A 72,089-nucleotide genomic window follows, 5' to 3' on the forward strand; every position below is an offset into this window, starting at 1 on the left:
TTTCCAATTCAATTGAAGAGTTTACATGAACAAGAAGCCCTAGAGGAGGAAATAATTGGCATGAATTGTCATTTGATAGATCAATGCTCATATTTAAGATTTTTACATATGGGAAACATCTAGATTAATTTTTTTTTAGTAAAGGCTTTATAATTAGATTTGGAAATCTATTTCTTTGCTTCTATTTCTTGTTTCCTTTCAATGGTTCAACTCTATTGCAACTCTTTGAATAGGCATGTCTTATTTGGATCTTATTTTTCTACAAACATTTCATAATCTTTCATATTGACAACAGTTTGTGGTACCATCTATGACTTCTAGGAAACTCATTTTTTCTCTTTATGTGCATAATTATCAAACAAAACTACAATTGAAGTTGATGTATCTAGCTACCATAGCTTATTCAAAATTTCAATCACCAACAGCTCATGTTCATGCTATTCTATGCTCTTCTTTTCATTGTAGTTGATGCTTATAGCTATATTTTTATTGATTTTAATTGTACAATATTATAGTCATTCTTATTGATTACTTCTTGTAGATTCCCCCAAATGCGGCAATGCAACCCAATGCACATTACATGCAACATCAACAGAAACAAAAAGAACTAGCACAGTTAGGGGGCTTTAGCTCAACGATGCATAGCTATGACATTTGTCTATCCTCTGATTGGTAAATTTCCTATGTACTGTGCACAATAGCTTCAACAAAAGCATCAACATCAGCAATAGTTATATCAACAACAATAGTTGTAGTTGTACCATCAGCATCAACAAGCTTTACACACTCACTATAGAATGAACTCTAGAGGAAAAAATAGCATACAAATTCTATTCTGTTAGTTAGGCCTCGGTGAATAAATTTAGCTAAATATCAAAAGTAAAGATGTCTTAGTTGTTCCCTTTAAGTTGCACTCCAAAAATTTTGTACCACATCCAAATTATTTCACTCATAGAATGTCTAGCAAATTCAGCAATGGTATATCAACAAATAATTTAGAAATCATTGATTTGTTATTATTTTAAAGTTAGATGTTGAAATTTTTTGTAAACGTAATAAGCTTCAGTACAATGGGGATACCAAATCTTTTAAATAATTGGTTGTTTGTGTGGTATTTATGTTATGTGAAGTTTAATTGATGTTAAAAATCATTATATTCCAGTTAAATGGAATAATTTTTCCTTGTATCTTAAGTTGGTTGGAAGTGTATAATGAGGATGTGATGTGGTTTACAATATGCTTGTTGCAGACTTAAAGACGAGGAACTTTATTCTATTTGGGAGGAAGTTATGCTACCTATGACTCTATGGGTTTTCAAGAAAAAATATTGTGAGGAATTTATGGTTATGGTAAGTGGGAACATTACATTTGTTGCACAATTGCTTCATTTTGATTGCATTGTCAAGAAATATGGGTTATATTTACAAAAGACTTATTGACCATATGCTAACATTAAAGAAATGACTAAATTATTGAATGATAAATTAAAGTGATTAATGGGTTGTTTTCAGATGGTCTGCACTAATTTATACTAAATTATAAGTTCTTAGTTGTTTGGTGACATCTATTTACACATGATCAATAGGTTTTGAGAAACCCGCTACTATTCAACAAAGAGATATTGTTTCTTTCTTCCAAGGTTTTGATGTTTGTGAATTCTACAATAACTAGATTACAATCTCCAACATTTCCAAGCACTAGTTTTGGCACCAACTTGGGAACTAGCACAATAGATAGAAAAAGTTATGAGGGCACTTGGTGATTATCTACAAGTAAAAGTACATGCTTGTATTGGAGGAACAAGCATCTGGGAGGAACTAAAAATTCTCCAGTCTAGTGTATATATTGTTGCGTAGACATTTGGAAGGGATTATGACATGATTCATCATCGTGGCCTATGCTCTGATTACATTGAAATGTTTATTCTTGATGAAGCAAATGAAATGTTGTCACACATCAAGGATCAGGTAATATTAGTGTTAAATTTCTAAATTATTAAATTGGTGTTGGATTTAAAGCCTTATTGAATTTTATTTCCTAAAATATTCCTTTTGTTCTTTTCATTTGTTAATTCTTTTTTATTAGATATATGATATTTTGTGCTTGCTCCCTCAAAACCTCCAAGCTAGTGTTTTCTTGATTACAATGCCTCCTAAAGCCCTTGAGATCACAAGTATGTTCATGAATAATCCAATCCATATTGTTATAAAGAGGGATGAGCTTATTCTAGAAAGTATTTTATAGTTCTATGTGAATGTGGACAAAGAGGAGCATAAGCTTGACACTACTTATGATTTGTACAAAATAGTACCCTTAGCACAGAGTGTGATTTTTATCAATACTAGAGAAAGGTTGATTGAATCATAGACCAAATGAGATCTAGTGATCACAGAGTTTCTACAACACATGGTGATATGGAACAGAATACTAGAGATGTCATTATGAAAGAATTTAGATTTGGTTCTTCTAGAGTGTTGATTACAACTGACCTTTTGGCCCATGGTATTGATCTGCAACAAGTTTCTCTTTTTATCAACTATGGCATGCCTACACATGCAAAAAGTTATCTCTACCATATTGGTCATAGATTCATAGTGGAAAATTTGGTAGGAAGGGTAGGGCAATAAAATGTTTCACATGGAATGACAAGAGAATGCACAAAAGTAATGGTCCTTACCAAATTTCTTAATGGACGCTTTTTCTAGATTAAGGTTCATTTTCCACCTCAAAAAAAAGAGGCCAAAATTAATAAAAAAGGATGATGCCCTTGAGCGAGTATTGGTACAGTCTTAAAGAACCCATTTTCTTTAAGGCCATTCTCTAAAATTACCAACAACAAAAATAATTAATGATCCAACATTGGGTCTAAACCCTATGAATATGTGCATCAATGTAATTTTAAAAATGAATGAAGATAATTTCATTGTGAAATCAAAGAGTCTAAATGATAGATCGCTACCCTTTTCAAAAAAAATCAAAGGGACAATAGAGGAGTACCTAGATAGTTTGGGTAGTCATGCAACAACATGTCATCTTTGAAGTTTGGATGAAACATTAGTTCCACACTCTTGCTATTTGACAAAATGAGAGCTGCAAACATCTTTCACCCTGCACGTTGTGCAAATAAATTCAAAGCATTTCTCCATTTGAAGTTACGACCTAAAGAACATTGTATATGAGATAAGGTTTGGACCAAAAAAGTGTCAAAATCAACAAAGACGTGTGAAATTTTTATTTCCCTCCACTCTTCTATCTTTACCACTTAGTGTTACTTTTTTATTTATTTTTGATTGGGTAATTATTAATCAAATAAAAAAATTGCATCTCAATAGATGCATATGGATTCCTACCATGGAACTAAAAATTAATAATCTTTAATGTAAGGTTGTGGAAATTTTAAGGTCAAAAAAATTAATAATCTTTAATGTAAGGTTGTGGAAATTTTAAGATCAAATTGAAGAAATTGTAATGGGTATAGTGATACAATTGTTAGACTAGTTTTATTTAAAATATTGTAAATAAGAAAGTTTAGAGTAGTATTTTTGTATAGAAAATTCAATATTTAATAAAAATATTATTTAAAATCTCAAAAATTTGGTGTATTTTTATTTTAATTATTTTAATTGGGTAATTAAATTTGAGGATGCATGAAAGTTAATTTTAATGAATTATTAAAACATCTTAATTAAAATGCTTCCATGGAACTAATATAGAGGGTAATGGCTTTTGAACTTTTTGTAAATATGAAAAAAGAATTAAAGGATACAAATGAAATGACAAAAAAAAAAAAAAAATCTAGTTGAACTTTCAAAAAAGAATAATTAAGGATATCAAAGGGATGAGATTTTAATATAACATTTTTTCCCCAAATTCATACATTGAATTGGGATGGATTTGGCACTACAAACATTAAATCTAGACACAAATAGATGAATTGTTAAGTGATGTAAGGTGCCAATTAAGTTGAATAAGGTAGAAAAGAAAACTAAAGAATATATACTCAAAAAATTGGTGATAGTACTTCAAAAGAGATCCAGAAAGATGTAAATAATAAAAATTTGAAATAGAATAAACACCTATAATATAACATATATTAACTTCATTTTTTTTTATTTTTTTATTTTTTTTTAAACTTACAAATTTTTTTCTTATTTTTTAATATTTTTTTTTCTTATTTGTTTGCGGATATATATATATATATATATAACAAATATGTACAATTAAATCGTTTGATAACTTATGATCTTTGATCATCATTGATTAAGATAAATATTAAAAGCTAACTGATAGTTCACAAATATTCAACTAAACTATATCATATACGTCTATGTTAAAAAATTCAATGATTAAATTAATAATAATTAAGCCGATAGGCTTCACTCCTTGGAAAATAATGGCCAGTTTGTCCGGATTTTTCGATGGTCTTACGCTGGGAAAAATGGCATTGTTAAGTGTTAGTCTCAAGTAAGGCTTTAAACATTTCGTGAGTATCCCTAGGGCGGCTCAGCGAAGGAGAGGGGAAACTTACTCGAAAGTGCGAGCGAGAAGAGTAGGTGACAAAATGTAGACTAGGGAATCGATAGGGAGAGATAAAGAAACCCCACAACACTGGAATCTCAACGACTTTAAATGTTTTTTAATGAGTTCCAATCTTTCAAATGATGTTGTGGCTTTGTTTTCTTTGATTGGTTTCAACAGCTGCAACTCTCATGGATGTCTGTGTATTTCTTTGCTGTTGATTATGGATTATAGAATAAACTGCAACTTTCAGGGATGCCTGGATATTTTCTTGGTGCTAATAATGGATAATAAAATAAACCATGCCATATTGATTTGCTTAAACAGAGATCATTCCATGCCGCGCAATTTCCTTTTCTGCTATGGTTCTCTTCATTCAGTTAGATATGCACAAACTTTAAGTAAGATACATAAAGTTGATGGCTCTTGACCAGTCTAAATGGATGGAGAAAACCAGCCACTCACCAATTTAAACATGTGACAAAATCCATTTGCAAGATAATTTTGTTGAGATCATATTCACAGTAGACATTGGATTGTGATGAAAAACACCACCAACTCCCCCATTTTGATCGAGCATTCTACTAATGGCCAGTGAGCTTGATGGAAGATCAGAATTACTAGAGGCAAGTGTGTCGAATATAAACAAACAAGATTGGGTAAAATAGATTTTTGTTGAGGTAAAGGTGGTATGGGAAAGATCAATAGTAGGACTAGAAAATTTTTACATTCATCAAATAAATTATCTACTCAATGAGATTAAAAAATAGGGGCCTTCAATTGAATTTTTCTTAGCTAAGCGCCTCATTTACCACTTTGAAAGGGCTAAGATGCTACACAAATCTTTACTAAGATGCTACACAAATCTTTACATGTCTTCAATGAGGTAAGAAAAACATATCCAAAGTTGAATTGTCTTCTTTACAATCGTCATTTTGATGTTTTTGTAAAATTAGGAAAGATAACGAGGCTCTCACTCTATTACATGCAATGTTGGAGGCGAACTATGTTCGAATAAGATCATTTTGAGATAAGTATTTTTGACATTGTTAAAGGAAAATAGACTGTAGGAGGTAGAGATTTCTATAGTTCACATCAGTGAGAAATGTTGCAATTCTTTCCTAGATACCCTTAAATTTACTCAGTTCACTAATGCAATGTGTAAAGCAGGGAGGGAGACAAGGCCTGGGAGATTGTGCATTTAGCAAAAACTATAGGGATTTCTCTCAGTGCAACACCCTTCAATGTGATATTGTATAGCCTTGGCCATTGTGGCAATTTCTCTAGAATTAGTTTGCTTTTCTTTGAGATGGAAGAGATGGAAATCATATTAGATATCATAACTTGTAATACTCTATTAGGAGCATATTGTGAGTGGGTTTATATTGATGAAGCATTGGAATTTTTAAATAGAATGAGGCATGGTCATTTTTGTCTAGACAAAACTACATCTACTACCCTGATTGGTGGCCTCTGCAAAGTAAGCAGAGTAGATGAAGCTCTCGGATTGGTGGCTATGATGGGCGGTGCTAATTGCACCCCAAATGAACTTACATTTACTACTCTAATTGATGGTCTCTATAAGGTTAACCAAGTAGATGAGGCTCTTCGATTAGTAGCTAAAATATTGCATGCTCATTGTTCTCCTAATATAATTATTTTCACTTCCCTAATTAATCAATTTTGCAAAGTGGGGAGGGTAGATGAAGCTATATTTTTCTTACAATCACTAGTTTAGTTAATCATTTTTCTTAAAATAATTATATTAAAAAAAGTAGTAAGAATAATAACATATTTTTATTTTCGTGGATAGACATGTTTGTTGAATGTGTTATTTCTTTGTTCCATATCTTTGTAAGGAATTTTCTTGTAGTCTTAATAGGTTGATGAACACAAACATTGTGTCTATATTGCAAATTTGTTTGCTAAGTTTTGGAAGTGGGTGTTAGGATTTATTATATCAATAAAAGTGTGATAATTTAACTTATCAGAATTAAGAGTGGTTAGATAAACTTATCTAAGTATTAGATAAATATTTAAAAGGTTAGAATTCTCACTATTTGAGTGAGTGTTGTGGCAATTAAGTTAGGAAAATTGCAAAGAGTGTGTATCTAAAATAACAAGATTGCTTATGCAAAGATTTATTTTATAATCAAAGGGGATTAGAGAAGGTAGGCTTTTGCATGGGAATAATTATTTAGTATAAAATATGGGTGGTGATACCAATTGTTGGAATAATCAAATGGGAAGTATACTTCTAAGAGGTTTGGGGGATGAATCAGAAGTATCACACTTTTATCCTCAAAAACTTTTAACCGAAAATAAATTGCATGCATGTAAACATATATATAAGAATAAAGTAAACACATGCATCATAACACATAACACCAAATTTGGTAACCCAAAAACCCTCCAAAATGAGAAGGTAAAACTGGGGTGGGGAGTATATCCACAAAATCACTGCAGCAATAATGTTTGACCACTTTTGATGGTCTACCCTATTAAAGGCATGCCCTGTCAAATACTTTACACTATGTCAATAGTGACCTGGTTAAAGGATTTACAAACACTTTACATGAAGTGTCGCCCTATTAAAGGATTTGTTCACCTCTTCAAAGGATCTACAACTTAGCTATTAAGCTAACCTATCAACATTGGATTTACCTTCTAATACAATTGCTGGAGAGTATTAAACTAAATAAACCTGATAGCTTACAATCCTTGATTGTTGAATTCAAGCACTTGATCTATTCATTCTAATTTTGATCCTCTGAGATTTGATATCTATTCAATTCGCTTGCTCTGTTCTGATTAACTAGATACTACAATGTTGCTCTGTTCCTCTAAGTCTTTCACACTTTACTCTGAATTTCACTATAGTTTACCCATACGCTGATCTCATCCATGCATTGAATGGGTTTTCATCCTCCTTTTAAAGTTTTTGAAGACTTAGGGTTAAGTATGGATCTATGATCCATATTGAATATTTAATTCTTGCTTATTCCTTGCACTTTCTTACTGGTTGCATGCCTTCTCCATTTTTCTCATTGGTTGCATGCTGATTGCATAGGAAAATGAAAATATTTTTTCTTACCCTTTAATCCCTTCGAGATTCTTGCATGTCGGAAAAAAAAAATGATTTACATATGAGTTTGTGAAGGCACAAACTCATATGTTGATTTTGTATTACTTGGCACATACTGGACTAGTGGTGCTCAGCACATATATAATTCTGGCTTCTCAACATCTATTGCTTTCTTGCTTGCTCAGCATCAACTATGACTCAACACCTATATATCACTCGGCTCATATAGTTCACTGGGCACTTGAAGTCACTCAACAATTGATCTTCACTTGGCATTTGTTGTATTCGGCTTCTATGTGAAAAATGGTTAAGTGTGTTGACACTCATTTGTCAAAACTGATTTGAGACCAACAATCTCCCCCTTTGACATGAGTGTCAAAAACACTTAACTAAGCATTATTTATCTGACCTTGTGAGTACATTATCCAATCTGTTCGACATATATACAAAATTTCAAAAAACTTGTTCAAAATTTTGTAAAGAACAATATACCTCAAAATTCTTATAACTCCCCCTGACTTTATGTGCCATTTCTATTTTTGTAACCAAAATTTTGTGTTGAATTTGTCTTGATATATCTGATCTACTCTTTGCCTTTGTCGTGTTTGTGTTTCCTCTGCCTACTTCCTGACATGTCCTATTTGTTCTACTTTCACCTATTCTGCATTTGCAAACTCCCCCTTTTATTCATGTCTCCCCCTTTTATATGTCTCTTTTTATTCATATCTCCCCTTTTTTGACACTTATGTCAAAGGGTATTAGGGGTTAAGACCATATTTTGCCAAAAATGTGCTATTTACCTCCATAATCATTTTAAGAGTTGCATCCCAATTCGCCAAAGCAATTTCTAATGACTTGTTTGGATGGTAGTCTCTATAGCAAGATGAACAAGTCCTTCCATTGTAGAAAGATTATGATCTTTCTTTAAAATAATCTCTACATAGGCTTGTTCTTTATGAAGTACTTCCAAGTGAGGCGTTATGGAGATTGTATCTACATCAATCTGGCCTTAATATTCACCTCTTCAGTTGTAAGTGCGGCTAATTCTTTTTGTGTGTGAAGCATTTGGACAAAATGATTCTCACTCTGAGCTAGGTCTTTTGGTAGCTGCATGCTAGAAATCTTTAGATTTCTCTCCAAGCTCAGGATTCTCTGACTTATCTCCTGTGTGAAGTATGAAAAGTCACACAGCTTTCTATACAGTGAGAATATATTTTCAAGTATCTTTCTCACATTATCAATTTTCTTTGACAATTCAACTTGAGACAATGCTATTTCACTAGCTATTTTCTCATTTACTTTTCCTTGAAACTTCCTTTCAAACCATTCCATGAGTTTTGCATGTGTCTCTTGGTCTTCACTTGTCACTTGGTCAATAATATCTGACAATTGTTCCATTATAGGCTTTGTCTCATCCGGTGACTGCAAGCTGAAGGCATCCATAAAGATGGCCTTAATCTCATGCAATGCTTACTTATGTTTATACTCCTTCCTGAGTATTTCTTGCCTCTTTCTCCTATTCAATGCATCCTACATCTCTATGATTTATTCAATGCTTATTGTCTTGGAGTCATAGGTAGGTATGACAATTTCTTCATCTAACTCAGGGTCTCCATAGTGAAGTACCCTGGTCACTTTGGTTGAGCTCGAGCCTGGCGTAGACATTTGCAAAGGTATTGCATCAGTGCTCGGCTTCTAAAGAGTATTTGTAGGAGTGTTTGCTTTTGTTAACTCTACCAATGTTTGTATTACGGCCTGCTCCTCTTCCTTTGATTTTTCCTCCTTTTCCTCATCTATTCTCTCCTAATCAATCACAATAGTTTGAGGTGTACCTGTTGACTATACTATAGGATCAAATGTAGCAATCTGTCATGTTTTCTCTATGTGTTTTACTGCCTCTACACTTGGCTTCTGTACTATAGTATCAATTATTATAGATGTATCGACTATTGCAATTGGTGGGAATTGTAATACATATTATAATATATTTAATACTATATATAATACTATAACCCTAATATACCATATATTTTATTTTATTTTGATCGGTAAGAGGCCAAAGCCAAGATCAATTATTATGTATTATTATTTTATTAAGCATGGGTAGATTCAAACCCAAGACCTCTGCAATAAGAGGCTCACAATTTACCATTGTGTTGTAGGCTCTTGCCTATAATATACTGCATAATTATATTTAATAGTATATATATTATAATAATAATAAGATTTATTATAAAATATGTATAATAATAAAATACTCTATAATAATATTATATATTAATATAACTTAGTTAGAACTACTAATTGCATTTTAAACATAGTTATATAACTTTTTCTTTAAATGTAACAAGTTCCAAAATTTAAATTTTTTTTTTTTTGCCACCATCAATTGGGTACCCAAAATGATCATGTACCTGATTAGGCTTGGTATTTACCAGCTTGTTTGGTCAACTAAAAAATCATTTTTTGGCATGTTTATCTAACATCTAGACTTCAATTGACCATCTGACGACTCGTATTTCATCCAAATTCAATGAAACAAAAATGGTTTTTGGATAACATTCTCAAGATTCAATCGAGATAATTATTCTCAAAATACAAGTTTGATAAATACTTATTACTTAATTTCTAATGGATATGCCTATAAAGTACAGATTGACTTACTAATTTAAAAACAACTATAACTTTCAAAAAAAAAAAAAAACTAAATCAAAAATATGTGTCACATTCTATGCCTTGCATACTACAAGGAAAAAGAAAAATAAAATTTCAATTTTGTAAAGTTTTGAATTAGTTGAGGTGTCAAACATGGAAGTTTTCTTTATTCTGAAAATGTTATAGTAGAAAATTAATATTTATTTATTTATTTAGAATACAAATAACCAAAGATGTGTCACATCTAGGTATGAGTCTACTTATTATATCTAGAATCTTATTAAAAAATATTATCATTTCATTTTGATGAAGGTGGTTAGACATACACCTACTTCTTATTTTCGTCTTGAATTTTTTGTACTACTAAATTAAAATCCAAAATTAAATTGACCAATCATTTTTTTGATAGATAAATTCTAGTAGTTCAAAAACTACTTTCATTTTCCTACATATTCTTTTCTTCTAAATTTTTGATATAAAGTTCATAACTACTTTAAAATTATGCATCAATTTGACATAACCTTGATTTGTTGGTTTTCAACTGCCACTTAAGGACATAGTTTGGTTGACCATGATCCTTCACATGTCATTCTCTATTGGGATTATTTAACTCATTGTCTCTACTCAACCATTAAACATTCTACGTGAAAAAGTTTTTTAAAAACAAAGATAAGTGGTCATGATCAACAACAACACTTTCCATAATCGAATGCCATATAAATTAAAACCCTAACAAATGTAATCCAACAATAGGTTTAGTGCAAACCATGACTTTCATTTGTTGTGAAATCAATATTTTCTAGGACGTTGATGTTTCATTACTTGTGCAAGCTTTTTAATGTAGTAGGAATCTCCATTTCCCACCCAAATTTACTATAATAAAAGGTCAATTAAATGAAAACAAACACTCACATATTTCACACTACAAAACCCCCCCTCAAAATGCACTATCATTTGAATGATGCTATTTTTTGTTATCATTTTTCGTATGAAAAACATATATGATTTTCTCATTTTATTTTAAGTAGTTGACTATACAAAGATTTTCAAATGTGGTCATTGGGCATGATCAATAAAAAAAGATCTAAAAATTACTCACAACAATGGCTAAAGAAGACCAATCAAATACAAACATAAATTGTTGATTGTATGCAATTAAATTTGTAAACTTAAAAAATAAAATTTAAAAATTATACATAAACACAGTGAATCTTTCTTTAGTTTTACCCTTGGAAATCATATTTAATCAATACTTCTCACATATGGAAATCACATTTCACTCAAAATTCATGGTAAAAACCATAAATGCCTCTACTTTCCCTGTATTTGGAGGCTCAACTCACAAATAAATATGGAAGGAACCAGTTCAAATTCAATGGTTAGAAAAACTAAATTGTAGGCATCTCATTCGCCCTAAAGTTCATACTCAATTGTCTCTCTTGTGCATTATTTGCATTGATTCTTTATTGTAGGTTTTTTTGGTAGAAAACCTAAGACATATATGCATGTAACACATAATTAGGGAGAAATTATATACATAGGAAGATGATAAGTTAACATGCAAGTGGACTATGTTTAGCACTTTATCTTTGTTGCATGAAAACTTAGGCTTGGGTCCTATGGAGGGGTGGGGGGGGGGCTCCCTTCAAAATAGAGTCGTGAATGCTGAGATTTTTAATAAATTTTAAAGACAAGTGATTCGATGAATCATGTATTATATTGTAGGTTAAAAAAATTAGCTTTGTGATTGATGGAAGTTGGAAAGATTTCATAATTTTAAAATGTTGAAAAGAAAAAAAACTTTACTTCCCTTCTAAATTTTGTTTTTTAGGTAGGAAAAAATGAGTACATTATTAACATGTGATAGAACTTTTCCCTAAGCTAGTGGAGCTATTTCTTGCCCCACCCCTTTTTCACCTGGTCAAATTAAGAGGGCTAAAAAATATGGGCTCCTATTTTGGAGTAAAATATTCTAAATATTCCTTTAGCCCTCCGAAAATATTATAATGGGATTTCTTCCCAAAAAAATAGAGTCCAAGCCCCCCTCATGGGACCCTTGCCCTAGCTTTCTTCATTTATTGCTTTACCTATGTTGCTAGAAAATTGTGCTAGCTAATGTATTGATACAATCATAGTTTTGTAGGATAAAATTTGACAAAATTGTCTATGTGTGATTAATTATAGTTAACGACAAGTTTTTCACATTTTTACTCAAAAAATCAAATACAACTTATAAGGTAAAACATTCTTTCTAACATTACTTGGAGTTTGTTTAATTGCATCTATAACCTTCTTGCACATTGTTGTGGTGATCTCAAAGGCTACAATTCACTCTCATTCATTTATCTTCTCTGAATTCGTAAAACAAATGTAAAATTGCATAAAATTTACAGAGAACTTCCTGTGCAAAAAGCATCTCAAACCCTAAAGAAGCAAAATAATAATGTGAAACAAAAATTATTCCTAAAAAATGTGTGCTAAGCACATAGGAAAGAAAAGAAAATCTGATATAATTTTGAATGAATATTTTGAACAATTAAAAGATGCCAAAAGAAGGTATTAGATAAAATAAACAGCATACTTAGTGCATTCTAGGGGGATTTTTTTGTGGTGATATTTTCACTTTTAGGAGTTGCCACAATCCTGTTATAATTTTTAAGTGTAGCAATTTGCAGATGGCCTCAAGTGTTCTATTCCATGTGCTAATACAACGAAATTCAGATTTTGGAACTTGACTTAATAAAGCCTTCCAAAAAGAAGACAAGAACATTTTGTAGAATCTTCCAATATTATTATAGTTATTATTTTTAATTCTTAAACTCGTGACAGAATTAAGAATAGCAAATAAATAAAAATTATAACTACAAATAAATTTTAAAAATAAAAAAAGTATTTAGAACTTCAATAATTTTTATTGTGGAGAATAATATAACATAGGCAAATGAAAAGAGTAGACATAAGCCTATATATAAGCAAAGAGTAATAATTTTTTTACAATCAACAATTTTCATAAAACAAAAAACATTAAAGAGGATTTATTATATGCCTGGTTTAGTCTCCTCCGTGCCATACAGGCACCACGTATTCAAAACAAATTAACTTTCAAATCTGCAAGTGGTTGTGGTAGACGAATCTATGTTCACAACCAATTCCACCAGCTTTTGACTAGGTTTATATTTCTACTCTTCCGAAAGCAGATTTAATTGTTAAAGCAGTTTTCAGTGGTCCTGCTGTTACTAACTCCAATATTTGTTTGATTTATTAATGCATTCATTAATACATTCGTTTCAAAGAATTCATTGAACCCTTAAAATCTGTGTACATAACAGTGACAATTCTTCTTTCCTCGCTCCTTCCTCTTCCTTGTCTTGGTGACCTCTCTTCCACAGCTATTTTGTATTTTTGTCATCTCAGTCCTTTAGCTATTGACCAACATGAGAATCGTGTCATGACTCCGCGTCATCTCAGTCCTTTAGCTATTTTGTATTTTTGTCATCTCAGTCCTTTAGCTATTGACCAACATGAGAATCGTGTCATGACTCCGCGTTCTACTCATTTCGTGCATCTTTCTTCTCCACTTGTATTGGCGAATTATCTGAGGAACCCTTTTTCACTTTCTTACTTCTTAGACGTGCCTCACAATAATTATAGATTAAACAATACCAGTTTTTATAAAAATACCACTTTTGATTTAGAAGAGCAATTAAAGTTGACCTTATATCATAAACATTGTAAGTTGATTTGAATACAACTTAAAATAATTAATATTCATCTTTTCAATCGGCTAGAATCAACAAACAAATTCATTAAACTCAATATGCCAAAACAAGAAAATCTTTTGTTAGTTGACCCTTCTCGGTGGATACTAACACTAGAATGATTTCCCTATGTTAACCAAGTGAACATGGTTAATACTGCATCTTCGCAAACTTCCTTTGGTAACCGAGTGGACTCAGTTAACACTGGTTTCATCCAACTTTCCTTTGTTAACCAAGTGAGCTCAGTTAACACTCAACTTCTGTGAACTTTACTTTGATACCCGAGTGAACTTGGTAGACACTGTCTTCTAAACTTGGTAAACACTGGAATGCTTGGTAGACACAAGAAATTGTCTTCATTGCCCAAGTGAGCTTGACATACACCGACCGGTAAAGATATGACATTTTGTGTAACATAAAAGACAATATACAATTGATCAATTGGTTTCAACGGTTTGCTACTAGTATTCACCAAATGATCAGTAACTTAATCATACCTCGACATAAATTCCAAAAAATATAGATATGATATCTACACTTATCCATGAACACAATCCTAATCTTGCATCACTTAACCCGTTATATGCCAACTTTAATGTACTAATAATATCCCTGTGATATACAAAATTATTGTCTGTCATGATCACATAAACATATGTTCTCGTCAATGGAAAAACATGTCATGAATACAACATACTGAAGCACCAACCAAACCTCTATTCCTAATAGTCCCATCATCACTTCTTGACTCAATGTTGTCCAAATTTTATCATATCTCTTAATATAAAATTTAATTCCAAAAATTCCAATTAAATTTACAAAAGACTAACTTACTATACCACAATTTATAAGGTGTATACTTATATTTGAATCTTAACTAAGATAAATTTAGTGCCTATACATTTTTATGGACAACTTCATTCCAATACATGTTAGGAAACTTGGCTTCATCAAGTATGGTTGTGGCGATTTCTTTCACTATTCTATTATTACTTTCCACCCCCCACCATTTTGTTGATCTTTTCTTGTAATATCATATTCCTTTTAATTTCATTTTGTTCACAATAGTCTTCAAACTCTCTTTGAGTATATTCTCCACCTTTTTTTGATCTAAAACACTTTATCTTTAAATATGTTTCCTTTTCATCCGCTTTTCTAAATTGTTTACACCAATCAAATACATCTTAGTTGTGCTTAAAAAAAGGTTAGCAATTTCATTTTTTTATAGTCATAAAATAATAGCATGGAATATCTCTCACTATTAATATCTCTCATCCTAGTAGGACTACATAAATCCATATAAACTAGTTACAATGATCTAGTGGATAAATTATATTTTGATGCAAAATTAATCTTTGTTTGTTTCCCATATTGGTACCCCTTGTAAATGATGTTTGGTATCTCGTAATTGGGTGGCACTCCTTTAACCTTCTAATGTTTACTTACTTTTACTATATTGTCAAAGTTGACATGTCCAAGTCTCTTATTCCACATCTGACTTTCTTCAACTCATCCCATAAGGTAGATATTATTTATTTATCACTATTTGTAATGCCTTTTAGGTTATAAAATTTTAAGTTTTTTCTTACCTCTTGTAATTGTCTTCCATGGTTTCTTCTTTATATCTCATACTTAAGCATTGAACAACACCATTAAATCATTGTCATAAATCTGATTAGAACTCAAGAAGTTGTTATCTAGGACATTGCAAATAAACATATTTTCATCTAACAATAAATTTCTTATTCATTTGGTCTATCTAAAAGTATTATCATCATATCTAACATACTCGCCATCATAACATTCATGTTTGGTGAACTTCCCCCTATCACCAATCATGTAGTTTTAACAACCACTTTTTATCACCCACAAATGTTTCTTTTTGGTGTGCATTGTTATTTCAACAAACATTAATTTCTTAATAAGCTTAACTTCCTTTGGTTTATGAAAAACTAACTTAATCTTGTTCATTTCTCAATATCAATATTTCTTTTATTAATTTAATTTTCAATATTCAAATGGCTAAGTACACCAAAATTATGATGGTTAAAACATCTCAAATTGACAACATGTCCAAAAGAATTTCTAACCAAAAGGTTTGATCTCCTTCTTATCAAAATATTCCACTTATTAACCTTAAATATTTGTATTGATTACAAATGAAACAATAGGCAATGAAATGAGAGATTAAACTAATTGGAAATATTTTGTGCACAATTAACGAAATTTTCAACATGTTCTTGTTATTCTTAGCATGATTAACAACATGTGAGTCTTTGACTTCACTTTTGTGATCATAATTTTTATAAGGTTGTGCTTGACTGCTAGTACTATTTCATGACACATTTGAACTTTGCCCAACATCAAACCCTTTGAGTTTACATTGTTATTTCATATTTTGCAAGATTCTTTCTTTAAACATGACAATATTTTCCTCCAAGATGACACTCCTCTATCTTGAATCCCACATTTTCCATAGTAACCTCTTCAATTATATTTCTCTCAATTTGTGTTTTCAAATCTTCAATTCTTGGAGATAAAGCCTTGTTGATGATCTTATTAGAGGAATTAAAAAAAGTAATAGGGTGCCAACTAAATATATAATCTCAATTTTTACCCTTAGGAAGAAGATGAATTAAGCCTTTATTAATCTCACGAGTCAATGAAACTTCTTTAAAAGATTCTAGATAAAGAAGATATAAGCCACCTTTAATTTGATGCTCCATTGTTTAATATAATTCGATAAAGAACCCATCAATTCCATGACTTTTATTAGTGGCCATGGGAAACTCGACATGCTTCAAATGCTCTATAAAAGATGATGACTAGATTGATGAAAGGAACCACTTTGTGTTTCATATGTAATTTGAATTTATTTAAATATCTATTAATACTTTTCACTACATTTAATGAATGCGTTAACCTAACCAAGTCCATGCCTATGCAGAATCCTACCAAAATGGGCCATGTGTTCTAATCATTGTTCACTCTTTGCTCCCCCCCAAATTACTAATTTTATAGAAAATAAAAAATTGATAATTAAAAGTCTATTAATATATTGCACATTTACCAATGGCCACCCACCTTTACGCTAGTAGTTAAAATACATATACTTTAAATTGAAGAATTTGTGCAATTTTATTGATATCCATGACATACAAGGCCATAAAATTGTATGGATTCTTAAAAGAATATATATTGGGTTAGTTGTTTAGATTTTTGAGATGGTTCTAGGGTATAGTTATAGCATATTTTAGTAGGTAGTGAGAAACACATACATGTAACACTCTATGACCCCTTTGTACTTTAGGAATCCAATAATGTTCATCTTGACTACAAAAAGATATAAAGAGTTAAGTAGCATATAAGCAAAAGTAGCATAAACACAAAAATGTTATACCAATATTCAAGATGCCATTTAAAAATATAAAATAAACTTAATTAGCTTTAATCACTAATAACACTTGACAAACCTAAACAACAAATTAAAATGTTTATCTTACTAAGGGGAACACTTTTTTTTTTGAACTCTTCTTATGTATTATACAATAAGTGATCTGTTCCATTCATTCTTATTAAAGCTAGATTCTTCTAAATGAAGAATTGCTTGTATAACTCGAGTCAATACATTTAACTAAGAAACTATAGAATTAAATCCCAATAACAACATAACATGTTCTATATAGATTAGTTGGCTACATAACCACTCCCGCTAATCCTTTCCACACTTTCTTTAATGACATAAAAGATGGAGAGGAAATTTTCCTTTGCCTTTCATGTGTGACAGATTTCCATACCATGCTTCGCCACTGGATATAGGGCAACATATATGCACCCCTCCCAAGTGTTAAATAGTGGAAGACTTTTATACTTCCATTGAATAATGGTGCATATAAGTTGTCCCATAGATGGTGCCCATGCAAGAATGCATACGCTAGAATGAGAGATGAAAAAACATTTGAATGTGAATGTGTCACATAGAAGTCAAGATGGTGCGATTCTTGAGAAGATGGAAATAGCCTCCATTCTTTGACATTAAAAAAATAACAATAAAATTCCCTACTCACATTGCAGAGGGAACAACATTATCTTATAGTTTAATATCTTGTACTATTGTATGAGATAAAGACAAGAGTGGGAACAGCAAAAAGCTTGTCAATTTCTGATTGGAGGGGATAGAAAGACACGGCAAAGAAATTGCATAAAAAGGAAAGGAAAGGGAGTTTTGTAGTCCACAACACACTATGCCATAGTTTTTGGATTTACATATGGTGACAGTGATATGAGACTACCTCGTACTCTTTTTCGAAAGATGCTTGGTGCTATAAACGAGGCGTACATACCCTACCCCCCCGGTGGGATTTGAACTTGTGACCTCTTTTTCAAGAGTACTAGTTCTTCACCACTAGGCCAACTTAGGCTGTACAGGCCAACTCAGGTTGTACGAAGAGGGGGATAAAGATAAGAATGGGAATGATAAAAAGCAAGCATTGAGATATTTGACGCATTTTTAGATGTACTCCAAATCCATTTCAACATCATCAAAGAATAGGAGGGAACTTTCCTTTGTATTTCCTGGCTGATGGATTTCCATGGCGTACAATTACAATGCTGAACAGCTTAACTTGTACTTTATCCACCAATCGGACAGATATCAAGTCTTGAATTAAAACGTACTGTCTTGAATTATAGTGACTTTCTACTCTTCCGAAAGCAGATTTAATTGTTAAAGCAGTTTTCAGTGGCTCTACGGTTACTAACTCCAATGTTTGTTTGATTTATTAATGCATTAATAAATATATTCGTTTCAAAGAATTTATTGAACCCTTAAAATCTGTGTACATAACAGTGACAATTCTTCTTTCCTCGCTCCTTCCTCTTCCTTGTCTTGGTGACCTCTCTTCCACAGCTATTTGTTTTTTGTCATCTCAGTCGTTTAACTATTGACCAACATGAGAATCGTATCATGACTTCGCGTTTTACTCATTTCGCGCATCTTTCTTCCCCACTTGTATTGGCGACTCTTCTTCGGAACCCTTTTTCGCTTTCTTAGACGCGCCTCACAATATATTAAGATTAAACAATACCCCGTTATTTATTAAAGTACCAGTTCTGATTTAGAAGAGCAGTTAAAGCGAACAAGCAAAGCAGGATATGGATTTGCAGAGCAAATCTCGGCAAATTGTGGATTCCGATTCGCCAACCACGCCCCAGTAAGTATGATTTGCATCTGTTGTTGATTGGTTCATATTATTGCCCCTCATCGACTACAATTCCCATGAAATGGTGCTGATAATGCAAGAAAATGTTTTTATAGGTTCAGTGTTGGTGTTGAAGTAGCGGCTTTCATTGCTTCTTGCGGGATCCTGCACAAGGCTTGGGAGATCTGTAGTACTGTTTCTAGAAATAATGTAGATTACTTTGTGAAAGAAAATGAAGGCGTAGCATATGTGAGCTTCCCTTCTTTTTCTACAGAAGACTTCATTGTCACAGGTAGCAGCAGATATGGAGAATACGATATAAGGAATGAGAAAATCTTCTATGACTGCCTCAAGGGCGACCACGCTCATAAGCCGGCCCTTGTTCATGAGGGAGCTCTCAACCGATTCCGCCAAATTCTCGAAAGACCGGATTCCCAAAAAGAGGTAAAGGTGCTCTTAATTTGTTCCTTAACTAAATGCTTCCGTTGTGTCATGGGATCCCTATGATAGTTCTCCCTATACCCACCAGCCGTAATCTTTGCCTATATCAATAAAAGTAAGGCAGTTGCAGGTTTTGTGATTTTCAATAGGCATATAGGGTATTTATTAGCGTAAGCTTTGATTCATATTTATTTTTATTTCTGTTTTGACAATTACAAAATTTGCACAAATGATCAATAAAATTGTATAATTCTTCCAGTTTTTGTTTTTCACCTATTTGATAAATTGATAAGAAAGAGATTTTTCCACATCAAGTTAAATAGTGATATGGCTATCAGGATTTAACTGTGTAGTTTTTGAGTCGAACTCATTGACCCATATTTCATGAGTAGTAGTTTAAAGAAACCCATCTAATAGAAACTACACAATATCACTATTTGATAAAATTTTAATAAATATTTAATTAACAAGAATTAATAAACTATTATTGAAACATGAACCTAATAACTTGGGAGCACCTATCTTGGATCATTTCTTAGATATCTATCTATCTGAAAATAAGTAATCCTGTTTGTTTGTTTGCTCCATCAGATGAAAGAATTAAAGGCACAAACCATAATATTTGTGGGCCATTCCATGGGAGGTGCAGTTGCAGCCCTGGCATCTCTCTTCTACCTTCAGAAGAGGGTGCGAGGAAAATCCTATTTCTGCATCACATTTGGTTCAACTTTGGTGGGAAACGCTGTTCTTGGGGAGGCCATTGAGGGTCAAGGTTGGGTAGGAAATTTTTGCCACGTTGTCTCTAACTTTGATATTGTTCCTAGGATACTCCTTGCACCATTTGCTTCAATTGTTGACCATTTGAATGCAATTACCCCTCACTGGGGTAACAACGGAATGGGCACTGAATCACTTGTAGTAACGAGTCTTGTTGAGAAAGTGTTATCGTACACATCTGATATGACAAGTCCTTTTAGACCCTTTGGCACTTGCATGTTTTGTTCAACCAAAGGTGCGGCTTGTATTGATGACTCTGAAGCTGTCCTGAAGATGCTGCATTTCACTATGCAAGGAACTCCTTTGCATCAATATGTAGACACCTGTGCTTCATACGACGCGGGCTATGGAAAAATGTTGGAGGCTGTCACCCATGCTTTGCTAAATGCAACGCCATTTGCAAACTCTGCCAAAGATCCCTTCAAGGCAGGAATGGCGCTGGAACTGGAAGCCATGGCTGTTGGAGCTCAGGTAATCTCACAATTTATGCTTTGTTTAGCCTGTATCAAGAAATTCAATTTTTCATATATTCAGATGTAGGGATCCTATTATGCTATTAGATTCTCCTTAAACGTAAGAATCCTGTGATAAATGATGCAATTTGATTCCCCTTATATGTAAGCATCCTTATGATGAATGGTACACATGATGTTAATGGTGTTGTGTACAAAAAAAATAGAAGCTGCTTTTCCACTCTAATAGCCATGTCTAACCTCCATCCATGTCTAACCTCCATCACTATCACAACTTTTTATTAGAGATCCCTTAAAAGTGACTAATGAAGACGATCTATGTAAAATCATGCATTTTTTAACAGCCTCTAAAACGCCCACTTTCACTATATAATCTTATTTAGAGATAAGTTTGCTAAGTCTTTGGAGATACACTTTAGGTTTAATGGATGGGCATTCATGTGCAAAGGAGTGTTCAATTTTTTATTTTGAATTTTTTCTAGAGGAAAGGATTCTGCCATCCAATAGTTATGATAGGAATTGTTGACTTGTTACCTATATTTATTGACTAAATGTCTAATTCTTTTGATAACATAACATCAGGGGTCGTGAGCTTAAAGTTGTTAGTACAATGATGACTGCTTATAATTGAAGGAAATGTATCTTTAATTGTAAAAATCAGTCATTGATGTGATGCTACATCAGCTGTATAAATATATATACTTAAAACCTTAATTATAAACATACCACTTACAAAATAAACTGTTGTAAAATATTAAAAGTGATTGGAAATTTCCTCATAAAATTTTAATAAAGGTAAAGTTAAAAATATTCTGTGAAAAATTACAATATGGGATCTTCCTCTTCCTATAAAAATGACCACTATTCAGCCAAAGTTTATTGTAAAATGACTCACATATCTCTGTAAGCCTAAGAGATGAAACCTGCGTTGCCATTGCCATTGCCATCTACATCGTCATGTCTCTATACGTCCTGACTTTCTTACTCTACAAATCCATAGTTTGCATCCCCGTCCATTTTCTTGATGTTCATAACTTTTAATTTAATATCTTTATTTTCACTAACCTTCAACAAAAACTAATAAATGGCATTGTAGTATTTCCATGTTTAATTATTACTGAAGATATTATTTTAGGTCTTTTTCTTCCTTCTGTGATAGTATTTATGTTCACTGTTCATATAATAAATACTTTTTGATATGCCATTTTATATCTGCACATGGTTAAGGGTGAAGATGGAGTAAGAGAGATTTAATTATATTAAACAATGTTGATCTTTTGTAATAATAAGTCTTTAGTTATGGTGAGTCTTGTTAATCTGAAAGACAAAATGACAATATTACATGTCAACTTTACTTTTTATTCGGTTATTGATTCAAAGTATCAATAATATTTATTTATATCATTAAAAATAAAATGAGGCGGGATCGTGCCTTGGCCGAATGGATTCCGCTTAGTCCTTGATTCTTAACCAATGAGACTAGGCAAAAAAAAATGACCTCCATAAAAATAAAATAAAAAATAAAAAAAATAAAATGATGTGTTTATGCCCAAACATAGATTTAGGTTTATATACTTGATATTACGAGAGGCCCACCTGGGCATCCACCCAAAATTTGCTTAAGCCACATTCCTGGACATTTGTTTTAATTGATGGGGTTGCTTCTTGCTTCTCTACATTTTTAACCTCTCATTCTAAAGAGTCTGATTAGTTTTCCTTTATCTTTATAAGGAGAATCATGGTGCATCTATTGCTCTCAAGGAATCTGGAGAGAAGAAACATGAGCAAGATACGAACGTTGAGAAACTAAATGAAGAGTTGAGTAAAATGCAGAGTCATATGGCACAGGTGGAAAGGTACAAGGCAGTTTGTATGAGTTCCTCTGGCTACTATGATTCTTTCAAACAACAGGAGGGACAGAAAGATATGCAAGTAAATATTTTCCGAGAGAAGTTGGAGAGATTCTGGAAGGAGGAAATAGTTGAAAAATCAGAGAAGCATGTGTTGCCGAGTGACTTGAGAAGCAGAAATAAATGGATCAACGCTGGCACCGCATACAGAAGACTTGTAGAGCCTCTTGACATTGCCCATCACTACCGTACACGGAAAGACACCACAAGTTATCTTTCACCTGAGGTGAGACCCCGGCATCACGAAGTTCTTGAGAAATGGCTGAAAGAAAAAGAACAAACACGCGGTGATAGAGGGAAAAAGGATCGCACAATGTTTGCATCCTTGACTTCAGACTCCTGCTTTTGGGCTCGCATTGAAGATTCTTCTCTAGCGTTGGCAAATGTCCTGCAACAGAATAACCCACTTCAAAAAATGAAGGACTTAATGCCAACACACCTAGAGTTTCAAAATACTATCCGGAATATGATCCAAGATAAGAGTGTTTCTGAAGAGGTTTTCTTAGAGGGGAGTAGCTTCAAGAGTTGGTGGGAGCTCTCCAAAAGGTTCATGACTTTGTGGGAACGGCTAAACCCATCGAGGTCTCCTTTTCCAAGCACTCCTTTGGACATCTTCATGCAAAATAAAGAGAACAATTCATGAGAAGGGTCCTTTTCTTCCTCTTTGTATGATTTGATTTTCTTGTATTGATAAGAAGACATTATTTTTCTGGCATGTTAGTAGTAGTTTGGGGAAAAAAGTCAACTTTGACTATTTAACACTTTTGGTCTAGGAATCAAGCTTAATGTGATGTTTAGGTCGTTCCTAGTTTTACAAGGTAACTATGATGTCATATAGTGTTGACACACAATCCTAAATTTTATATTCGTGTCTCACAGCATGGGATGGTGAGGATGTCTCCTTGATGTTGGAGAAATTGGATTTGAAACTTCTTTTTTAAGATCTTTTATAAAATATTGTTTTATCAAAAGAAAGGCATTTATACCATTTCTCTTTTACAAAGAGCAAGAGAGGACTTATAATTGTTAAGTGAACTAATATAAGTTGAGTGTATATCTGCTCTTTTATTAAATAAATAATAATAATAACATGTAATTGTTATTCTTTTTATCAATAGTCATATTTTTAATTAGCACATAACTCTTTGATGCATAGAAATAAGATTATGTGAGCAATATTTTATTAAAAAATTACTTATACAATCCATTCTAGAAATGATTTGCAAATGATCTCGTAGATTGTGCAAATTTACTTGTCCTAAATGTATAGGAAAATAATGGATTTTGCAATTTTCAAATGAGAAAACTATTAAGCATTTTGTATACTATTCATCAACTTGTCTGTTTCAATATTGTTCATCTAGTACATCTTTTTTATTCACGATGCTAATCAACACGACCTAATCAAATCATAATGGTAAAACTTGCAATGCACATTTTCTTATTAATTTCTTTGAAATTGATACATATGAATGTATGTGCACATGATCATTACATAACAATGTAAACCTTTTACTATTTTCATTGACTCGTAAGTTTTTTCAATGAAATTTGTATAGAGTTAAGATTTTCCACTGTTGTGATACAAAAATTTGATAATATTTTAATTTATTTATAAGAATGATGACTTTATTGTCCTTTATTTTCTATAAATGGAAATAATAAGCTAGTCATTAAGAAGGAAGCTAGTGGTAGAAGGCACATCTTCAAAATCTTAAGTAAAACCAAATATCAAATATTAAGATGGAAGATTAAAATCAAGTCTATTTGGGCCAATCTAATGTTCAACAATAACTAATAATGTTGATAGTAGTGAAAGTTAAACCATTAAGGAGAACTAGAATTAGTTTGATGTATGATGAATGCATTAGCAAGAGTTGAATCATCATCCAATGGTATCCAAATAGTGAGATTATCTATATTGATCTTCATATTTGAGTAGTGCCTTATTCTTATTAGCCTTTATATGAAAGTAGTTGAGTACAAATAAGATTAATTGTTATATATCTTGGTAGGAGGCTTGCTAGAATTTGGTTGGCCAATAACAATATGCTCATGTGAAGATATCTAGAGATGTGGAGAGGACTAAGACCATTTATGGGAGATAAAATCAATAACGCATTTAGGATGTTGAGAACCATAAATATTACTAGGGAACATGATCCCTTTAGGAAAGTTGGCTAGGTGTAGGTACATATGACCATATAAATAAGAGTGACATTTAATAGACATTGAGGGATACATCACTCTAGTGAATATAGGCCTAAATGGTGATCGAACAAGTCAAAAACCCAAGTCCATGTCTTGTGCAAGCTTTTGTTCTTGAAACAAAAAATGTTTTTGATAGCCTTAAGTTGTCCATAAAATACAGAGCTTTGATTGAGAACAAAGCAGAGAGATAGCCAAAAAAAATTGAACACTAAGGAAAATGATAAGAATAGGAAAAAGATAAGTATCCATACAATATGAACTCTATAGTGATAGATTTTTTTAGAAGAAAAAGGATATCAACAAATATTCAACTAGGACATCATGCAAAGATAAGATGTTGGATACAAGTATCCCCTATGGAAGTTTATAATTGTGAAATGATGTATCAAGATGCCATCTTTAATATTCTTGGAAGGGCTTGAAAATCCTAATCCTATTTTTTGAACTATGTGGGGAGGGATGACATCAATCACTTTCCTTTACAGTGTCCTCATGATCGATTCCACCTCATTATAGGTGCTAAAGGGGAATGAGAAAAAGAAAGAAAGTGAAGGGGGGCATGACCTCCAATATGATGAATCGAATAAAACCATATCGAACTCCAAATTATACAAATTTGGTGCCCAATATCTAACTTAGTTAGAGCTAGTAGGTGATGCAAAGGCTTGGAATTCTTTTTGTAAGGATTTTTTTACTTATGGCAATACAAAAATAACGTGTAAGATCTAGAATTCTGTTGAAAATAATATTTTTTTCCTTCAATAAGGGTATTTGTAGTATCACAAGGGGACAAAACTAGCAATATTGGAAAAATTAAATATTTAATTGTATGAAAGTGTGAAAATAGGTGTAATGTATTGAACACGTATAGAGGAGTGAAGTGTGGAAGAGTACACTATTGTAGTGTGCAAAGGGACGGTGGAGTGGTGTACTAAAGAATGAGTATGTTGTGTGTATGATGGATGGAGGGAGGAGTGCATAGGGAGGAGTAAATAGGGAGGTAATACAATGGATGGAGGGAGGAGTACAAAGGGTGGTAGTATGGTGGATGGAGGGAGGAGTATGGAGAAAGAAGTCAAGCTGAAGAAGGGGAAGTGATGTGAGATGGTACGGCTAGAAAACTACACAGTTTACAAGAAGTACTCTACTTTGAGGAAGGCTTTAAGGTGAGAGCCAACAACGTGGAAACATATATGATTTAGTAAATGCATCCAATATTTGTGAAATATAGATGTGTATGCAAAATATAAAGATATAAAAATGTGTTGTCGAAATACAAAATATTATATTTCCAAATAAAGATGGTGCCCCAATTTTCTAGATCAAAGTAATACAAAGGACGCAATTTAGGGTGAGGATTGAATCCAACCAAAATTGTAGGAGCCGAGTAGGGAAGATCTTGTACTTCCAAAATGGAAAGAGATTCATAACTCTAACAAGAATTTGTAATACAAAGAAATATCCAAATTGCATACTTAAAATAATCTACAAGATGACCTTATAAAGGGCTTCAGGGAAGCTTCTCAAAGGATTACAAAAAAATGTGGACAAATTGACAAGTTACAACAAAAATAAAATAAAGAGTGGGTCTGAGAGATAAAAATGTTGATTGTTAGCCACATAACTAGGAATTATTATTGAATAATATTGGTGACATCATAGCCCTCCTAGCCTGAAAATTGCTTGCCCTCAAGAAATTGCAAACTTGGATGCTCTAGAATTTTCTTACCTTCCCAGGTGGCATCCTCAACTAGAAGATCCTTCCATCGTACAAGAAAATCCTTAATGGTGTGGGACTTGAGCCTCTTCTCCCACATATATATGATCTTAGCTAGTTCTAGAAGTAATTTCCCCTCTTCGTCAATGCAAGCTAATTCCTTCGACACAATGTAACACTATCCAATAGCCCTCTTCAGACATGATACATGAAAAATATCGTAGATTTGTGATGTAGGAGTATCCTGGGTGTAAGAGCAATCTTGCATCACCCAAAAATATTTTTATTTCAGCCTTTTCTATTTTAATAAGGACTAGTAGACAGGGTGGGTACTATTTATGGGAACTTGCTATTTTTAGTAAGTTTGTCATATGAGCTCAGAATTTTCTCATTTTCTACAAGAAGGTTCATTTTAGAGTTGTAAGTCTACCATAAAAATCTCATTGCTCAAGCATAAGTGTTAGAGAAGTTATTGCAGATTTTTGGTGGAAAATTTTGCAGAAAAATCTTCAAGCTCACTATTGGAGGCTTTAGAGTGCCCAGATGAAGTTTGAAAACTAGATAGAAAGGCACCAATGTTGTTTCAGTCATCTAGATTAGGAGATGACATTTCTGAAAAGTGGTTATAATAGCCAATCAGAGCAATAGTTCATGAGTTATGGCCTTTCGAAGTTGAGCTACCCAAAATATCTAAAATAATTGTCAAAGATGTATTTGGCCAACTCTTTATGTATTATTAGGGTTTTTCAACCCTAGGTATTGAGTTTCAATGTCTAGAACCTTCCCGTGCAGCATAAAATTGCCTATTTAAGAAAGGCCTGAACATTGTCTAGAACAACTCTAGGTGATAGTTCGTAGCTTGTCTTGCAATTTATTGTAATGAAGGTGCCCATGTGGATTAACATATTGTACTTATGAATTCTATAATTTCACATTTGCGGCACAAATAAGAAGTCCATATTTTGTTCTCACATTTGTTGTTGTTTCTTTGTTTCTATTATGAGTTTATGGTATTGAGGGGAGCACCCTTCATCAATTTGGTTCCCTTTAGGTAGCTCCAATTTGTAGGCAACTCTGCCCACCCTTCAAACTACTCTGTACGTTCTATAGAAATGGTTAAGAAATTCCTTACCAAATGACATCAAGGAGGATTATCTACATGGTTGAAGTCGAAGGTATACCAGATCACCAACCTCAAAAATTCTCTTAATTCAATGTCAAATTGAATACATCTTAAGTTGGTATTTATCCCTCTATAAAGTTTCCTCGAGTGATCTCATGATATTTGAACTCTCTTATATTCAATATTTAGCCCTTGGTGTGTGCCTGTTAGCCAATACCAAATCCATGAACGATGAGGGTTCATAACCATACAATGCTTTAAAGGGAGACATGTCAATCAATATGTGATGGGTAGTTTTGTAACAATGCTCACCCAAATGTAGCCAATGAACCCATGCCTTTTGTTGTGTTAAAAAAATAGCCACTTGCATAGCCCTCCAATCATTTGTTCACAATATTCATCTATCCATCTTACTATGGATGGTAGCTCATACTTGGTGACAACTTTGTCCCTACCAGCCTAAATAACTCCATCCAAAAAGTGCTAAGGAAAGGACTATGTCTATCAATTATTATATTTTGTGGGAGACCATGTAGGTGGAAGACCTTGCAAAAGAATAACTCTGCCACTTCAGATGGTTGGTATTCGATGGAAATGGAAAAGAAGTGGGTATACTTGGTCAAAAGGTGAACCATGGTCAAAATCAAATCCTTCCTTTAAACTTTAGGTAGCCTGGTGATGAAATCCATCGAAATACTTTCCCACTTCTAGTCAGGGATTGGAAATGATTGAAGAAACCTTTCTAGTAAAGTATGCTTAGATTTGTTTTGTTGGCAGGTAAAGCATTCCCATACATATTTCAAGATATCATTCTTGAGGCCCTTCCATGAAAACTGTTCTTGGATATTCTTGTAGGTCTTAATGTATCTGGGGTGTCTAGCCAAAGGTGAATCATGCATCTCCTTTAGAATTATCTCCTTTATTTTGGACTTGGGGACTAGATAGATCCTATCCTTGTAGTAGATTATTTTTTTTACCACCTTATACCTATCATCTTGTACTTGACCATCTATCAAGTGACATGCAAATGTGTTCTTAGATTATTCAACCAATAAGTGTTCCTTCCAATCTCCTAAGATCTGAGACAAAGAACATATTGTAGGCCTTCTTGACAGAGCATCAATCACCACATTATTTTTCCCTTTCACATACTAAATCTTAAAGTCAAATGCTTGGATTTTTAGGTTATTTGTTTATTTTCATGGTAGTTTTTCTTTGTGGGTTGTGTAGTGGGCCAAGTTGGGATGTGCACTAGAGGCATTTTTTATATTTCTTTTATGATTATTTGACTGGATGTCTTGATGATGTTTATGATTTGAATTGAGATTTATGTTTTACGAGCTTTATGTTGTTGAGCATTTATGAGAATTTGGGTTTTGAGAACCAATGTTAGTTTTTTGGGTTGTCTGTTAAAGAACCAAATTCGATCAATATTATTCTTGTGATATGAGACACTATTATGTTTTTTGATTTTTGGGAAGGTAGTCTAGGTGCATGTTTATGGAAGTGGCTTGTAATGGGGGTCAGGCCAAAAGTGGCTACCAGGGTAACTCATTATAAGTTGTGTAACAAGTGATAACATAGTAATTAAAATATCTTGCCTAGCCTTTTTTCCTTGAGATTCATTAAAAAGATAAGTTAGAGATTTTTCCTCATCCATGCCTTGAGTGCTTGTATAGATTAAGGATGAGATGGAGATGATACCTTAAGAGATATGAGTAGTTTTTTTGTCATCACGATAGGGTATTTTGGTTCTGCATAGAGTCACTAGGGGGTCGGGGTCCTGAGAGATTGCCAAGGTAACCTTAGAATTGGCTCATGTGATGACACTCCATAGTATGTAGCCTGAGTCTCCTTCATGTCTTTTTTATATTTGTCTCTAGTGGTGTACTTGTTGGATATTACTTTTGATGGTGTATTTATTGTGAGTTTGTTACTCATTGATTGGATGTCATTTATTGTTGACAATTAACTTTTATTAATGAATGATCAGTTATTTATTAATAGTGTTTTTTTATTGTTGGAGTTAGTGATTGTTAGTTTACTTTTATTGATGATAGTTGTTATCTGTTGGTCATTGTGCTTGTGACACTTGACATTGATTTTAAGGTGGTTGTATATTTTTGGTCTTGGTATTTGTATGTTGACTTGATATGAGATGTTAATATTCGAATGAGTGTCCTTTTGATTTTGATTTTCTTTCTTCTTGAGTAGTTTGTGTTACCCTTGAGGTAGTTTTGGCTATCAAGATTATTTGCCTAGGATAATTTGATTATCTATATGTAGATCGTACATTATCTCTCCTGCATGGTGGAGTGGGAGCTTGATTAGGTGACCACACGGTTGGGAGGTAGTGTATTCTTACCATTTGGGTGCCCCCTCAAATTGATAGTTGTTGGGATCTCCTTGATAGAGTGGTACCATTATCATTCTTCCTCTTATCATGAAGACTTCTATTCATTTGATGTATCTATGTATCATGTGTTTTGAGATCCTATAAGATATTGTATTGTATATTGATGTACTTGTATCTATTTTCACATACCCTATGACATGTGCAGTGGATGTTATTCATTAGATGTGCTTTCATATTATTACTTGTACTTATGTATTTTCTTAAATGATTATGTATGTGTTTACTCATTTTATGATTATGGACATTGTAATTGAGACATAAACTTATTAATAAAACTTTCTTAAATGTGACTCATTGTGAAGGAACCCTTGAGAAATTGAAACTATATGTGTAGTTGATTATGTGTTCTTCATGTGTATGTATATATTACTTCCACATTATTATTACTTTGATGTTATTTAAACTTTTTTTAAAATAGTTCAGTAAACTTTGTAACATATTAGGTTTATTTCTTTTGGGTTCCTGAGTGGGGCATTACACAATCTTTTATGCCATAACTTCTTTTCTTCAAATTGACTCATAAGATAGGTGTTAATTAATGCTGATTTGTGAACTATCAAATCAATAAAATTATAAAGATTTCCTCATGTCCTTAAACCACTAGCAATGACTTTATTATTTTCATTTTTTATTTGAACATCCTTTAGCATTGAAAAAAATTGAATTTCCACTACCACAAATTTGACTTGCACTTAGAATATTATGTTTCAAACCTTCTACAAAATATATATCATGAATAGGTGTATCTTTTCTTATATTTATTGAGTCATGACCTATGTATATGCACCTAAATTATCACCAAATCAAACAAACTCTCCATCAAAATATTTTAGGGTTCTAAACAATCTTTTACAATTAGGCATATGATGTGAACAATCGTTGTCCAAAACCTAAGTTGTAGGTTTATGAGTAAATAAGGTTGTTTAAACAACTAGAGACATTTCCATATTCTTGACAAAAGGTTTCCATACCTGTCTAGATTTTAAATTTAGTTTCATTGATTAACAAAGTTCCCATAATGAAAACACTTAAAACATCTGATTATTTTTTTAAGCCCGTAATCATTTCTGTCAATTTTATAGTGATACACCTTATGACCAAAAAATATTACAATTGAAACAATGACCTTTGAAAGGGTGTTTTAAAGACTTTAACTTTTCAACTATTTTTACACTTGAATCAAATAGTTCAAATTCTTTTATAATAAAACCAATTTTTTTTCCGTTTCATCAAGTAATAATCTTTGATTTCAAATAAGTTGATTTGATTTTTCTAGTTCAACTTGCAACATTTTATTTTATGTTTTATGACTTGAGATTAATTTCTTCTTCACTCGATCAATGTCTTCACTAGAATCAAATGAAGATTCCAATTGACTAGATTCTAGTTTAGGAACATTTATATTTCAACCAAAAGAATATCTCTCCTTCCTCATCTGGATCATGTAACTCTCTTTTTTAGTCTTTTGTTGACAAGAGACTCTTCTTTTTAAAATTCTTGAATCTTTTATTTTGATTGCAAGGTTTCTTTTTGGACAACTTTTCATTTTTCTCATCATTATCATCTTGATCTACATAGGGACACTTTGCAGCAAAATATCCCGATTGACCACAACTAAAGAAGTTGGTTTTACTTGATGTTTGTTATTCATTTTTCTAACCAGTAACGCTTCTAAATCATTTGTTAAATATAAATCACTCTATTCTTGTTTATCATCCTTAAAGGTTGTCTCTTTTGATGTAGAACCAACTTGATTGATGATTCTCATTTCGTGGGTAGTTAAGGTTCCTTACAACTAATGTAGAGTCACAATAAAAATGATATTAGTAGACTGATAAATGGCTGAAAGAAATTCATCACAATATTCTTGTGCAACTCAAGAAATTGAAACATCTGATAGAATATTATAATAGCTTTACCAAACTTGTGAGTAGCATCATTTGAATCAACAAGATGCACTCAGTGACATATCAAAAACCAATCAAATAATCCAAGCGATCTATTTTAAGACTTACTGTGAAAGTTAAACATGGCAGTGATAGGGTTTGTGATCAAAACTAATGAGTATATATGTTCAATATTTTTTCAAAAAAGACTTTAACCAAAATGAAATGATTTTGAGTTCCATCACATAGCATTCCCAAGTGGCATCACATAGACCATGTTTAGTGACCATGAGTAGTTAGTTGATCTAACCTATGTATTAAATATCCATATAAGACGTGCTAAGCCAAATGTCACTGAAACTTTAATAAGAATTTGATCACATTTAATATTTATATGTCCACTTTATCAAGTTAGCCATTGTCAAAGGCTTTATTTTATTTTCAATCACATTACACTACCATTATTATAACCTATTTTGCATAAGTGACAACATTGAGACCAACAAGCGATACTCTGAACTTATTCACTTAACAGTTATAAGCCCTCTTTTAGTATTTATAATAGAGAAAAGTTGTAAATGACTTTCTTTTGATTAAAACCATTTTATGAAAGATTTAAAAAAGAGATAGAATATTCAATTTCTCCAACATCAAGAGGACATTCTCACCATCCCATGTCATGAGACATGGATATAAAATTGAGGATTGTGTGTCAACACTATATGACATTATAGTGCCTTTAATCCTTTTATCTAAGGGAGCAAACAAACAAACAAACATGATTACATAATTACATATCTAGCAAATGATCCAAGATGGGTGCTCCCAAGTTTGACACTAAACAATTAGGGAAGATAGTTATGTTCATGTTTAAATTATTTATTATTTATTTTTGTTAATTAAATATTTATTAAAATTTATCAAATATTGATATTGTGTAGATTTATTGACTTGTGCTTCATTTTTGTAGGAGATGAGTTTGTGTGAACTACTATTCATAACATGTGGGTCAATGAGTTTGACTCAAAAACTACATAGTTGAATGATTATAGGAATATTACTATTTAACTTGGTGTGGAAATATCTATCTTTCTTATCAGTTTATCAAATAGAAAAAAGACTCAGAGAATTACACAATTTACATTCGTACTTAAATTACAGAAGAAAAATAATAGCATGATACTAAGATGACAAAAAACAAATAGCTATGAAAGAGAGGCCACCAAGACAAGGAAGAGGAAGGAGTAGAGAAAGAAGAATTGTCACTGTTATGTACACCCCAAATCAAGACAACAACATCACCAAGATTTTAAGGGTTCAATGAATTCCTTGAAACAAATGTATTAATGCATTAAAAATCAAGCATTGGAGTTAGTAACGTTAGGGTCACTGTCCTTTCCACTGAAAACTAGTTTAACAACTTAATCTGCTTTTAGCACAATAGAAATATAAGCATGGTCAAAAGCTTGTGGAATTCTTCATGAATATAGATTTTTTAATTTGTTTTGAATACGCGGTGCATGTATGGCATGGAGGAGACTAAATCTGGCCTAGAATTAATCCACTTTAGTGTTTTTTTATTTTATGAAATTGTGATTGTAAAAAAAATTATTACTCCTTGCTTATACGTAGGCTTTAGTCTATGTCTAGTGTTTTCATTTGCCTGTGTTATATTAGTCTCCACAATAAAAATTATTCAAGTTAGTAAATATTCTTTCATTTTTAAAATTTAGTTCTAGTTATAAATTCTTTTTTTATTTGCTATTCTTAATTTTTCCATGAGTTTAGTAATTAAAATAATAATAATAATAATACTGGAAGATTTTACAAAATGTTCTTGCCCTCTTTTTGGAAGGGTCCATTAGGTCTAGCTCCAAAACCTTAATTCATTGTATTAGCACATGAAACTCGGAGTGATAGAACCCTTGAGACCATTTGCAAATTGCTACACTTAAAATTTGGAAAACCATTGTTGCAACACCTAAATGTGAAGATGTTGCCACAAAATAATCCACTTGGAATGCACTAGGTATGTTATTTATTTTATCTAATACCTTCTTTGGATCTCTTAATTGTTTGAAAGATTCATTCAAAATCATGTCAGATTTGCTTTTCTTTCCTATGTGATTAGCTTGCATTTTTTAGGAATAACTTTTGTTTCACATTATTATTTTGCTTCTTTAGGGTTTGAGAAGTTTTTTGCAAAGGAAGTTGTCTATAAATTCTATGCAATTTCACACTTGTTTTATGAATTCAGAGAAGATAAATGAATGAGAGTGAATTGTAGACTTTCAGATCATGACAATGATGTGTAAGAAGGTTAAAGATGCAAATCAACAAACTCCAAGAAATGTTGAAAAGAATGTGTTACCTTCTAAGGTATGTTTTATTTTTTTAGTAAAAATGTGAAAAACTTGTCATTAACTACAATTAATCATACACAAACAATTTCAGCAATTTTTATTTTACAAAACTATGATTTTATCAATACATTAGCTAGCACAATTTTCTAGCAACACAGGTAAAGCTTTAAATCAAGGAAGTTATGGCAAGGGTCCCATGAGGGGGGCTTGGGCTCTATTTTTAAGGGAAGAGAGGTCTTGTGATAATATTTTGGTTGGGAGGAGGGGCTAAAGGATTATTTACAATCTTTTCCTCCAAAATAGGAGCCCTTGTTTTTTAGCCCTTTTAAATTTGAGCAGATGAAAAAGTGGTGGGGCAGGAAATAGCCCCACTAGCTGAGGGAAAAGTATGTCACATGTCAATAACTTGCTCATTTTTTTCTACCCCAAAAATAAAATTTAGAAGGAAAGTAAATTTTTTTTTTGTAGTATTTTGAAATTTTGAAATCCTTCCAACCTTCATAACTTTAGAAGCTGAAATTTTTAACCTACAATATAATATATGATTCATGGGATCACTTGTCTTTAAACATTTATTAAAAATCTCAGAGGTCACCACTCTATTTTGAAAGGGCCCCCCCTCCATAGGACCCCATCCTAAGTTTTCATGCAACATAGGTAAAGTGTTAAACATGGCTCACTTGCATGTTAACTTATTGTCATCCTATGTATATAATTTCTCCCTAATGTGTTACATGCATATGTGCCTTAGGTTTTCTGCCAACAAATACCTACAATAAAGAATTAGTGCAAACAATGCACAAGAGAGGAAATTGAGTATGAACTTTAGGGGGAATGAGATGAGCATATTTTATTTTTTGTAACCATTGAATTTTAAATGGTTTCTTCAATATTTATTTTTGAGTCAAGCCTCCAAATACACAAAAAGTAGAGGTGTTTATAGTTTTTACCATGAAATTTTAGTGAAATATGATTCCCATATATGTGAGAAGTATTGATTAAATCTGATTTCCAAGGGTAAAACTAAAGAAAGATTCACTCCGTTTATGTACATTTTTTTTAAAGTTTACAAATTTTATTAGATACAATGTTTGTATTTGATTGGTCTTCTTTAGCCTTTGTTGTGAGTAATTTTGAGTTCTTTTTTTATTGGTTGTGCCTAGGGACCACACTTGAAAATCTTTGTATATTCAACTACTTAAAATAAAATGAGAAATTCATATATGTTTTTCATATGAAAATGATAACAAAAAATAGAGTGGTTCAAAAAATAGCCCATTTTGAGGGTTTTATAGTTGGACATATGTGAATGTTTGCTTTCATTTAATTAACCTTTTATTTTAGTAAATTTGGCTGGAAAATGGAGATTCCTACCACATTAAAAGATTGCACAAGAAATGAAACATCAACTTCCTAGAAAATATTGATTTGACAACAAATGAAAGTTGTGGTTTGCAATAAACCTGTTGTTGGATTACATCTTTTGGATTTGAATTTATATGGCATTGGATTATGGTGAATGCTTTTGTTTTTGAAATAAAAAGTGCCCAAAAATAAGGGGGTCGGCCCTTACAACCAAAAAATTGGTAACCAACACATTACCAATACCAGCACATTACCAGCAGATACCAACTGAGGACCTCAACAAATTAAACTAAAGTTCAACGTAACCACAGTAAAACTTATGCATGTTACCAACCAGCATAATACTATGAAAAAAATCATCTAAACTATAGTTGTAGTCTTAATAAGTCTATCAAACTATGAGAGTTCATCATAAAAACTGTTGACATAACCATGCCAACCCAAGTCTGAGCAACAGCTGAAAACCAACAAAACCAGAAACAACATATAAACATAAAAACTTAGATCTGAGCATCCCCAAAATCTAAAAAACTTAATTCATAGTTTTCTCCTTTCCCTTCGTAGCTAGCATAATCTGAGCCCAGTCATCAGCAAGGAATTGAAAGAGGAGCTTATGATCCTCCATATCCATTCTTGTGTCCTCCTTCTCCTGAGCCAACAGTTGGAGGGTAGTGGCAGCAGAGTGGGTGAACTTAAGGAAAAATTTAGAGAAGGGGAAGAACCCTTATTCTAAAGTTTTAACCCTCTTTTCTAATTTGGCATACACTTCCAATTATTCCTCGATCTCTTCCTTATTATCCACTTCCACCTTTTTAGCTTCCTGTTTAGCATTCTGTGCTTGGTTATCATCCTGTAAAATCCTTAGGTTAGTAAAAACCTTAAGTTTTTCTCTGGCCAGGGAGGAGATAGTGATGGGGGAAGTGTCTACTTTGTTTTTATCCTCACAGAAGGTAATGGGCTAAAGGGTAAAGCTGGCAGAAACATGAGTAGTCTCCATGGTTGCAGCATTGCCAACTGACACATGAGTATTATCAGCATACAACTGGGCATTATCAACAAATTTTTTTGCTAAGTTAACACTTTTTTCTACCTCCTCCTTTCCTTCTTCTCCTTTGGAATCCTCCTCCTCCCCTTCTTCTTCATTATTTTCTACTCTATCTTCTTCAGCCTCCTCAACCCTAAACCTGTTGGATTTTTGTTTGTGCCTTGTCTGGGACTGGGCAACTCTCCCAGACCTTCTCCTAGCCTTTCCCTTAGCCTCCTCCTCTAAGTCCTCCTCTTCCACCACCACGGGTTTTTCCATTTTTATTTTTTTACTACCCATTTTCTCCCCAACTATATCAAGTTTTTTCTTTTTCTTATTTTCACAGCTTGGGGAGGGTCATGGGGTATGGATTTTTGTTCTAGTACTGGTGCTCGAGGGTGAAGTCTGATGGTGGCACTGGTTGTCAACCACCACCACCCTAGGGGGACAAAGGGCTAGGTAGAATTGGTAAAAGTGAAAGATAAGGCCTTGGTGGATAATGGTAAAGTTTTGCACATATTTCTCTTCTCCCTAACATCATTGACCATATCTTCAAGAGAATGTAACAAAAAAAATGGGATAGAAATATAATCCCTAATCCTAAAATGATTCAAAAAAGGGAAATGATAGTAGTAGAAAACATTGAACCTACCCTCCAGTGTTAGATATTTCATAAGAACCAGGCACACATTGTCCCATGGAGCTAGTAGTTTGTCTCTCTTAAATCCTCCTCTATAGTGCACTGGTTCCTCACCGTCTACAAAAAAAATTGTTCATACTGGCCTCATTCGTAGTTTTAGTGACCACCTTCCATTTCTTTCTTCTCATTGAAAGACCATTAGCCATGGCTATCACCTCCTCATTCACTTGAAAAGTGATTCCATTAATGGTGACCTTGTGGTCATTCCACCCATTGATAAATTGAAGGGTACAATTCTTGTCATACCCCGCCATCGACTGCATGTAGGGTAGAATGCTCCCCTCCTTCAACAAACTCTAGGTGGCCATCCTATCTTTGAAGTTCTCCATTTTTGTGGGCTCCAACCTATTCAAGTCCTCACCCATATCTATCCCACCAATTTCCCATTCCCCCACTTTAGTGATGCGCATTTGAACCTCCTTGTCTACAAAAGCACTGCACCCACAATCTACCCTGAGTCTTTCAACAATGAGAAAAAAAAGTTTTATAGTCCTGTGCTTGATAAGCTTCAAAATCCCATGCAAAAACATTATGGGATTCGTGATTGTATAGTATCATAATTTTAACACCCTGAAAATCTCTGACAATCTAATAAATGATATCATTCGTACTTTTAAATGGGGAGAAATTTGAATTCCATGATGGGTTTCCATAATGATGAAGTGACATTCCTCTTAATTTGCATTCACTCACACTTGCCAAATTTGGCCCCAACATTAAATATTATAGACATTATTTCATGATACTCCCTCTACTTTCATTGCTTATCAAGGACTTAATGTCTTCGTTAAGATTCTCCATATTCCTCCAGCACATGAATCCTATAGATTTAAACCCCATGGCAGCTATTGCGTCGGCAACCTTATTTCCTTCCATGTAGATGTGCTGCAGGTGGACTCTTTCCATCCCATCTAAAATATGCCTAATATCCATAATTATAGACCAAATATTTCATCCTGATTGGGACACCCCATTAGCCAAACCAATAATTAATTTGGAGTCCCCTTCTATTGTTATTTCCTTAAGTTGCATTTCACTAATTAGCTGCGTCCCCTAGAACAAATCCATTGCCTCATCTAGATTATTGATTCCATTTCCCACCTTGCCAGCATAGACTAACAGCGCATCACCCTTCCTATCTCACAACACTACACCCGCTGCTCCAATACCTCCTCTAGCAGCACCATCGAAATTTAGTTTAAATTGTGTAAGGGTAGGTTGTTTCCATCTCGTTTGTTGTCTCATAAACATTTTTGAGTTGTCAAAAAGGAAAAAATCCTCATGACAACCCCATTTTTCTACAATTTGTCCTTCTTGCCTACTTGGTTCTTCCTTTCACTTTTTACATTTGGCAACCCTTATATTTTTCTTCAGTAATTTCTCCATTATTTCAAAAAGTACCTCCACTGGTTTTTCCTCCTCCCTAAATATTATGTTATTTCTTTCTTTCCATATATGCTAACAAATATATGGTGGAACAATTTTCCATAGGAAGATCAATCTTGGGTGATAGAAAGGACAGCACCAGTTCTCCACGAATTGACCCATATTGTCTTTCATAACACTTGGTGAGTGCTTTTTTGATCATGACCACTTTTCTTTATTTTTAAAAAACTTTTTCACATAGAATGTCTAATGGTTGAGTAGAGGCAATGACCTAGTAAAATAATCCCAATAGAGAAGGGTATGCATAGGATCATGGTAAACCAATCTATGTCTTAAGTGGCAGCTGAAAATCAACAAATCAAGGTTATGTCAACTTGATCCATAATTTTAAAGTAGTTATGAATTTTATATCAAAAAATTGTAAGAAAGGATCTATAGGAAATGGAAAGTAGTTTCTAAACTACTAGGCCTTATCTAAAACAAAATGATTGGTCAAAATTTTGGATTTTAATGCAGTAGTACAAAAAATTCAGAACAAAAATAAGTAGTTGTGTGTCTATCTTCCTTCATCAAAATCAAATGATAATATTTTTTAATAAGATCCTAGATATAATAAGTAGACTCGTACCAAAATGTGACGCATATTTTTGGTTATTTATATTCCAAATAAATAAATAAATATTAATTTTCTACTATAACATTTTCAAAGTAAAGAAAACTCCCTTGTCTGACCACCTTAACTAATTCAAAACATTACAAAATTAAAATTTTCTTATTTTTAACCTTGTAGTAGGCAAGGCATAGAATGTGACACATCTTTTGGATTTTAAAACTATTATGTTTGAAAGTTATAGTTGTTTTTTTAATTAGTACGTCAATCTGCACTTTATTGGCATATTCATTAGAAATTAAGTAATAATCATCTATCAAACTCATAATTTTACATCAATTATCTCGATAGAATCTTGAGAATATTATCAAGAAACCCTTTCCATTTTATTGAATTTGGATGAAATAAGAGTTGTTGGATGGTCAGTCGAAGTCTGGATGTCAGATAAATATGGCAAAACAATGTTTTTTAGTCGACCAAATAGGCTTGGTAAATACCAAGCCTGATTAGGTATCTTGATCATTTTGGGTACCCAATTGATGGCAGCAAAGCAAAAATATTTAAATTTTGGAACTTTTTACATTTAAAGAAAAAGTTGTGTAAATATGTTTAAAATATAATTAGTGGCTCTAATTAAGTTATATTAATATATAAATATGATTATAGAGTATTATATATTATACATATTATATAATAAATATTATTATTATAATACTATATATACTATTAAATATAATTATATAGTAAATTAGGGTGATAGTATTATATATTATATATTATATATAGTATTAAATATATTATAATATGTATTACGATATATTTTAGGACAATATTAAAAATAATTATATTATATTATATATTTTATTAAATATACATAATTTTATTCAATACTAAGTAGTATTCTATGGAACTAAGTTGACATATGTTGTATGGTAATGGGTCAAAAGGGGTCATAGGGTATCTTATTACCCCTTTTGACCCATTAGAACACATGATGTATGTCCTTAGGGATCATAGGACCCCTAGGGACATATGTCATTGTGTAATGGCTCAAAAGGGGTCACAGGATATTTTATGACACATTTTGACTCATTGGAGCACATGATGTACATCCCTAGAGGTCCCAGAATCCCTAGGGACATATGTTCTCATATAATTTCTCTAAAGGGGTTGAAGGGTATCATATGACCCCTTTCAACCTATTGGAATAGAACATGCATGTTCATAGGTGTCCTAGGACCCCTAGAAATATATGTTGTCTTGTATTTAGTTGAAAGTGGTCATAGGGTATTCAATGACCTAGACTTTCGACTACTTGGAGCACAACACATATGTTCCTAGGGGTCCTAGGAATCCTAGGGAGATACATTGTCATGTAATGGGTCGAAAGGGGTAATAAGATATCCTATTACCCCTATTAACCTATTTGAGCACATGATGTATGTACATAGGGTTCTTAGGACCCATAGGAACATATTCATTTGTCATGTAATGGCTCAAAAGGAGTCATAGGGTATCCTATGACCCCTTTTGAGCCATTGAAATAGAACATGTATGTCCCAAGAGATCCTAGGATCCAAAACATTTTTTGTCATCTATTTGTTGAAACGGGTCATAATATATCCTATGGCGCCTTTCAACCCATTGGAACACATGATGTATGTCCTTAGGGGTCCTAGACCCCTATAAGCCTATTTTGTCTTGTAATTCATCAAAAGGGGCCATAGGATATCACATGACCCCTTTCTACCCATTATGACACATGATTTATATTCCTAGGGGTCCTAGGATCCCAGGGACATATTTTCTCCTTATTTGCCTAAAAGGTGTCATAGGATATCCTATGACAACTTTTGACCTATTGGAACACAACATGTATGTCCCTAAGGGTCGTAGGATCCCTATGGACATATTTTATCATGTATTGGGTTTTGACCCATTGAAACACATTATGTATATCCCTAAGGTCCCTAGGACCCCTACAGACATATGTTGTCATGTAGTGGGCCAAAAGGGGTCATAGGATATCTTATGACCCCTTTCGGACCATTACATAACAACATATGTCCCTATTGGTCCTAAGACCCCTAGGGACATAGCCTATCACTCCTTTCGACCCATTGGAACACAACAGGCATGTCCATAAGGCTTTGAGGACCCCTAGGGGCATATATTTTTATGTAGTAGGTTGAACCCTTTTGACCCATTAGAATACATGATGTATGTCCATAAGGGTCCTCAAACCCCTACGAACATATGGTGTCTTCTATTTGGTTGAAATGGGTCATAAGATATCCTTTGCCCCCTTTTCACCTATTAGAACACAACATGTATGTCCCTAGGGTCCTAGGACCCCTAGGGACATTTGTTATCATGTCATTGATTGAAAGGAGTAATAGGAAATCCTATGACCCCTTTCAACATATTGGAAGACATGATGTATGTCCATAGGATCCTAAGCCTCTAGGAATGTATGTTGTCATTATTTGTTCGAAAGGGGTCATAGGATATCTTATGATCCCTATTGACCCATTCAAAGACAACATGAATGTCCCTAGGGAACCGAGGACCCCTAGGGTCATATGTTGTCTATTAATGGGTTAAAAGGGGTCATAGGATATCCTATGACCCATTTTAACCCATTAGAAAACATGATGTATGTCCCTAGGGGCCCTATAATAGCTAGGGACATACATGTTATGTTTGAATCGGTCAAGGGGTCATAGGATATCCATTGGCCCCTTTTGACCCTTTAGAACATAAAATGTATGTCCCTTGGGGTCTTGGAACCACTAAGGGTATATGTTGTTGTGTTATGAGTCGAAAGGGGTCATAGGATATCCTGAGACCCCTTTTGACCCATTGAAACACAACGTGTATTTTCTTAGGGGTCCTAAGCCCCCTAGGGACATAGGTTGTCTTCCAATAGGTCGAAAGGGGTCATAAAATATCCTATGACCCACTAGAACATAACATGTATGTCCTTAGGCATCCTAGGACCCCTACAAACATATGTCATTATGTAATGGGTCGAAAGGGGTCATAGGATATTCTATGACCCCCTTTGACCCATTGAAATACAACATTTATGTCCCTAGAGGTCCAAGGACTCCTATGGACATATGTTGTCTTATAATGGGTTGAAAGAGGTCATATGATATTCTATGACCCCTTCTCACCCATTTGAACACAACATAAATGTTCTTAGGGGTCCTAGGACCCCTAGGGACATATGTTGTTATGTATTTGGTAAAAAGGGGTCATAGGATATCCTATAACCTCTTTCGACCCATTTGAACACATGATCTATGTCCCTAGGGATCCTATAAACCCTATGAGCATATGTTGTCATCTATTCAATTGAAAAGGGTCATAAGATATCCTATGACCCCTTTTGACCTTTTTGACCACAACATGAATGTCCCTAAGGGTCCTAGGAACCCTAAAAACATGTTATCTTCTAATGGGTCAAAAGGGGTCATGGGATATCTTGTAACCCCTTTCAACCCATTAGAACACATGATGTATGTCTTTAGGAGTCCTGGGACTCCTAGGGATATATTGTCTTCTATTTGGTTGAAAAGGGGCATAAGATATCCTATGACCCCTTTCAACCCATTAGAACACAACATGTATCTCCCTAGGGATCCTAAGACCCATAGGGACATATGTCATTTTGTATTGGGTCAAAAGAGGTCATAAGATATATTATGACCCCTTTTGACCCATTAAAAAACATTTAAGTCCCTAAAGGTCCTAGGACCCCTATAGAAATATGTTGTTATACATGTATTTGGTAGAAATAAGTCATAGAATATCCTATGACCCCTTTTGACCCATTGAAACACATTATGTATTTCCTTAGAGGTCCTAGGATCTATATGGACATATTTTGTCGTTTGTTTGATCAAAATGGGTCATAGGATATCATTTGGTAGAAAGAAGTCATAGAATATCATATGACCCCTTTTGACCCATTGAAACACATGATGTATGTCCCTAGGAGTCTTAGGACCCCTAGGGACATATGTTGTCTTCTATTTGGTTGAACGGGGTCATGGGATATCCTACGACCACTTATAACCCATTAGAACAAAGCATGTATGTCCTTAGGAGTCTTAGGACCCTCAAATATATATGTTGTCATGTAATGGATTGAAAGTGGTCATAGGATATCCTGTGACTCCTTTCATTTGATTGGAACACATGATGTGTGTCATACATATGTTGTCTTCTCTTTGGTTGAGAAAAGTCATAGGATGTCATATAACCCCTTGTGGCCTATTAGAATACAACATGTATACTCCTAGAAACACGTGTTTTCATCTATTTCCTTAAAAAGGCTCATTAGCTATCTTATTACCCCATTCGACCCATTAGAACACACAGTGTATATCCCTACCCCTAAGGACATGTGTTGTCTTCTATTTCATTGTTGACCTATTGGAACACAACTTGTATAGATCCCTAGGGGTTGTAGGACCCCTTGGGAGCATATGTTGTCATATATTTGGTCAAAAGGGGTCATAGGGTATCCGATGATCGCATTCTGTTGGTATGTCTAACTATTGTTGTCTATTATTATCAACCACTTAATCATTTACAAGATAGAGTCAAATAGTCATCATTGCTGTTAGGATTAACCTCAAACAGAAATAACAATTACATGCAAATATAACCAATATCAAAAAATAATAGATCACACACAAAAGAACACAAGACACCAAGAGTTAACGTGGTTCACCCAATCCCTAGGCTACATCTACCAACAACAAGTCCAATATTATTATGATCTAGTGGTTACAACTTGATTACAATCTGTAATCTCTTACAGTTCAATATCATCACAAGAACCAATTTTTGCATCACATATTATGAAAATCCCCAACACTAAACCAAATAGTAGATCGTACATAAGAGAACACAAGACACCAAGATTTAATATGGTTCACCCAATCCCTGGGCTATGTCCACCAACAACAAGTCCAATATTATTATGATCCATTGATTACAACCTAATTACATTTTGTAATCGCTTACAACTCAACACCGCCACAGGAACCATTTTTGCATCACATATTATGAAAATCCTTGACCCTAAGCCTTTTTATGCAAACTTTTTGTCACTTATAAAATTAAGGCTAGAATAATAGATAAATATTAGCCGACACCTTTTAAATGTAAGGTCATTTTTGGCTTCGAGGATGTTTCCCTCGAAGACCCCTGCGGGGGTATTGCCCCTCAACCCCACCCTATACTTTGACAAGGAGCACACCTAGGGCACTGCCCCAAGACCCTATATGGGCACTACCCCCAAGCCTGGGGACATTAATAATATGGAGGGAAACCAAGCCGAATAGACCTCTGAGTTTGATTAGGCTCCACATCACAACAATCTCCCACTTGGAGACTGATCATAGAACTACTAAACCTATAGCTCCCATTAGAATATATCAAACCACCTTGGACTCTAGTGTTCTTTTATGTTGTTTAGTCTAGAAGACCAACTAAAGATGAAGAGGAGTTCAGCTTCTTCCCTGTTAGTACCTTGGTAAACATATCTATTGGATTATCATCTGTATGTATCTTCTCCATCTTTAACTGTCCATCATCTAGAACTAACCGAATGAAATGGTACCACAATTGGATGTAGTTTTTCTTTGAATACAATGAATTCTTTGCAAGATGTATGGCACTCTGACTATCTATAAACAAATAATCATCCCTTTATGGATGTCCCAACTCTTCTATGAAGAATTGAAGCCATATCATCTCCTTGGCTTCCTTTGTAGTAGCAATATACACTACCTCTGTAGTGGATAAAGCATTAACCTTATGCAATTGAGAAACCTAGCTTATTGCTGCCCCACCAATAGTAAATACATAACATGTAATATGTTGCTTGGTATCAATATCTCTAGCCAAATCTGAGTCAACATAGCCCTTTAAATTAGTAGTAGAGCCCCTAAAGTGTAAACACTTACTGGATGTACCTCTCAAATATTTGAGAATCCATTTAACTATATTCCAATGCTCAATTCCTAGATGACTCATATACCTGCTAACAACTCCCACTACATGTGCAATATTTTTCTTAGTACATACCATAGCATACATCAAGCTTCCTACGATTGAATCATAAGGTACCTTGGACATCTTATCCTCCTCTTCTTGTGTCTTTGGAAACATCTCCTTAGTCAACTTCAAATGACCAAGTAAACGTGTGCTGATAGCTTTAGCATTCTCCATAGAGAAATATTGCAACACCTTCTCAATATAATTAGCCTGAGATAAAGTCAATTTCCTATTCTTCCTATCTCTTCAAATTTTCATACCAAAGATTTTTTTTCTACCCCCAAATCCTTCATAACAAATGCATGCGCTAACTTGCATTTTAGCCCCTTAATGTGATCCATGTTAGACTCAACTACAAGCATATTGATTTTGATCAACATATAAACATCAAATAATGTAGCTATCATCATCCAACCTCTTAAAATAAACACAATGATTTAAATGACACCTACTATATCCATGCTTATGCATAAACCTATCAAATTTTAGATACCATTACTGAGGTGCTTTCTTCAAGCCATATAAACTTTTCTTCAAATTGCACACTAAGTTCTTACCTTTGACCTCAAATCCATGTGGCTGTGCCAAATAGATCTCTTCATCCAAATCACCATGAAGAAAGGTTGTTTTGACATCAAGCTGCTCTAAATGCAAATCTTTAGTAGCCATAATACTTAAAACAATGTGAATAGACATCATCTTAACAACAAGAGAGATTATCTTATCAAAAGCAATGCCTTTTTTCTATGCAAATCCTTTTACCACTAACCTGGATCTAAATCTTTTCTTACCTCTAGCCTCTTCTTTTAACCAATAAACCCATTTATTTTGTAAAGCCTTTTTACCTACAGGCAACTTGCATAAATCTCATTTCTTATTTTTCAGCAAAAAGTCCATTTCTTCTTTCATTATAGACTCTCATTGAATCTTAGTATCCACCTACACAACTTCATCATCACATTTAGGTTCACTAGCATCAGTAAGTAAAATAGAATATAAGGAAGGAGAAAATCTTTTTGGAGGTCTACTTATCCTTGTTGATTGTCTAACATTCACTAGGGTGTGTGATATTTATTGTTGCAGTTTTTGTAGATCATGAGGAATTACTGGAACATCAACTTTTGGAGTATCACCCAACACTACATAATCGTCTTCTTTATTCTCATGTTTTTGCAATAGATCTTTGTGAAAACTCTTTCTCATTGAATATGACATCCCTGCTTCTTACAATTTTATGATTTTCAAAATTCAAAAGCCTATAACCAAATTCATTAATGTGATATCTAGCAAATACACATTTCTTTGACTTAGCATCCAACTTGGTTCTATTTTCAGAATCTATAATATGAGAAAATGCTTCACAACCGAAGGTTTTGAGGAAAGAATAACTCATCTTCTTACCATTCCATGCTTCCTTTGGAATACCACAACCCAAAGGAGTCGAGGGACCTCTATTAATCAAATATACAATAGTATTGATAGCCTTCACCCATATGTTCAAGGGAAACCCTACATGTAACCTCATGCTTCTTGCACACTCCATTATAGTCATGTTCATGCATTCAACCACTCCATTTTGTGGAGTCCTTGGAATAGTTTTATGTCTATGAATACCATTAGTAAAGAAATAATCTTCAAATTCATGACTATGATACTCACCACCATTATCAGATCTAAGACATTTTAATTTCTTTCCAATCTCATTTTTAACCAAGCATTTCTATTTCTTAAAAGTTTGAAATACATCAAATTTTTGTCTAAGGAAATGAACCCATACTTTTCTAGTTGCATCATCAATAAATGCAACATAATTATGAGAGACACCAAGGGAAGATACCTGAGCCAGTCCTCATACATCTGTATGTACAAGCTCTAATTTCTCATTTTTATTTTCCTTCCTAGTCTTCACAAAACTCACTGTCTTTTGCTTTCCATACACATAACTTTCTCAAAAATTCATATTAACACATTTCAAACTTACTAAAACTTTCTTTGAATGAAGTACTTTCATACCTTTCTCACCCATGTGCCCAAGTTTGTTGTACCACAACATTGTATTAGAATTTACAATAGCCATTTGTTCTCCCTGCTCAACTGCAACAATTATTCCTAAACATTCATTTTTCACTGAAACAATAAAAGTAGAAGGAACAATATGACCTATACAAATACATAAGATGCCTTCTTTCACACCTTTTTCTACTACAAGGGAACCTTTTGAAACCTTCTAGTTGTTATCATTAAAAGTAACTACATAACCCTCATCATCGAGTTGCCCTACTAAAATTAAATTCCTACTCAACCTAGCCAATGATTCCCATTCTACAACTTAATCTTGCCCTTTCCCTTTCCAACAATCTAATAAACAATCCCAAAATCCCCTTGGACATAATCAATGAAATAACATCTATGAGGTGTACCATGAAATGAAGCACTAGAATCTAAAATCCATGTATCATCAACACTTTCTAAGGACAAAAGCAAAGCATCCTCTTTGGATTTTTACTTACCACATTTGCCTCTTTGTTCCCTTCTGGTTTATCTCCTTCATTATTCTTTTGAGTCTAGCAATCTTTCTTCTTATGCTCTATTTTACCATAGTGCCAGCAATCTCTTGGTCCTCTGGATTGAGACTTCTTCCCCTTTGACTTTTCTCTTGATTTCCCACATTTTCTAGAATTATTTCCTCTTTCAGTCATTCTACCTCTGCTTTGTGCAATCAAAGAACTTCCTGATATAGATCCACCTAAGTTTTCCTATGAGTTTCCTCACTCCAAATAACACTAATCACATCATCATATTTTAGGGTATTAGATCCAGAAATAGAATTGTTCACAACCATTACCAAGCTATTCTAGCTTTCAGACAAAGAACACAAAATCAAGAAAGCCCTAATTTCTTCATCAAAACTAATATCCATAGAAGATAACTGACTAATAATAGTATTAAACTTATCTAAATGATTTGCAACAGATCCACCTACTGCCATTTTTATATTAAATATATGCTTCATCAAAAATACCTTATTTGAAGCGGAGGGCTTTTCATACAATTTCACTAGGGTTTTCATCAACTCTTCTGTCATCTTCACTTTTGTAATGTTAAATGCCATTGGTGGTACCAAGCATAATCGAATGCTTCCAAGTTCTTTTTTGTCTAAAATTTCTCATTCGTCACCTGTCATAGTTCCTTGGTTTTTAGTTTTTCCTTCCAATGGCTTCCATAAATCCTTTTGATAGAGATAGTCCTCCATTTGCATCTTCCATAACTAAAAGTTTTTTCCATTAAACTTTTCAACCCTCATCTTACCCTCTTTTTCCATTACTCCCACTCAACCGTGAGATCTTCCTATAGAGGATAGCTAAAAGAAAAAGACAACGGTCTGGCCCTAATACCACTTGTTAGGATTAACCTCAGACATAAATAATAGTTACATTCAAATATAACCAATATTAGAAAATAATAGATCGCACATAAGAGAACACAAGACACCAAGATTTAATGTGGTTCACCCAATCCCTGGGCTATGTCCACCAACAACAAGTCCAATATTAATATGATCTAGTGATTACAATTTGATTATAATCCATAATCCCTTACAACTCACTGCCACAAGAACCAATTTTTGCATCACACAATATGAAAATCCCTAATCCCAAGCCTTTTTATACAATCTTTTTTCCACTTACAAAATTAGGGCTAGAATAATATTAAAAATAGTAGCTGACACCTTTTACAATATAAGGTCATTTTTGGCTTTGGGGTAGCCCTTGCAGGGGCATTGCCCCTTAACCCCACCCTATACTATGATAGGGAATCCACCTCGGGCACTACCCTAGGACCCCACAGGAGCATTGCCCCTTGACCCTATCTTGGGGGCACTACCCCCAAACCCCCGTAGAAATAATCTAGAGGGAAACCGCACTGAATAAACCTCTAAGTCTGATTAGGCTCCACATCACAACAACTATGACCAAGCTACTCTATATAGGTCGAGTCATGTACACAAGTATGTGTGTACCAAGCTTATAGGAGCTAAGCAAGTGTATGGCCACTGAGTATTTTCTATACAAACTGAGCTCAACACCTACCGAGTAGCTCAAAGTATACGAGTGTAGAGCTACATTGTACATGGCGAGCATAATACAAATTGAGCAATAGAAATGCCGAGTATCAAAAAATACACTAGTGCATTTTACCCTAATTTTTGACCAAAAATTTTGACTAAGTATTTTAAATGGGTTGGTTGGTCGATTTATAAAGCAATCTTTTGTTTTTTTTTTATAACATGCCCGTGTTGGTTGCAATTGCGACCAATTATTTTTATTGCAATTGCGACACACATTGCAACATAAAACAAAAACAAAAAGTGGACAAAAATATATCACATTTCATTTGGTGTCGAGGGTTCCAGGGTATTTGCGAGAAGTGCAAGTTAATGGTTTCTCCGAAGATTTGATATGGTTCTGCCTACATCAATCCAAGGGCAGTTCAACTCCTTCACTTCTAGCATTTTGCTTGCATGAGGGCATAGATTTTCAAGGGCGGTTTCAAAAGAGAGGACTCGGCATTGTGTGCGATCATTGTAATAGGTAAAAGTATGTCCTATTTAAAGATTTTCTTTTGGATTGAACATTGGGATATGAATGGAGTTGCGTGTGATTTGGTTAGGGCTAGCATGTTGTATCCGCTTACTTATCCACATTTTGGATGTTATTAATATGCACATATGCACCTTAGAAGTTGCAATTTTTTTTTTCCCTCTGATTGGTCTTTTACGGTACTATGGTCATCCACCTATCCTACTAGCGCATGCACATGGTAGTGAAACAAGAAGACTTGGTAATTAGGGTTTGTAGGTGGCAATCAATAGAAGAGTTTTGTGCAAAAATTGAAGTAAAATTAGGAAGTTGAAATGTAAAAGCCTTTTAAATTAGATTTCACAGACTTGTGGATGTCTGGAGAGGATTTTAGATTGTTGCGAGGCTCCATTATTTACCAATGCTAGTTTCTTTAATTATGTTACAATTTCTTTTTACATAGAAAAAAATGATTCTAAACTACTCTTTTTTTTATTAAAAAATTTGACATCAAAAACATAAAATGGGTTTAAATTAATTTGAACTGAAGTTATTTTGAGATTGGAACAATTTGACATCAGAAGTATGAAATGTGTTTAAATTGATGTGAATTGAGCTTTTTTCTTCAGAATGGTACATGTCAACATCAAAAGTAAGTGTGGACAAGAAAAAGTTATAAGCACCATAATCTGTGTGGGAGGCAATGATAATGACTTTCTACAAAGGCCCTACTCTTGCAGAGACACATTGTGCATTCGAATTGTTTGGCAGTGTTGTTGCATGGCTGTGATGTTTGCATCAAATAGAAATTGATCAATGTTCCTGAATCATGTCCCAGTTTTGAAGAAGTATCCAGCTGAAAAATCATTGATAGTAATGATGCTACTCTTAGAGGCTATCTAGAGTACCTGTAATTGTCTTGATTTTTGAGATTGATGCCTCTGCATGGAAGCTAAAGTGGGATATGGAGCTTCCCAACTTTGTATATTTAGTCAGTATCTTTTGCAATGTTCCATGGAAGCATGTTCTTGGTAGGGATGTTTCCAAGACTTGGAGGTCCTTATGGGGTTGCTAAGCTTAATTTGGTTAGCAGTCGTTGTTCCACATTTTAAGGAATATTCCATGGAACAGGTGTTCCCATGAAATTATTAATTTTGGTTATTTTGATGCTTATAATTTTCAGACATGTTTTCTTTTTATATAAATTTGTATATGAACATAAGTTTAGAGGGAAAAATTGGAGAGAAATATATCATAATAGTGGGAAGAAAAACTTGGCATTTTATTCAGTTTGCAACAGGTGCTTCACTTTAGGCCCCCATTCTTTCAACAGTCTATTTTCAATTGTTAAGTAGCTATTGTACCACAACAATAGGAGAAGATTCTTAAATTTCCTTTTGAGCTAATTAAAAAATTGCATAGGGACAGTTTTATAGTTATTTTTAAGCACAAAATAAAGTTAACTAGTGGCACGAAGACATGGGGTCACGGATATGAAAATGGAGGGGGATCCATTAGTGATAATTTTTCAGTTGATATTAATCAGCCTCTCTTGGAATAAAGGAATAGCGACTCTAAATGAAAGCTATCAAATATCAAAGATCAACTAACCAAAAGAATTCTAGCTCACCTTTATCATCCTTTAGCTCTCTTATTCTCTATCTTATGATCAAGAACACAATGGAAGGGGTGCAAGAAAAGGCTAAAATTGTTTTAGATCAAAGCGTCCATTAATGGTTGTGCCAATGTTTTTCATTTGCAAATGTCTAATACTATTGAGGTCCTGTAGGATCCAAAAGCTATACAAAGTTGAGTATAATCAATAGATTATAATTGTGTATATTTAGACTAGTTTTAAGAATAGATTACAGATTATCTGCTAGTTTATTACAATTCAATTGTATTGTTTTGTACTAATTTGATCTCCTTTGATCTTCTTAGAAATTGATTAGTAACAACTATCCTGTTTCCTAAAATTGTCCTACCATCTTTTGGCAGGAACTATGTTGCCTTGCCACCCTTATTTATGTATCCTATATCATTAGTAACAACTATCGTATTTCCTAAAACTAATAACTAATCATCATGAAGATTTTCTTATAAATATTATATAAACATCATAGGCCAAGGAAGAAATTAAACTTAGAAAAATGGGTTTAAATTTGACTATTTAACACTTTTAGTCTAGGAAAAGTAGTCCTGAATATAAACACAACAGTAAAAAAATATTAAAAATAACTACATGACATCAACACTACCAAATCACAAGATGAGTGAGACACCCTAATTGGACATATAGATATTATTTTGTTCTACATTTGATGTCTTATTGTGCGTAGCAACATCCAAACTATTTGTGAAGATTAAACCATTAATTTCATTATTATTTTTCACCTTTTGAACAAATCATAAATTTTCAGCCATTACATAGATTTGATCTTGCTGCTTATTACTTCTGATTGAGTTTTATATTGAGAGATGAATATGGATGGATTAGAAAACTCATTTTAACATTTCTCTTGTGTTCAAGTCAATCATTTCAACACTAGTGCTATAATTTGAAATTTTGTATGGTGTCATAACCCACATTTTTAAAATCTGAATATATAAATTGTTCTCTTGCCACGTGTATTATAGTGCTTGTAAATAAAAACATTCTTTTAATGAAAATGGACAAACACTAACAATAAAAACTATTGGGATGGAAAAAAAAGGGGATCTATTATACATTTGGGGAGCATTGATAGGGACGATAATTGTGGGGAGAGGATTTGAGAATGAGGATGGCCTATGTCCTCCTTTTAACGCTTGTTTATCTTCCCCTCTACTTAGCATATTCTTTGATCTTAGCATATTCTCTGCTCTTCACATATTCTCACCTTCAGATCTCTCCTTTGTTTTCTTTCACTCTGTCATTTCTTCAATCATTTTTTTTTGGCAATGTTGAACGTCATGGTGGAATTTGTCAAGGAGGATGAGGGCAATACTCACTGTATTCTTCTTGAGCATCTTTCTTGTATTTTATTACCAATTATTTTGGTAGATTGCAAGAATTTGTTAATTTGGGTGTTGTGTAGTTATAATTCATCTTCGTCAAGTTGCTTCATCTTCACCATTATCATGATCATGGCTAACAACATTTCTGCACCAGCTTCAATGGTATGTGGGTTTCATTTTACTTTGATTTTGATCTCTATTTAGATGAGAAAATTCTTGTTTAGGTGTGGAGAATGTTATTGATGTGTTTTTGGAACTATTTTGTGTAGTTTCTCCATGTAATACAACTTCTCTTTGAGAAAATGCTTGATCTTACATTTGGGAATTCAGATCTTGTAGTACCAGACATTAAAGTGGTGATGCTACATGGTTTACTATTGAAGTTTTTAGTAACTTTTGTATAGTTTTTTAAATGTCCGTCAAAGAAGATAAGATATAGAAATCACAGAGTATGAACTTGTTTAGAGCATTAGAGAGACATTCATTATGGTGAAGAAATGAATAATAAATGAGATTATTATCAACTACAGATAGTGATGATAAATTAAAGTGGAAATATTGTAACTTCAAGCCTTGCTAAGCATACCTATAATGATTGTTTTGTTATCAACGACAAGTCTAGCTAACTTGAATGTATTCAGCAAAGTGAGTTTCATGAGTTTTCCTTGTTCATGTTGTTGTTTGTCTCAACTAGTCTTGGGTTGTAGTACATGCTATCATGATTTCTATTATTATGAACCACCTTTTCTTAGCTATCCATTATATATAAGATGCATTCTTCAATACAAAGTTAGAAAACTAGAGGTAATAGATTGATGATAGTATATTTAAAAATAATTAATCACAAAAAGTTTAGAAAAAACTCACGACCAAAGTAAAAAATTAAAAGGTAAAAAACTATTATTTCCTAAAAGAACATTTAACAATATAATTAGGTCATTTAGGGTTAGTAACAATTTAAGTAGATAAATATGAGCATCTAAGGAATAAAATTGCACCGAATTGGGAATGAGATGGGTACACCAAATGCTGCCTAGTTTTGTTACTATTTATCTACGCGGTTTCAAATCAAAGCTCAAACACTCTTTTCCCCTTTAGGGTCCTTCAAAAATTTGAAGAGAGATTAAGATTTATCTGGATACCTAGCATGACTAATTAAATTTATGGCAATTATGTGTCCACAAATTCAATGTAGACAATGTATACTCTGTTGGCAAGCATCCATCTATCCAACTTAACTACATAGGCAATGTTTTCAAAGCAATGTTTGCAACTACCAATTCTGAAAAAGGTGAGAAATATTAATGCCCAATATTGGGAGGATCTAAAGAATTCCCATTTATTTTCCTCATTTCCCCCCTTCATCACAAATTACAATTCTTCATATCACTGCTCATCCATCTTAATAAGAAGAGGGAGTTTCAAAAAATAGTGAAAGTTTCATAAGAGACCAAGAAAAAAGAGAAAAAAATGGAAAATCAGAGCAAAGAGGTGGGTTATTTAAGCCCCACGGAATATAAATGCCTAACGGTGTTGTTTTTCCACAACTTTTCTAATTTGCATGCCTTTGATGGTACATAGAATGTATCAAATTCACAGAAGGATGAAGCCTGGAAGGTGAATGTACATCTTCAGGGCTACGATCTTGAACATGGATATCTATGCGGCAGCATGGAAGCTTTGAATGTGCCCTCAACAGAGACACCTGTAAGACAATGGATTGCCATTTGGTATTGTTTTGAAGATTGGCTTTTCAAATATTGAATCTATTCCCTTAGAACTTATCTTCATATAATATAATAATTCCAAAGATAAAGCACATGTAGCAATTAGGCAAAAAAAATTAGCCTTTATTCTACTATTATGCTATTAATGTCAACATGTTAAGATAGATATAGTCTTTCTTGTAAGTTTCCAACCTTTCTTGAGTAATGGGAACATTTTTGGAGCTAAAATGTGTAACTTCTGGAATTGATTCCATGCATTTCAGCATTATGAATTATGGAAACCATATGTCTATAATTTTTGGAGCTTGAAGATGGGGACAGAACATTCCCGCTCCACCCATCAAAAAGGCAGAAAATGGGACATACCTATAATTCAAGAATGTTTCTGTGGAGACCTCTCCATTATGGAATGCCAAAGGGTGTCTTGGCATTCTGACCCTCCCTCAACTGCACTGGGGTTGTCGTGGTATCCTAATGGTATTTCCACTGCTCTGGGAATGGGATAGCCAGATGTCTAGAAAAAGAAAAAACCACTATCACCTAGATTGATGACCTTTAGCAGGGTTCCCCTTCTTATGGACATGGATAAATTTTTCTTTTTTTTTGGCTCAAAAAAGTTGGATTGAATGGAGTGGCAATCTTACAAAGTTAATAAACGTGTGCATTGGTGAGTGTCTTGAGCTTGAAGAGCTGCCAATTCTCATTAGACTGGGCTACTTGAAAATTATTAACATTAAGCTACTTGGATTTGCAAGACCATAATCGTTTTAATTGAAATCTTAACTTCTACACATAACTTGTCCTTGATTCTTGTTTCCACAGAGATATCTAAGATCTCTAGACATGAACAACCTCTAAATATCATCTCCTCTGCTTACAAGAAATCGATCACAAGATAGTATGAAATTTCACACATCAGAATCCTTTAATAATCATCCAAGATAGTCTCATTTAAATCTACAACCTTTTATAAGACAAATCTGTCCTAAAATTCACACCAATATCTTCCTCCCTCCCAAGCTCCTTGATTCAAATTATCTCTTTGATGATTGTATGTCAAATAAACTAGGCATGTTGCTCACTCATCCTTTGAGATCTTCAAATTGATGTTACATTTTTATTTTCCAAATCTACCATCATGACTTGAGCAAGCTGGGTTGATACAAATCTTTATGCTCATTCCACCCAAGCAAGTATGCAGAGTAATTTCTTTGCATGTTCAAGAGATAGATATTTAGAAATATCCTTAGATAATCATTGTCCTAATATTATCAATGAACAAACTAAACTTAGAAGATGATTAAGAACTATAATAATCCTTCTTCTATTAAAAAATTAAGCCAACATCAAGTCCACTCTAATTAGGTAAAATATTGTACTTCTCAGTATATCACATAGTCTAGATACAACTCTCGCCAATAATTCACACTTCACAATATAAGAATAATGATTAAAACTTACTTAAGAGTAATAATAAGATTCTATTGAAGAGTAGTGACCATTTAATAAAAAAATCTCTTCAAAATGTATATGTACATGGATAGCTATTTGTATGGAAAATTACTCTAGATTCGGGATGTGTTTCAACTTTCTTCCCCAAGCTAAGAGAGTTGATCAATAGGGGAAGGGAGCTTATGATGATATGGGGATAGAAAAAGAATCATAAAATCAAGGAGTTCTAGGTCCATCATTTGCATTTTGTATTTGCTTCTTCTGGTTTATGTGCATTTTGTTTGTGCTAGTAATTCAATTAGTTAGATTCAATTAGAGGCTTCATGGGCACATGTTGAGAGATGTTTTTAGAAGATCAAACTGAGCTCAAGTTGGAGACCAATTTTTGTTGTGTTGCAATCCATTTTCTTCTATTTCTTGATAGATTTTTGAGTTGTAATGCCTAGATGCACTTTGTAAATGGATAAAAATATGTGAATAGTAGTTATAAACTAGTATAGGAGTAGTTATGCATATAATTTCATACATTTGCACTATAATTTTATTTTTATGCATGGTTAGAACACTAGCTATAGTTTCTTAGTTTAGGAATTGAAGCATTATATAAACAAGTATGTACAATGTAAATAATATTGACAATTTTTTTGCAATAAAGTTGTATGCAGTTGGTGCTTCACTCATGGTATGAGAATGCTTATATCTATGTCATTTCATTTTTTTCCACATCTTGTTCAAACCATATAATGCAATCTCATCTATGAAGCGTATTAAAAGCTAAGGATTTGGAGTGACTCGTATACAATTCATTTTTTTTCATTCATTATATGGTTTGAACAAGTGTGAAAAAAAATTAGATTTTTATTATGAATTTTCTATTCACCAATCTATGTTAAACTAATCAGCAAAGATTTGGTCCTCTGAGTTGCAGCAATTTTGAGAAAAAAACCTAACATTTAATCACCATATCTTAAATGAATTTTCATGTTGAGGTGATCCGAGTTTGATCAACTATTCTTGATACAAGTTGGTTTTGAGTTGATGGTGTAAGTGAAGGATAGTTTTAACAAGTTCTACTTTATGAACTATAGTACTTGCTATTCAATTGAGATAGACATGGCTCATTAGTTTGTTTGTATTCTCTTTCGATTTTGTTAACAAAGATAACTGAATGCTATATGAACTAAAATTTTTGTGGTGTCAACAGGCTTGTGCATCTCTTGAGTCAAATTACCAGCCCAAGTGACATTTGTTGTTGTTCAAAAGCAGCACCATACTAGACTATTTGCAAACAACCATGCAGATAGGCATTCTATAGATAGACGTGGGAACATCTTGCCAAGTCTTCAGTACATAATAAAGCAACTGAATTTCATAAATTGTTTTTTTGATACTTGATTTGTTTAAATATTTCCCATCAAAAATTACTTAGTACATCTCATCTTTTTTTTGCACAAGAGCTTGCAGTTCTGAAGAATCTGATAGCAAAGAATCTAAAGAAGATATTGTAGCAAAGGTATATTTGGTGTTCTTTTTTAAGTGAAAATGTGATTGGAAATTTTGTATATTGTCATATTTCACATGTATAAAGGTCAAATTGTAAATAGAGGTGAATTTGTATGGATTTAAGTTTCTTCTTAATAATTTATAATGCTCTCGATTCCTCCTTTGTAGCTATAAAAATACTTGTTTATTTTCACCTTTCCAGATACCCTTTACCAGGTTCTTCAAGATTCCAAAATATCTTGGGCTGACCCCACTCTAGCATGTCCTAACTCCTACTTGGTTCACAAACCTAACTCCTTTCTATATGTGTATTCCTCTTACTACTCCATTTGTAGGTTGCAAAAAAATCATCCTTCTTCCACCAATGAGTCATTCCATTCAAGAAAGACCATGTCTGATGATATCAATGCACAAAAAAATAGGGAAACAATTGCTAGATTGTGGTCTAACTTAAAAAGAAAAGGTGATGCAAAATGTTGTTGTCCTTGCAAAATGTGTAAGGGCTTAAAGACTCAAAGATATCTAATCACAACAGTTGAGCAACATTGTAGGCAACATGGTCACATTGAAGGGGGAAATGAATATCGCCCATTGGTATGTATTTTAATAGTTTATAAATTACATAAGACATGATTTGATGATGACATCATGGTCATGGTTAATATAAGGTCATCATTTTCACATAGGTCAACATCGCTGAGTTTCATGTTATGAACCATGACAATTCGGAAAATGCAAATTTCCAAACGAGGGAACATGAAGGTGTGAATATTGAAGTAGGAGGTAATGATACCATGTAAGAAGACTAGGATGATGAAGATCACGATAATCAAAATGATCATGATGATCAAGATGATCATAATGATCAAGATGATGATGGTGATGATGATGTTGACACAGAGCTTGATGTACCAGTCCCTATATGAAGGCTCCAAAACAACTCTTCTTGCTGCTATATTGTTGTTGGTGAACTTGAAGGTTATGAATGGTTTATCCAATGTAGAAATGACACGTATTTTAAGGTATGCCATATTCTTTCATTATTTTACTCATAGTTCCCTTACAATTAACATTGGGTTCGTGGAGCAATTAATATTCTTTAAATTAAAAAATTATATTTTTGGTCATAGGTTGATAGATGAGTGTTTGTTACCACCATCAAATAGTCTACCTTGCTCATACCGAGAATTATCTGCCATCATGAAAGATGTTGGAATGGAGTATCAAACAATACATGCATGCCTGAATGATCATATTATATACCATAAACAGCATGAATTTGCAACACAATGCCCTACTTGTCATATCAGTAGATATCAATCAGATTGATTAACAAAAAAGGTGCCTCGCAAGGTTCTTCAGCATATTCTCATTATTCCATCGTCTGCAATGATTATTCAGGTGCAATAGCTTGGCACAATTTATGGATTACCAAGCATGCAATAGAAGTCAAGATGACATTATACGAATGCTTGCAGATGGTTCACCATTTAAGGAAATAGAGAAAAAATGGCCACACTTTAAAGAAGAACCTCGTAATCTCAAGCTTTCATTAGTAGCAGACGGTGTCAATCCTTTTGGAGAGATGAGATCTACTTACTCGGTGTGGCCTATTTTTGTTATCAACAATAACATACCTCCTTGGTTGTCCATAAAGGGAGAGCACATAATGTTGACATTGATTGTTCGGGGTATTTTTTGATTTGGTGGTCATCTAAATTAATTTATTATTACTAATTCATCAAATGGTCATAATAACTATGTAATGTTTTTGTTCATTCAACTAGGTAAGTACCAAGTTAAAGATATCAACATATATATTGAACCCCTTATCGATGAGTTCGTGGTGTTATGGAATGGGGTTACTATGTATGACATCTGTAGACTAATAGGACAAAGACAATTTCAATTTCATGCAATGCTTGTATGGACAATACATGATGCCCTTGGGCTAACACATTTTTGCGGTATGTTCTCTTCTTGACACCTCTTTTTTGGTATGTCAAAGTTAACACATTTAATCCAATTATACACGATCTTGTAGATCTTCAGACAAAGGGAAAATTTTCATGTCCAGTTTGTGGTCCAAAGACAAAATCTCATTATTCAAAAAGTTTAAGAAAGCACATGTTCGATGAGAATAGACACTTCTACATAGAAATCATAAGTACTGAATTACCAAAAAATATCTTTTCAATGGTCTAGAAGAGACTACATCAAAGCCACAGAGAATGACACCTCACCTATGGAAGTTGGCATACAATAAAATAAATCATCAAGATAATGTCATTCCATTTGATGGTTTTCGTTTCAAATTTATATTTCGATATTGTATTTTTTTACTGATGATGTGATTGATGCTTGTGAAGGTCATCAAGGCATCAATGACAAACTTCCAAAAGGACTAAAAATTTATCCTACGCAATTTACTAGGTTGTTGTACTATGAGCAACTCCCAATTGTGCATTTGTTAGATCCTATGCATATTGGAAAGAATGTAATAGAGACATTATGAAAAACCTTGGATAAAAGGCATGACAAAGATCAAATTGTCAAAACTTGTAGTGACATTGAAGAATCCAACCATGCAATGAAAAATGGCATTCAATCAAATAATAATAGAGACCAGATTGATACAAGTGCCCTCAGTTGGTTATTGTCAGAGCAGCAAAGCAATGCTATAAAAGAAGTCATAAAAAAAATACGATTTCCCATAGGATTTGCTGCGAACATAAACAATCTCATATCAAATAAAAGTGAATTTGGGCCAGGGTTGAAAACACATGGGTAAAAGCGCAAAGCTCTGTCACCATTTGTGATATCTTGTACCGTTTCAGCCGAAACGCTTTCGGCCGTAACGGGTCCGACCGTACACACGTGGCGGTTTTGCGCGCCTATGTGGCACGTACTGTTTCGGCCGAAACTCGTTCGACCGAAAGGGTTCCAGCCGAAACCCTGAGGCGAAATAAAAACCGATGCAAACCTCTAGCGGCTATCATTGTTACTGTTGCGATTCCTGAATGTTTGGAGAGCAGGTTAAGGGTTTCGGCCGTAACTGGTTGGTGGTTTTTTCCTCCCCATTTTTTAATAGTTTTTAAACGTATTTTTTGATTAATAGATGTTAATCGTACTTAAAATAGTTGTTTTTGACATATTTTCTGAGTGAAATGCTTTAAATTGTTTATTTTTTAATATGTTTAAATTATTTTAATTATTTTAGATTATTTTAGAATGGTATTTAAATTAATTTGTTAGCAAAAATGTAGTTAAACATGAGATAAAAACATAGAAAAACATTAATTAAAAGTGTAGAAAAATATTAAGTTAAAATATAGAAAAATATTAGGAAAAACATTAGGTTAAAATATAGAAAAACATTAGGTTAAAATATAGAAAAACATTAGGAAAAACATTAGGTTAAAATATAGAAAAATATTAGGTTAAAATTTAGAAAAATATTAGGAAAAACATTAGGTTTAAATATAGAAAAATATTAGGTTATGAGGTAAACATGTAGAAAAATATTAGTAAAAAATGTAGCAAACCTTTAGGGGACATTATTCAGTTTCTAACATAACCTGATGGATCTAGAGGTGAAACAATAATATCTTATGGTGAAATTAATTTTGACATTAAATACACCTTCTAACATAACCTTATATTAATGACAATCATAACCCATACCACATTCTAACCATAACATAGGCCCTCTACTAACCGAATGAACCACACTTAGATATTGATGATGTTCATTTTAACAACTAGTTATTGTTAGGTAATAATGATTCGTACATTACCAAATGACACATAATGACCTCACGATACATTTCTAGGTATTTTTATCCATATATATGTTAAGGGGACCTAGGGACTCCTACTAGGTCATTACGTCTGTTATAGGTTGTAATAGGTATTCATATGTTTACTAGCACATAATAGGTATTGCCAGGTAATAATGAGTTGAACATTACCAAACAACACATTACTTGATCACTTATGTCAACTACATTTTTCAATACGTTATCCATACATGTGTGTCTTAAGGGGACATAGGAGTCGTAATAGGTCATACTATTTTTTATAGGTTCTAATAAATCTTAATATGTATTATTAGGATATAATAGGTCTTATTAGGTAATGATGATTCTTACATTACCAAATGACACATAACAACCTCATGATACATTTCTAGGTATTTTTATCCATATATATGTTAAGGGGACCTAGGGACTCCTACTAGGTCATTACGTCTATTATAGGTTGTAATAGGTATTCATATGTTTACTAGCACATAATAGGTATTGTCAGGTAAAAATGAGTCTTACATTACCAAACAACACATTAAGATCACTTATGTCAACTGTGTTTTTCAATACGTTATCCATACATGTGTGTCTTAAGGGGACATAGGAGTCGTAATAGGTCATGTACTATTTTTTTAGGTTCTAATAAGTCTTAATATGTATTATTAGGATATAATAGGTCTTATTAGGTAATGATGATTCTTACATTATCAAATGACACATAACGACCTCATGATACATTTCTAGGTATTTTTATCCATATATATGTTAAGGGGACCTAGGGACTCCTACTAGGTCATTATGTCTGTTATAGGTTGTAATAGGTATTCATATGTTTACTAGCACATAATAGACTAACCTTAGTATCAACCTTAATAAAACTATATCCCATTTACTTTATTAACATTCTTAACTCTAATTCAAACTACTAAATTAAGTCATGAGTTTTAAATTATAAACTAACATTTGCTAACTAAACTCATTTACTTATCTAGTAACAAATTTTTCTATCCCTATGTCCTAACTCTCATCTACACTCCCCATAATCATCAAAGCATTTACATCAAAATTTAGATTTTAGTCAAGAATTATATTTTTTTATTGCATGTATGTACATGTGTACACTTAGTTATCATTTAATCAAGAAATTTTATTTTATTTTTATTGCATATACATGTACATGTACGAATATTTATTTTTCACATTTGCATGAGCACGTTACAATGTACATTAGATATGGTCTCTAAGATAATTTGTTTTAAAATACATATGTATGTTACATGATTGTTCATTTAGCACCATACATTTAATGTTGTGTATTTATATGTACATGTGTTTCAAATTAAATTTAACTTTTAATTATTTTAATTTAAATAGACTTGTATGTTTATATTTGTATATATATGCATGTGCAGATCTCTAGATATTTATCACTCAGATTGTAGCTTCACATTCATATTCTCATATTTATTTTCATATATACATTATGGCATCCGGTTCTGGGGATCGTGCTCCTGCATCCTCAGGGGATGCTAGTGTTCGTGGTGGGGGTTAGAGTGCTGAGTCTAGTACAGCACGTAGATCGACCTCCTCCACCCATGATAAACAGCAGTTATTTAGAGATATAGTGGTGAGATTATCTCGTGCTATGCAGGTTTTGGATACCTTGCTTTCCTCTTCTACCACCCTCCCTAATAGGGAGAAGGTCATAGCGATGCGAGAGGAGTTATTTCGTATGATTCAGACAGTTGAATCATACAACCCTTTTGATGATATAAGCATTGAGACATTTTATTCTTCTTTATCTCACAATGTCACTGGCACTGTGAAGTACACACAGATTGACACTAAAGTTTCCACCGGCATGGTGAAAACCATGTTTCTATCTTATGCAGATCATCACAGAGTCAGAGGCTACTCTGTGACAAAGTGTACTGATCCACTCGTCGCACCATTGATGTATCCTCGTTAGTTGGCTACTCATCATAGATGGCCACAGAAGGATGAGTTCCCCCTATATTTTTGCAAACCATTGTTTGCAGAATTTCATTTACACTATGATGTTGACTATACAGATTATCTAGGGCATGTTGGGCAGGGTCAGGGGAGACTTTCTGACAGATTTAGACCCGTGGACACTCCTGCGCCCGTTAACAAATGGGAAATGGTGGGTCCAAACCTTTTGGTTATGCCGAGAGGTCCAAAGATGGCTACTGCAAGTGAGGGTGTTCCTGATGACACAATTAGGACACAGTTTTTTTTGAGCATCACCACCATTGCCACACAGTTACACGAGATTTCTTCTGATCGATGTAGCCAATATATGCTACGGTCTCAAGGTACCACTCCCACAGCTGCATCATTTAGCACACCTGTTGATGATGATTATGGAGTTGCAGGCATACCTTCTCCTGTAGACATTTCTGCAATCTTAGAGGTGGATGCATTGCATCGTTTGGCATCATATTTAGCATCTGATCTTTTAGATGCATATCAAGCATTATCTACACTCTCAGGGATTCCACTTTGTGACATGAGCTCTCAGATTAGACATATTTTGTCACGTGCAATAGTCCCAGAGGATTCACAGAGGCAGGAGGACATTCCTGCACCTTCTACTACTCCTACTACTACACAGGCCTAGGCTACAGCACCAGCCCCAGCTACTCAGGACCCTACAGCAACCCCTCCCCCTACTCAAGATCTCAGTGGCACCATACAGCCTGGTCTATTTACTTCCATGCTTTTAGATCAGGGCCACACTATTGACTTGGATGCTGATACTATTTTTTCATTACATGATTCAGATATCAGCAGATCGGCAGAGCATTACATAATGCTATGATAAATATCTCTATATGTTTAGATTTATTTTTATTATAGTAAATAATATGTCTATATGTTTAAATTAATGTATATGTGTGTGTTTGTGTATGTGTTATAGGGTTTGAGTGATAGTATGTTACGTTTTGTTGATCTGCAGACACCGACAAATCCTACACGTCATGAGTCCCAGGTATGTTACAATTTATATCAATATATATATATATATATATATATATATATATGATTTATATACATGTAGATCTTGATATAATTTGTCTGTACACATAATTAAATGGTTCACATGTTATCATTTGACACAGGGTTCAGATGCAGCTGACAGACCCTTTTGGGGACAAGGCCGAGGATCAGGAGGGGGGATGTAGCTGATTAGATCATATGTGGCCTTTTATTTTATTACACACATGTTATGTCTAGATACATATTTATATGGACAGTTTGATGTTTTATATGTTATTTCCATATGCATACATTTTATATCCAGACACTTTGATGTCTTATATGTTATTTTCAGATACATGGTTTATATGGACACTTTGATGTTTTATATGTTATTTCTAGATACGTGTTTATATCATGGACACTAAATGATGTTTTATATGTTATTTCCAGATACATGTTTATATGGAGATTTTGATGTTTTATATATGTTATTTCCAGACATTTGATCTACATGATCTATTTTTATTCATTTGATATGGGTACATTATATTCTCTAGATATATGCACATGCATGTTATTGATCTTTTAATGTAGACATCTATTTTATTGATCTTTTGATGTCTTCATCTTTTATGTAACTTATGTATGTGTTATGCACATGTTTCTATATGTTATTCATATTTTCAATATTCAAGTTTACATGTATATGTATAGTTATTCATCTTAATGCCTTAATCTAAGTGTAATTAACTATATATAATTTTAATGGTCGATGTACATAACAATATAACATATATTTAATGAAATGTCTTAATTAACTGTATAATTAACTATATTTAGTCTAATTATATTTAATGTAGATCATGTATTAACCATATTTAATGCCATGCCTTAATTAACTATAATTAACTATATTAAATCTAATTATATTTAATGTCTTAATAATTAACTCTATTTAATGGCATGCCTTAATTAACTTTAATTAACTATATTTAACCTAATTAACTATAACTAACTATATTTAATCCTATTAACTATATTTAATCTAATTATATTTAATGTCTTACTAATTAACTCTATTTAATGACTTAATTAACTCTATTTAATGGCATGCCTTAATTAACTATAATTAACTATAATTAACCTAATTAACTATAACTAACTATATTTAATCTAATTATATTTAATGTCTTAATAATTAACTCTATTTGATGACTTAATTAACTCTATTTAATGACATGCCTTAATTAACTATAATTAACTATATTTAATCTAATTATATTTAAAGTCTTAATAATTAGCTCTATTTAATGACTTAATTAACTGTATTTAATGACATACATTCTTAATTAACTATAATTAACAACATTTAATTAATAAAATATAATGTACATGTAATATGTAACATAGTTCATATAACATATACATGTAAGAAAATAACGATTATATACAAACATAAAGAATGTATCATATAAGAACATATAAAGATTATATGTACATACAAATACTAAAAAGGTTGTCTTAAGGGGAGGTCCTAAGAGACCTGGTCTTAAATGAGATATCCATGTCGAATTTAAATAAAAATAACAATACATGTCTAATTTTGCATATGCAAGATAAATGATCCAATGTACAAAAATTTATAAAACAAATATCCTATCAATATTAAATATGAAAGTATAAGAGCTATACAAGCATAACTCAACTAAAGCTCCACAAACAATGTATTGTTAGGATCCTCTCTACTTTTTATTATCTCTAGAAGTTTTTCATGTTCTTCAATAGGCAATTTCCACTTTTGATTTCCACGACGTCCTTTTCTTTGTACTGCTTCAAATTGTAATTTGGTTGCTATAACATGGTTACTGTAGTGTAAAACCTTTTCTCCAGGCTTGTATTCAATAAATTCAATACCACTACCAATTACCCTTGTTTGTTGATAATATGTTCCTTCAATAACAACTGATCCAATTGGATATGACTATTCATCAGCATCTATAGTTCCTTCTAGCAACTTGTGTTTTGCTTTTGTGCATCTTAAAAGATAATAGTCCACATTTTTTGCATTATCTGGTAAGGCTTGAACTGCAAAAATATCTCCTGCATGTATATAAAAAGATAAATATAAATTAATTTTAAAACAAATATACATGTATATTAATTTATATATATGTATATATGCACACAAACCTGCGACAATTAAATCAGAAATGTGCTCATAATCAGTTGAATATACAGGATCATGAATGTCAATGTCAATGTCGACATCTTCAAAAGGAGGCTTTCTAACTATCTCCTTCAAATCCCAATGTGAAACATATCCATTCTCAATATTTTCACATGCACTCACTTCTTTGTCCTTAATGCAGTCATCACAAAAACATGTTTTCTCTCTTACTTTAAGTACTGGAGGTTTATGGTTTCCTATAGTCATTACTTGATGTAAACTTCTAATTCCAAGAATCGTTTGACAATTGTAAGGATTAGATTGATCTATATCTGTTACAAATACAAAAACTAATTGTCATATTTCAAAATAAATATTTAATTAAAAACTCAACTTGATTTGAAAAAGACATTAAAAATAAATATAACTTAGTTCACCTTTCACCTCCCAAAAGTAACGCTTATTGTATTCAGTATCTAAAGTAGCAAAATGAACTTTGCACCATTCAACAATTTGATTTGCGCTCTCTATCCTATTCCCTGTATGTACATAAAATATGCATGTATATATAAAATTTAAAATATATGCTATTAGAGTATTAAACATTTACATTTAAAAAATGCATATATTTACCTGCAAGTTCATGTTGTCGAAGCGTACGTTTTATACATGCTCCTGCTCCATCATGCTCCCCTTTTCCATGTCCACTTTCAAAGAAATTCCATAAAAACTTAACATTGGTTCTAGCATGTTGCATTGCTAACCAATTAAATGCTTTTGCAAATTTGAATTGTCCTGTGAACGTGAAACATGATAAGTATCTACAATTATCCAAGTACATATATTAAATAGAAATAGACATGTCCAAATAAATACAAGTTAAAATAAAGTTAAATAAATGTGTAACTATTTCGTGTATACTAACCTGCACATCCATCAGACCAAATCCAGTGCTCTAAAACATTTATTACATGATTTCTGAGATCTTCAGAGAACATTGCAAAACAATGAGCCACATAACTCCTGTCATGAACTTTATCATCACTAATATAGAAACGAACCTCTTTGATGATGATGCATTCATTTTCATCCAATCTTTCTATCTAATCCACCTCAAATTGTGCATGTCTATAGATCACTTGCACAAATATTGCAACTTTTTTAGAATGATAATATTGGCTTTGGAGCTCTATATGAGGTGCAAATGTATAATTCTCAGAAAAATCTACAATTGAAAGTATACAACCAGGTGGAAAACAATATTTGGAATCATGAAACTGTTTAGCTTGCCATCGTGCACCATGACAATGTTGGATATGTGGATATATCAATGGACGGAACTTGGCCATGAACTCATCATAATGCAATTCACTCTCCTTCAATACAATTTTTCTGGATTCATCCCCTCTATTATTTTGGTATGTATCATATTCATATCTCATCCATGAAACTGGTGTGGATTCATTAATATTCTCAACTTGCATAATTTCAAAAAATTTGTGTAAATTTGCACAATCTTCACACTGATTTTTTATGCATTGCACTTTGAATTCATCTGAATCTTCTAATTTATCACATAATATGGACCTCACAAATTGTGTTGTACTACTAGGGATGACCAAATTAGGATCAAGTATTTCCATAACTTTTTAAAATGATTACAAGTGTAGACCAAATTCAACATGATTTCTACAACAACAAGTTTCTCGCATCTTATTTATGCGTACAAAGGAAGGATGTAAACTCTCAAAACTTCTCTGACATATTTTGACATTTGAAAATTCTTGCTTGAATGCTTCAAAAAGTTCACTTTGAGTTATATCTATGAAATGTTTTGGATGTTCAATTTTGGCCCCTGTTTCTTGATCTTTAATTTGTATAGTATCACGCTTGTTGGAAGAAACACGAGAATGTGTGGTCCAAAATTCAATAACTTGTCTTTTTACTTCTTCAAAAATCCTGTCTTTTCAAGGAACTCTACAAATATTCACCTAGTTATTCTCAATGTTATCATCTAGCATATTTCTCCTCTTGATGTATCTTTGGACAATTCTTCTAGATATATGTAGTACATCATAAATTGCACGTACCTATTTTCTATGTGTCAATTTTCTACTAGATATAGTAGTTATCAATGCTCTACGTGCATTACTCAAATCACCTCCTCGAGTTGTGTTGTCAATTTTGTAGTAAGCATTTTGCAAATTTTCAACTATTGTTTTATTAATATTATGAGCATGGCCTTTCCTGTTATCAACACCCAACAACTCTAAAATAGGTCTCATATCTCTTCTCCTAAATAACTTGACAAATAATTGTGCATGTCCAAATATACTTTTATCCTTGAAATATTCATCCCACATGTTCTGACAATGCTTTTTGATAGTGTTATCATTTATCATATCTTTAGATGGAATTTGGTTAAAAATTAGTTCTTCATCCAAATCCATCAAATTTTTTATGCTTTCTAATTTGTCTCTATCAATAGAGCTGCCAATTTCTTCCTCTTCATTACTTTCATTTTCTTCATGAATCTCATCATGTTCAGGAATTTTAGTAGGTTGGTTTTGAGCATGTTTTGTATGGCCTTTCATTTTTTCATCTCTTTTTCTATCATATTTCCTTGATCTTTTCCTTTTACTACCCATTGAATATTTCAATCTATAGAAAAAAAAAAAAAAAAAATTAGATTTCACTAAATATCAGCTAATGGTTCAATATATAATACATAAAAAAAAAAAAATTAGAAGAGAAAAAAAGCACCTTCAAAATATTCGATCCTTTTCAATATTGATTAAATCCGCAAAACAGTTGTTGAAAATTGCATCAAAATTAATTGTTTTTTGCAAATCTTCTTCCAATTTTCACTGTCCCTGTATATTTAATTTTTTTTAAAAGGGAAAAAATATTTTTTTATATCAAAAAGTCACATTAACCGCTAGTGGTTTCTCATGCCGATAGGAGTTTCGGCTAAAACGGTTACGGCCGAAATAGTTCTGGCCAAAACGGTCTATGTGGCAGCCAAACAAGCAAAAATTAGAACTTCTGTAAACATCTCACTTTGAAGGCCAATTTGACCTACTAAATTGAAGTATTTTTTTAAACTAAAAATATACTTTTGTAGTTCTCGGAGTCACGATTATGATTATATATTTTTTTTAAAGTTTTGATTATGAATAATATGTTATAATTTGAAAATATTACAAGTAGGTATCTTAAGATTTAGGAAGATGTCTATTCAAAAATAAGAAAAAAATAGTAAATCATGTTAAAAAAAAAAAATTATTTTTATGTTGCACTAGAGGAGAGAGTCTTCTTCAAGAATATGTAATTTGTTTTAAAAAATATGTAGATTTGATAAAAAAAAAGTTTGACGGGAGAAAAAAACTATCTATTTCTGATAACTTTGACTTTGACCAGTTATAACTTCAAAAATATTAGCCGAATTTCAATTTTTCTTTTTCGGTGCACCAAGTATACATGTTAACTCTATCATATTCCAAAATCAAACCAAAATATGAACATTTACATATATTTGTTTGACGGGAAAAAAACTCTATATTTTTAGTATTTTAAAAAAATTAAAAATACACATTAAAAATTCAAAAATAAATAAAATTTTAACTCAATTTTTTTTAAAAAAATTATAGACATAAACTTCATCCAATTTTACACATTTCATTAGTTTACATCATCTTCAAATTCTAAGCACAAATGCCACTTTCATTTCGTTAAAGTTGAAGACTTTAAATTTTGATATCACTTCTCCTTTATAAAAGGGACACATGTTTGTGCTTTTACCCACACGATTGGCATACATTTATTAAGGTAATTCATGTTATTTTGTATTCACTATATATTTATATATTGCATGTAGTTTCAATTGCATTCTTTTATAAAATATTGACAAGATCATTTTACAAATATTGCAGTACGTTCTACCTCTATCTCTCTCACACCACTTCGCCAACAATATCAAACAGGTTATATATGATCTTGGAAAATACATGAGGTGGTTGTCATCTAAAGAAATCAATAAAGAAGATATAACATATTGGAAGAGAAAAATTCCTCTTCTAATGTGTGAAATGCAAAAGTGTCTATCTCCAATTTTTTTTCAATGCACAAGAACACTACCTCATACATCAAGTTGAGGAGGATGGTTGAGAAGCACTTGAAATTTTTGAAAGGCTTTGTTCGACAAAGAAAATATCCCGAGGGTTCTATTGTGGAGGGATATATGGTATACCAGACCATGGTGTACATTAGTGAATATCTTCCTAAGTTTGCAGCAAAGATCCATATAGATCATATTTGGGATCCCAACTCAATTAACAAATTCGAAGGGAGTACTTGATGGAAAAAGGTAGATCGAGGAAAGTGAGATGTAAATCTAAAATTTTATTGTAGATAATTAATTCTTATAAATCTTCAATATAAGTTATTTTTAATTGGTGTATTTTTTTGAAACAGGTAGTCGAGAGTGGGATGCAATACATTTGTATATTGCAAACAATCTTGATTGGATGACGGAATGGATTGAACGATGTCAACAAAATGGTTGCTCATTAACATGGGAAGGTGTTGCTTCATTGGTTACAGAAGCTCATCATAATGGAGATTCCAATGTTATGCCAATGGTAGTTGATCTAGTAAAGGGTTTAAGAGGTGGAGAGGTATGTAGAAATTTATTAATGATCATAACTCGACGTATGTTTCGTATCAACTCACGATGCAAATAATTTACACACACTTCAAAAATTATAGGTCAAGCACCACAAAGCTATGTACTATCATGGCCACAAATTTTGCATAAAAAGGTTGGATGACACAAAGCAAACTTTTGATTCTCGGATAAGTACAGTTTTCGAGGTCACCAATATATCATCTAGAAATGACATACATCCTTAACAATATCAAAATCAATACTATGGTATCTTGGATGATATAATTGAGTGTGAATTTAACACCTTCAAAGTAGTTATATTCGTTGTCAAATGGTACAGGTTACGACTAAATCAAAATGATCCAGATAGAATGGTTATTCAACATGATGATGGATTTATAATGATCAATACAAGGTCATTTGAGCCAGTTGGAGATGAGCCCTATGTTCTTCCAAGCCAATGCAAGAAAGTGTTTTACTCAGAGGTTCCACAT

General features: G+C 32.9%; 1 protein-coding gene and 2 pseudogenes across 1 annotated transcript; all 3 read left to right on the top strand.

The window, feature by feature from the left end:
- The first annotated feature begins 1,265 nt into the window (after nt 1-1,265).
- LOC149577904 (eukaryotic initiation factor 4A-2-like) lies at nt 1,266-18,801 on the top strand (annotated as a pseudogene).
- On the top strand, nt 4,394-6,256 carry LOC149577905 (uncharacterized; annotated as a pseudogene).
- Nucleotides 18,802-18,985: 184 nt separating the features above from the next.
- Nucleotides 18,986-23,793, top strand: LOC149577906 (lipase-like PAD4). Its single transcript, XM_089826425.1, has 4 exons — nt 18,986-19,229; nt 19,334-19,661; nt 20,250-20,906; nt 22,640-23,793. Exons 1-4 carry the CDS (start codon nt 19,171-19,173, stop codon nt 23,459-23,461), a joined length of 1,866 nt encoding a protein of 621 aa, XP_089682551.1. The 5' UTR covers nt 18,986-19,170; the 3' UTR covers nt 23,462-23,793.
- The last annotated feature ends 48,296 nt before the right edge of the window (nt 23,794-72,089 follow it).

Source organism: Cupressus sempervirens, chromosome 1, assembly GCF_028749045.1.
Source record: "Cupressus sempervirens isolate cs-2001-9-10 chromosome 1, ASM2874904v1, whole genome shotgun sequence".
Taxonomy (NCBI): Eukaryota; Viridiplantae; Streptophyta; class Pinopsida; order Cupressales; family Cupressaceae; genus Cupressus; species Cupressus sempervirens.

Bases quoted from the DNA above. Each gene is read 5' to 3' on its own strand.
- LOC149577906 (XM_089826425.1), top strand. From the start codon at position 19,171: ATGGATTTGCAGAGCAAATCTCGGCAAATTGTGGATTCCGATTCGCCA. The intron at 19,662-20,249 runs GTAAAGGTGCTC...TTGCTCCATCAG, and splicing joins GACCGGATTCCCAAAAAGAG to ATGAAAGAATTAAAGGCACA. The intron at 20,907-22,639 runs GTAATCTCACAA...TATCTTTATAAG, and splicing joins CCATGGCTGTTGGAGCTCAG to GAGAATCATGGTGCATCTAT.